The sequence below is a fragment of the Schistocerca nitens genome, chromosome 6 (assembly GCF_023898315.1).
Source record: "Schistocerca nitens isolate TAMUIC-IGC-003100 chromosome 6, iqSchNite1.1, whole genome shotgun sequence".
Classification (NCBI taxonomy): Eukaryota; Metazoa; Arthropoda; class Insecta; order Orthoptera; family Acrididae; genus Schistocerca; species Schistocerca nitens.
This window is the reverse complement of record NC_064619.1, coordinates 475,366,192-475,438,280: the sequence shown is the minus strand read 5'-3', so window position 1 is coordinate 475,438,280 and position 72,089 is coordinate 475,366,192. Positions and strand designations below refer to the sequence as shown.

Sequence of the window (72,089 nt, the reverse complement as noted above, 5' to 3'; positions counted from 1 at the left end):
CACGCTCGATAACTATGGATGCAGACGACCCGGTTTTATGTGATGAGTATTGTATGAACACTAGTACGAGAGACATGAGTATGGCTGAAAATTAATTTTATAGTTTGTGATGCGATTAGAACAACTCACTTCGTCGTTTAATGTTACTATTAGTGATTTACACCCCGTTTCATTCCATTTAGGAAGAGATTCTTCACACAATTGTTTCGTCAGGAATTCATATGTTTTTGTCAAACCACATTGAGTAAATGTGGTCTAATTAGTTTTACTGTCGTTTGATTTGTTATGGTAAATGTATGCGGTTAGCTGTGTGAATACTTTGCAGTGCATGCTCAACATCAACGCATGTTTTGAGGGCGACATATCGATACAGGGGGGACATACAGCTGATCGAAAGCAATTTTAAGGTAGTCAATTAGATTTCAACCAAGAGTATCCCCCAGTTTTGAAGATACCCAGAGTGGCAGAAAGTTGCTAATGCCAGTTTTTGCCAACATCTACTAGAGGCTTAATTGCTATTACACAGATTTAGCACAGAGTAACTACACTGAAGAGCCAAAGAAACAGGTACACCTATCTAATATACTGTAGCCCCCCCCCTTCCCCCCCCCCTCCCCGCGTGCACGTAGAAGTGCCGCAACACGACTTGGCATGGACTCGACAAATGTCTGAAGTAATGCTGGTGGAAATTGACGCCACGAATCCTGCAGGGCTATCCATAAATCCATGAGAGTACGAGGGGGTTGAGATCTCTTCTGAACAGCACGTTGCAAAGCATCCAAGATCTGCTCAATAATGTTCATGTCTGGGGAGTTTGGTGGCCATCGGAAGTGTTTAAACTCAGAAGAGTGTTCCTGCAGCCACTCTGTAACAATTCTAGACGTGTGGGTCGTCACAGTGTCCTGTAGGAATTGCCCAAGTCCGTCGGAATGCACAACGGACATGAATGGATGTAGGTGATCAGACAGGATGCTTACGTACGTTTCACCTGTCAGAGTCGTATCTAGACGTATCAGGGATCCCATTTCACTCCACTCCAAATGCACGCGCCCCACATCCTTACAGAGCCTCCACCAGCTTTAACAGTCCATTCAGACATGAAGGGTCCATCGATTCATGAGGTTGTCTCCATACCCGTACACGTCCATCCGCTCGATACAATATGAAACGACTCTCGTCCGACCAGGCAGTATGTTTCCAGTCATCTACAATCCAAAGTCGGTGTTGAGGGGCCGAGGCGAGGCGTAAAGCTTTGTGTCGTAGTTGGATAAATGAAAGCAAGAAGAAAAACTGATTTATCCACTGCCATAACTCATTATAACAGCAACAGAACGAAATAATCAGACATAGTTCACAGTTGCAACATTACAGCCACCAGCTGAGCGAACGGTCAACCATGCTCGTGGAGACAACTCGTAGCTATCTAGGTATCTGTAGCAGATTGCGGGCGTTTTTTAAATTTTTTAAAAAGGAGATGGAATACATAGTTGCCACATTACAAGGCAAATACTGCTGAGTCTACAGTACACAATATGAATATACATATGAATCGAATGGTCTAAGGTTCCTATCACTCAGCAATTTGAAATTTTGAATGTTACATGGAAATTTATAAATGAAAGATTGCAGTTAAATAATATCTACAGGTACTATTTTAACGACTTTAAATGATGAGTACGATAGCAGAAGTAGCTTTAAGAGCGCCCTTTATTACTGCAAAACACTTATTGGTGTCGATGGTCCAGCAATTAAATAAAATATAAGTTGAATAACAGGCAAACAATAGATTCCTACTTTATGTAATTAGTTATGAGCAACAACGAAGCTCGTGAGATATTCACTTCTAAACGCATACTATGTCTTCATTGCAGATGCCACGGAAATCTCACAAGTGCACAAGTTCGCACTAAGAAATATTTCTGTCTCTCACGTCACGCGCAAACTGCTCCACTCTCCAGGTTGTTCCCGCGACTGGCCGTGGCTCCTTCCCGTCCAGCACGTCCAGCACCCTCTGTGTGTGGTCCAGTACTGTCTCACTTCCGTATAGTCTCCCCATTAAAGAGCGCAGTGATTGGCTAGAGCGCTCCCACCATGTCTTCAAGCCAATGCACACTCACAGACATGTTGAAACATATACGAAATACTGTATTTACATTTAAATGACTTGAAATTAAATAAATATTCCTACGGCTGGACAATAAACACGCTCTAACACACATTATTAAATACATAAACAAATCAAATAAACATATCAAAGGGATAGAAACAAAAGGTAGCCCAGTAGCCTAATGTCTCTGTGCTTTCTAAAACACAGTAAATATTTGACCAATTTCTTCTTGAATACTGTATATCGGATATAAACAAAGATATAGACGAATAAATATATTTATAAGCATGCTGCTACCGCTTTTTCGTGACACTGTGGAGTACTTGTGGCCTGACACGATTAAAAGTAACCAGCCACTTTGAACGCCAATAACTCATGTACTATTGAAGTTACATGCCTGTAATTCATACCAATTTAGATTTACACTAATAGCTGTCTAAAGACATGTCGATCGACCAAATCAGGTGAACGGTTTACATTTTGGAAATTCGTTTCTGGGTGTTACTTGTATAATTTAGTCAGATACTAAACTTTAAATTAATAAAGATATTGAAAATCTGATTACACCATCAGAATCGTCATGCAAATAATGGTAATGTACATGTTTCTTTTTGAGGTATCATGATTCATCTGGCTACTATTAATTTATATATGAACGGTGAAATGTCTGCCATTAAGGTTTCTCAAAGTCAGCCATCTTTGGCACTTCCTACATGTCTCCTTCATCGACACAGCGTCACGCTGTCGGCTGGACCACGTGGTCCGGCCATTGTGCGCCATCACGTGGTTGCTAACGAGACGTGGCTTGCTGAGCGGCCCTAGTACGGCCACGCCAACTCCAAACTTAAAATATTTCCAGTACACCACAGCTCGCCCATTATCTCACAAGTGACAGAGGTCATGCTAAATATTCCATTGTTGAGTAATATAATGTGACATGACTTACTGTCATAACAGTTGTTAAATCAACATTGTAGAGTTCTGACTGCGACATCGACCTCTGGTTGTCGTCTTTACTTACTGTGCTTTTCCTTTTGCCATAGAAAGATGTCAAGGTAAATGTGCGTGTCGTGCATGGTGAAATAGACACCATTCCAAACTTCCAGATTGACTGGTTATGTACATCAGTACCAAATAGGGATAGGAAAGCTCTTACGAGTGAACGAATAACAATAATAATAATAATAACGAACTACTAGTGAATGAAGTTTATTGCATTATAGAAGAAAGTTGACGTTAAAATTGACGTAAATAAAAATAGGCTGATAGTTCAGTTAGCGCAATGCAACAACTTTCTTAGTATTTTGCTACTGAATTCCGTTCTGGCTATTTGCAGAGAAAAAAGATCACGAGACGAGCGTGGCGTCACAGAGAAAACACGGCACTGCCTCGTTTAGCTCTCTGCCATTGCTCTGGCAGTATTTAATGCAGACAATCCACAACATGCAATACAAAACTAGTTGATTTAAGTGTGAAATTACCTTCCCGGGGTCGACAAATTAAGTTTACTCTCTCGATGACATTTAAACGCGGTGAATGTTCAGATTACTTCTTCTGTATGAAAACAGAATATTATGAGAATTTAGTAGGATCGCTCAGCACCAATCCTGAAAGCGAATCAATGGATATGAGGTACCAAACCTCGTCAGCATACTGCATAAGCAGTATGCAGAACTTCATGGACAGACCACAGTGCCCTCGCTGCCATTCATGTCCTGCTCCAGCAGGCCCTAAGAGGAGCTACACTATGAGACGCTGGTCTCAGGGATGGCTTCAAACTGACTGCATATTACATCACTGAAAAATACACATGAGTTGTGCACTTATCCTATCCGCTAGCGATGAAGTCTATTTTAAGAAAAGTGAAAAATTGTGCTAAACGACCTTGTCCAAAAGTCAAGAAACAATAAGACATAATATTACACACTGTTGACCTCAAATGGACTGTACCCACGTGTGATATTGTGTCATACACAACGTGAATATCAGTAATCCTACCGAAATATGGATATAACGTATTATGGATCATAGACTAACACATCGATGACACAGAGTGAAAAATCAAATTATGGATCCAGAGGGAATAACTGAATATGTGACTATGGAAGCAGAAGCAAAACAGAAAAAATAGGCAAATGTCCAGTTGTGCACTTGTGCACTTTTACACATTTTTCACCTACAGATCTACCACACGTTATGCGAGACCGTTCATTGCTTTCGTTTACCCCATCTTATTTGCTACCGAGATGATGAACAAAACACAGATTACTGCTGCTAACATTTGCTTTGAATCGGATCAGAGACTTTATCTTGTTTTGCTGTTGATGTAAGTTGGTATTTTCGAAGAAGAAGACTACGGGTACTCTTGCAAGGTTTCCAGGCGCTGTAACGCAAGACCGGATGCCCGGATGTCTGGATTCGATCATGAAAACTCATTTTTCTTGCCACTAAGGTAGTAACGACTTCGCAATGACTTTTTCATTGTTTTGGAAACTCTGTTGTAATGACAGTGATTTGCGAAGACTAAGTCTGCGGCGGCCATCTCCAAACCAGGCTTTATGTCAAAGGATGTATGTGACATGACAACTATCACGGTTAGTAATCAGTTAATAAGAAAGATGTTAGCAGATACATGCTTATGGATTTGTGACTGTATGTAGTTTCCATGTACTTTAGTTGGGAATGACAGAAATGTAAGGGAAGCTATTTAGGCATGACCTCTCATCTTCCTTTGCAGAGAGTGATGACTGTTATCCACAAACTGAACAAGGTACAGCCACTACTAGGGTGAGTCACCTAACGTTACCGCTGGATATATTTCGTAAACCACATCAAATACTGACGAACCGATTCCACAGACCGAACGTGAGGAGAGGGACTAGTGTAATTGTTTAATACAAACCATACAAAAATGCACGGAAGTATGTTTTTTAACACAAACCTACGTTTTTTTAAGTGGAACCACGTTAGTTTTGTTAGCACATCTGAACATATAAACAAATACGTAATCAGTGCCGTTTGTTGCATTGTAAAATGTTAATTACGTCCGGAGATATTGTAACCTAAAGTTGACGCTTGAGCACCACTCCTCCGCTGTTCGATCGTGTGTATCGGAGAGCACTGCAACATACATCACGTTTCTACAGAATGATCTGCCAATGTTGCTCGCAAATGTCTCACTGGAAACGCATCGACGTATGTGGTATCAACATGATGGTGCACCTGCGCATTCCGCAATTAACACTAAGCTGACCCTTGACAGGATGTTCGACGGGCGTTTCATAGTACGTGGAGGACGCATCAATTGGCCAGCCTGTTCTCCTGATCTTACACCTCTGGACTTCTTTCTGTGGGGTACGTTAAAGGAGAACGTGTACCGTGATATGCCTACATCCCCAGAGGATATGAAACAACGTATTGTGGCAGCCTGCGGCGACATTACACCAGATGTACTGCGGCGTGTACGACATTCATTACGCCAGAGATTGCAATTGTGTGCACCAAATGATGGCCACCACATTGAACATCTATTGGCCTGACATGTCGGGACACACTCTATTCCACTCCGTAATTGAAAACGGAAACCACGTGTGTACGTGTACCTCACCCCTCATGGTAATGTACATGTGCGTCAGTGAAAAAGACCAATAAAAAGGTGTTAGCATGTGGACGTAATGAGCTGTTCCAGTCTCTTCTGTACCTAAGGTCCATCACCGTTCCCTTTGGATCCCTACGTAATTCGGTGCTCTCCGATACACACGATCGAACAGCGGAGGAGTGGTACTCAAGCGGCAACTTTAGGTTACAGTATCTCCGGATGTAATTAACATTTTACAATGCAACAAACGGCACTGATTACGTATTTGTTTATATGTTCAGATGTGCTAACAAAACTAACGTGGTTCCATTTAAAAAAACCTAGGTTTGTATTAAAATACATACTTCCGTGCATTTTTGTATGGTTTGTATTAAACAATTACACTAGCCCCTCTCCTCACGTTCGGTCTGTGGAATCGGTTCGTCAGGATTTGATGTGGTTTACGAAATATATCCAGCGGTAACGTTAGGTGACTCATCCTGTATAAGTATACATAGCATATTTGCTATTAATTATAATTTTTATTAAAAAATTACAAGAGTCATAAATATTTTTATCTTTGCGTTGTTTAAATTTGCAGCTGAATTTATGGTGCCTCTAATTTTGAATATTTCAATGTGCATGTATAAATTGAACTTTCGAAATACCAACTGAGTTATTTAATTTTATTTTGTTTATTTACTTTCAGTAGCACTGCACTTGGACAATGGAAAGATTTGAAGGCTAACTGTTCCAACAATTGAAACACCTGGGACAGAGATGGCGTTAATTTTCAACGATGCATCTGTACGGATTGCCGGCCGTGAAGTGTCTTCTCAAATATTTTGCAATATGTTATAATATTTATCCTGAAGACGTGTGATTCCCACTGTTTTCTATTGCTGCTTGTAATGCAGGTATGTAGGCATACAAGTAGAAAAAAAACAACCCACATTCTTTAAAATGGTTGATGTGTTAGAGATGTGGGACTGGTGCAGTCGAACCAGCATGTCAGCCACTTTACCTACAAATACTCGTCTGATGGTAGATTATAAACGTTGCTTTCCAACATATCCGGCTTGCACCGACAATCCCTCTTTTTTTAATTTTTTCTTACTCTTACTTTACTGATGCCTCTGCTTAATGTGGCCGATAAACTACGGCCCCGTCATACATCCGTTATAAATCGAAATCGTTCTCCTTGAAGCCAATTTTATTGTTTCCACTTGGTTTCCCTAGATATCACGGATTAACAATTTGACAAAAACTATTTTAATTTATCAGAAGTTAGTGAAAATTTTTTCACTTTATGTACTCTGACGTATTCATTTTTTAGCTTATGTTAAGGTATATATTTTTGCCAAATTTTCTCGCGCTACTGTGGATAAAACCAATGTTTCTCCTCGGGTATCGTTACCTTCCCACAAACACACTGCCTTTCGTCGAGAACCTCATACGTTCTCTTACTTCACGACATGTATTGTTACAAAGATGTCTACGTTTGGGGCAGAGTACACAAATGATTGCACATATACGAGGGGAGTTGGAAAATAAGTTTCCTCTGTCGACTGTGGGCAAACTTGTGTGATATAGGCGAAAGACGACACGGTAGGTGAACGAACACGTGCAAGACACCGATACACCATTGGATAGAGGTCGACCGACTGATGACCTTAGATGTTAAGTCCCATAGTGCTTAGAGCCATTTAGAGATCGACCGCGATCAAGCAGATGGTGCTGTCGCAGTGCCTGCGCAAAGCGGAGGCCAGCTGCTCAGTCTTTTCCCGGAGCTATGGAGAGAAGGTGCGTTTTGGAGTCGTGGTCAAAGACGGAAGTGAAAGCTGTTATCCGCTGTGAATGGACACGTGGAGAATCAGGCACAGAAATTCATTACCGCCTTGTTGAGGTGTATGGGTCAGGTGTGACGTCAAGGCAAATGGTCCGGATATGGTTCCAGCAATTCAGTGATGGACGTCAGCAAGTGCAGGACATACCGAGACCTAGACGGACGAGCACGGCCACTACAGTTGCAAATGTCAGGAGGGTGGATGACATGATTAAAGCGAACCGGCGTATCACCATCGACATAGTGGCGGCAGAACTTGGAATCGGACATGAGCGAGGTCAAAAGATCATCCACGACTTTCTTCGATACAAGAAGGCGTCAGCACGATGGGTGCCCCGGCAACTGACCCCGACACACATGGAACAACGCATGGCGTTCAGTCTGGAATAGTTTGTGCGTTACCATGAATCTGGCAATGACCTTCTGTTTCGGATTGTGATGGGATATGAAACGTGGGTCCACCATTACAAGCCCGAATGGAAGGCTGCATCCATGGAGTGGAAACATCTATCATCACCTGTCCGAAAGAAGTTCAAAAGTACTCCGTCTGCAGGTAAAGTGCTCCTCACCGTTTTCTGGGGCGCCAAAGGAGTTTTGCTGCTGGACTTTCTGAAGGATGAACCATCAATGCTGCGTGGTACTGTGCCACTCTATAGAAATTGAAAGAGGTGATTCGGAAAAAGCGACCTGGCCTTCTCAGATCTGGCGTTCTGCTGATGGATGACAATGCGAGACCACACACGGGGACGCCAACACAAAACCATATTGCAACTCTTGTTTGGGAACGCCTACACCATCCGCCTTACAGGCCGGATCTCGCACCAAGTGAGTTCCATCTGTCGCTGCTTTGAAGAAGACTCTCGGTGGAGGCCGCGGTGGTCTAGCGGTTCTAGGCGCTCAGTCCGGAACCGCGCGACTGCTACGGTCGCAGGTTCGAATCCTGCCTCGGGCATGGACGTGTGTGATGTCCTTAGGTTAGTTAGGTTTAAGTAGTTCTAAGTTCTAGGGGACTGATGACCACAGATGTTAAGTCCCATAGTGCTCAGAGCCATTTGAACCAGCCACTCTCGGTGGAAGGCGCTTTGGTAGCAATGCTGACGTCAAACAAGCCGTTCAACGCTTCTTCCGTACTCAACGCCCTGATTTTTTCCTGGAAGGCTTTTTGAAGCTTATAAAGCGGTATGACAAATGTCTCAATGTTCTTGTAAATTATGTAGAAAAAAAGATGTCTTATCTTTAATGTCTCAGTCTCTTTTTTTTTCCTTTCACGCCCAACTCTGACCACAGTCGACAGGGGAAACTTATTTCCCAACTCCCTCACGTATATTGCACGCCAAACATCCCTTGCTTCCCAAAGGTTGAGCGTTGACAGAAAGTAAGAGGGTACTGAATTCGTCAAGAGACGATAAACTCTCCGCAATGAAAGTACCTGCATAACTGATCTTTCATTCGTCTATTGCATTACTTTCCATTATCTTTCAGCCACATATCTCCTCGAGTTACAGAATTCTTGCTGCGTGTTAAAAAAGCACAATCCTGTTTTGTAGGGAATAGTTGTCATTTAGAGGAACTCCTCACCTTTTCACTTTCACTTTTACTTTTATCTGCTTACATTTAACCTTATTATAAGTGGTAAAGGCTACAAGTCTTGATTGGCAGATGAAACCAGAGGTCACCATTTGCAGCATAGTCAAATGTTCAAATGTGTGTGAATTCCTAAGGGACCAAACTGCTGAGGTTATCTGTCCCTAGACTTACACACTACTTAAACTAACTTATGCTAACAAGGGAACCTCCCCATCACACCCCCTCAGATTTAGTTATAAGTTAGCACAGTGGATAGGCCTTGAAAAACTGAACACAGATCAATCGAGAAAACAGGAAGAAGTTGTGTGGAACTATGAAAAAATAAGCAAAAATATACAGTCTGAGTAGCCTATCCACAAGATAGGCAACTTCAAGGACAATACTGCAGGAGCGCCGTGGTCCCGTGGTTAGCGTGAGCAGCTGCGGAACGAGAGGTCCTAGGTTCAAATCTTGCTTCGAGCGAAAGTTTTACTTTATTTATTTTCACAAAGTTATCATCTGTACGTTCGTTCATTGACGTCTCTGTTCACTGTAATAAGTTTAGTGTCTGTGTTTTGCGACCGTACCGCAAAACCGTGCGATTAGTAGATGAAAGGACGTGCCTCTCCAATGGGAACCGAAAACGTTCTCGGGTGACAATTTTGGCAAATTATATTTGGATTTACAAAATTCATAGGACAGCATTTACGAGATTCGTAAGTACCCCATTTACAATATCTGTCAGCAAACATACAATGGAGTAGAGGTATACGCAGGAATGGAATTTTTCGTTCTGAGAATAAAGGCACCAAGGTTTTTCTTCTACGTAGGAGTTGTGATAGTGTGTAGTGTGTAAAATGTGTGCTTAATTGAACTAAGTTTGGAGATTCAGTAACAAATGTGGGGATACACACATCTGTTTCTTAATTTGAACCGGCAGCTGTGACCGAGCGGTTCTAGGCGCTTCAGTCCGAAACCGCGCTGCTGCTACTGTCGCAGTTTCGAATCTTACCTCGGGCATGGATGTGTGTGATGTCCTTAGGTTAGTTAGGTTTAAGTAGTTCTATGTTCTAGGGGACTGATGACCTCACATGATAAGTCCCATAGTGCTTAGAGCCATTTGAACCATCTTAATTTGAAACTGAGTGAGCTTTGCGCCCTTTGCTTCTATGTATAGCACCTCTATTTGTATTTTGTGTTTGTGGTTTTCATTTACCTAATGTTTGGCAAAGGCTGAATCTGGCTTCTTTAATCTCCAGCTTGTATGGTGTTCTCTGAGCCTGGTGCAGACTGACCTTCCATTCTGTCCAATATAGCAAGACTGGCGCTCAGGGGAGATGATCTCATAAACCCCAATCATCATGACTCTGGTTGTTTATCTTTTGAACTGAAGAGACATCCACCTACTGTCTGTAGGACACAGAGAAGCAGAGAGAAACCCTTGTAACATACACTAAGAGATCAGGTCTCTGAGACCCCTACGTTTAAACTGGAATTTAAGGCATGAACCAGTCAAATGAAAACCGAGCACCTGCCACAAAGGAACTTTGGAATAGTTCCATTCAAAACCACTCGCCAGTGGACGAGAGGATCAATTCCTGTTTCATAGAACTCATGTCGTTGTTCAGGTCGCCAAAGAAGTAAAAATCGCACCGATGATGTTAGAATGTTTGCCAACTAAATCGCTGAAGCGTAGCCTTCGTCCGATAGCAGTCTGGTGGACGGCGGTGTAGTACAACACGATGATACCATCCGACAGCATTCCTAGACTTTTTATACCTGGGATTCACAGTCATGTAGAACTTTATAAGTGACATCATATTTACACCAGTGACTATAACACTTTCTTTATTTCACGATTGCAATTTTGGCATTAGACCATTATGAAGTGCAGATTTTTGTGGCTTTAAGACATGTGAATTAAAATGAGCTGACACATTTATATGTCGTTGTCATTACTATTACATATTACATCCATTCATGGCACTGTTACATATTGCGAGCACACATATCCATATGTCATAAAAAACATAGTTTGTAGACACCCATGTTCGTTAGCCCACCACTAGTCACTTATGGACTAAACTGCAGCGGAAGATTACTGTTTACTGTAAACTATTGCAGTTCCTCGCCCGACTGAAACGTTGTCCATTTTTGTCTTTCTTCAGGTTGCGAAAGAAGTGGAAATCAGACGGTGAAAGATCTGGGTTGTAAGGAGGAGTTGCAGTGTTTCCCAACCAAATCGCTGAAGCGCAGCCTTTGTGCGATTGGAAGTGTGAGGGTTGGCTTTATCGTCCAACAGGACGATTCCGCCCGACAGCATTCCAACAGTCCGAGGGGAAACGGCAGAGCAAACAGTGGAAACATCCCGCACCTCCCCCGACAAAGAAATCCATAGCTGTTCAGACAAGTTCCGGTAAGGTACTGATGACTTCTTTCTTCGACTGTAGGTGCCCTCTGCTCGTCGAGTTCCTCGAGCGTGGAACCACAACCAATGCGCAATGTTATGAAGACTCTTTGCAGAAAATGCAGCTCGCCGTAAAGTCCAAACGCCCAGGAATGCTGTCGGACGGTATCATAGTGTTGTACGACACCGCCCTCCACCGCACGGCTATCGGACGAAGGCTACACTTCAGCAATTTAGTTGGCAAACATTGTAACATCCGTACAGCTCGTTTCCTTCATTGTGCGATTTTCACTTCTTTGGCGACCTGAACAAAGACATGCGTTCTATGAAACAGGAATTGATCCTCTCGTCCCCCAGTGTGATAAACGTGTTGAACCGTGTGGCGAGTGCTTTTGAATGGAACTACTCCATAGTTTCTTTGCGGCGGGAGTGCGGTTTTCATTTGACTGATTCGTGCCTTGAATTTCGGTTTAAACGTAGGGGTCCAGAGACCCCACGTCGTATTATACGTTACAAGGCTTTCTCTCTCCTTTTCTGTGTCCTGTAGACAGTAGGTAGATAACCCTTCAATTCAAAAAGTCAGAGATCATGACAAATGTTCAGATGTGTGTGAAATCTTATGGGACTTAAATGCTAAGGCATCAGTCCCCAAGCTTACACACTACTTAACCTAAATTATCCTAAGGACAAACACACACACACACATGCCCGAGGGAGGACTCGAACCTCCGCCGGGACGAGCCGCACGGTCCATGACTGCAGCGCCTTAGACCGCCCGGCTAATTCTGCGCGGCAGATCATGACAATTGGGGTTTATGAGATTTTCTCTCGAGAGTGTCAGTGTTGCCACATGTAAACGCTGCCACAGAACGACGCCTTGACTAGGCTGATAACCCGGGAAGACTTAATCGTGTCTATAAACATAATCAGGTTTGTACGAAAACTTCACTGCTCGGATCCTAGTAGCACCTCACCAATTTCTAACCAGTGAAGATTCTACAGGGTGTTACAAAAAGGTACGGCCAAACTTTCAGGAAACGTTCCTCACACACAAATAAAGAAAATATGTTATGTGGACATGTGTCCGGAAACGCTTAATTTCCATGTTAGAGCTCATTTTAGTTTCTTCCACCTACGCTCAATGGAGCACGTTATCATGATTTCATACAGGATACTCTACCTGTGCTGCTAGAACATGTGCCTTTACAAGTACGACACAACATGTGGTTCATGCACGATGGAGCTCCTGCACATTTCAGTCGAAGTGTTCGTACGCTTCTCAACAACAGATTCGGTGACCGATGGACTGGTAGAGGCGGACCAATTCCATGGCCTCCATGCTCTCCTGACCTCGACCCTCTTGACTTTCATTTATGAGGGCATTTGAAAGCTCTTGTCTACGCAACACCGGTACCAAATGTAGAGGCTCTTCGTGCTCGTATTGTGGACGGCTGTGATACAATACGCCATTCTCCAGGGCTGCATCAGCGCATCAAGGATTCCATGCGACGGAGAGTGGATGCATGTATCCTCGCTAACGGAGGACATTTTGAACATTTCCTGTAACAAAGTGGAGTCACGCTGGTACGTTCTGTTGCTGTGTGTTTCCATTCCATGATTAATGTGATTTGAAGAGAAGTAATACAATGAGCTCTAACATGGAAAGTAAGCGATTCCGGGCACATGTCCACATAACATATTTTCTTTCTTTGTGTGTGAGGAATGTTTCCAGAAAGTTTGGCCGTGCCTTTTTGTAACACCCTGTATACCTGAAAGACACGTCGTGTGAGGTCGAGGTGAACAGTATGTAGTATTACGATGTTACTTTGGTATATACAAAATGTTCTTTTTGTTTATCGTTCGCAGCAGAGGCCGAATATAAAGACCCGACCTTGTGATTACTCCTCGTAATAGAATTTGACCCGATAATTTCGGCGAAACAACAGTGACGCGCACAGAAAAACGACGGTGCAGTGATGACGTGAGCAGAAGACTGGCCGCGTACGGCGGAGTCCCGTCACGACTCGTTTCCCTGCGTGCGTCAGTCGGTGCGCCCCGGAAGGCCGTGAAGGTCAGACGCGCGGTGCCTATAAGAAGCGCTGCCTGGCAGCGTCCAGCACAGGAAGCAATGGCGCATCTCCAGCTGCAGGCAGCGGCCGTGGCGGTGCTGGCGGCGCTCGTGGCGGGGGTCTGCGCGCAGGTCGGCCCGGCGCAGAGCTTCGCCCGGCCCGACAGGCTGGACGTGGACAGCGCCATCAACGACGAGGCGCGCTTCCAGGAGGCCATGCGCTGCATCCTGGAAGGCGACGACTACAAGTTCTGCGACCACCACACTGTCGGCATCAAATGTAAGTCCACACTCTCACGCTCAACACTGCGTACTGCACGCGCTATTTCTGTTTTCATGGCTCATTTAGAGATAGGAGAGAATGGAGCTAGCACATTCGGATTTTTGAAGAAATTCACAGTTCGGCACAATGACTAAGCGTCACTGAGGCGCGGATCTAGTTCTCACTTCCGTTGCGGGAGTGGCGAAGTATCAGAGTTTCACGATTGACACTACTGGCCATTAAAATTGCTACACCACGAAGATGATGTGCTACCGACGCGAAATTTTACAGGAAGAAGATGCTGTGATATGCAAATGATTAGCGTTTCAGAGCATTCACACAAGGTTGGCGACGGTGGCGACACCTACAACGTGCTGACATGAGGAAAGTTTCCAACCGATTTCACAAACAGCAGTTGACCGGCGTTGCCTGGTGAAACGTTGTTGTGATGCCTCGTGTAAGGAGGAGAAATACGTACCATCACGCTTACGACTTTGATAAAGGTCGGATTGTAGCCTATCGCGATTGCCGTTTATCGTATCGCGACATTGCTGCTCGCGTTCGTCGAGATCCAATGACTGTTAGCAGAATATGGAATCGGTGGGTTCAGGAGGGTAATACGGAACGCCGTGCTGGGTCCCAACGGCCTCGTATCACTATCAGTCGAGATGACAGGCATCTTATCCGCATGGCTGTAACGGATCGTGCAGCCACGTGTCGATCCCTGAGTTAACAGATGCGGATGTTTGCAAGACAACAACCATCTGCACGAACAGTTCGACGACGTTTGCAGCAGCATGGACTATCAGCTCGGAGACCATGGCTCTGGTTACCTTTGACGCTGCATCACAGACAGGAGCGCCTGCGATGGTGTACTCAACGACGAACCTGGGTGCACCAATGACAAAACGTCATTTTTTCGGATGAATCCAGGTTATGTTTACAGCATCATGATGGTCGAAATCCGTGTTTGGCGACATCGCGGTGAACGCACATTGGAAGCGTGTATTCGTCATCGCCATACTGGCGTATCACCCGGCGTGAAGGTGTGGAATGCCATTGGTTACACGCCTCGGTCACCTCCTGTTCGCATTGACGGCACTTTGAACAATGGACGTTACATTTCAGAGGTGTTACGACCCGTGGCTCTACCCTTCATTCGATCCCTGCGAAACCCTACATTTCAGCAGGTTAATGCACGACCGCATGCTGCTGGTCTTGTACGGGCCTTTCTGGATACAGAAAATGTTCTACTGCTGCCCTGGCCAACACATTCTCCAGATCTCTCACCAATTGAAAATGTCTGGCCAATGGTGGCCGAGCAACTGGCTCGTCACAATACGCCAGTCACTACTCTTGATGAACGGTGGTATCGTGTTGAAGCTGCATGGGCAGCTGTACCTGTACATACTATCCAAGCTCTGTTTAATGCCCAGGCGTATCAAGGCCGTTATTACGGCCAGAGGTGGTTGTTCTGGGTACTGATTTCTCAGGATATTTGCACCCAAATTGCGTGAAAATGTAATCACATGCCAGTTCTAGTATAATATATTTGTCGAATGAATACCCGTTTATCACCTGCATTTCTTCTTGGTGTAGCAATGTTATTGGCCAGTAGTGTATTACCGCCCCTCCTCCCTCCCTTCAATATAACTTCTCGATACCCTCACTTTTAACGAGTCACAGTTGTCTAAGTTGTTAGAAACAATAATAGTGTACACTACTGTTTGTAGATAGTGTGACATTTAGGAGCAATAGGCTGTAACAAGCCACGATAAGAGGATCAGGACATTTTACGGTAGTGGAATGTAGTCCGATTAAATCTGGCGATAATTGCGTTAGATCATGAAACACTAAAAGTAGTCGATGAGTACCGCTGTGGGGGCAGCAGATTAACTGACTATGGCTGAAGTAAAATGTATATAAAATATAGACTGGCAATAGTTAGAAAAGCGTTGATGAAGAAGAAGAATTTGTGAATAGCTAATATCAATGTAAGTGATAGAAAGTCATTTTTGTAGGTATTTCTCAGGAGCGTAGCCTTGAATGAAATTGAAATTGGTATGACAAGCAACTCAGCCATGAATGAAATAATTTTCAAATGTTGTGCTAAAAAAGAATGCTGAGGAATAGATGGGCAGGTCGAATAACATATGGAGAAGTACTAAATCGAACTGGGGAAAAAGGAAATCTGTGGCAGAACTTGAGAAAAAGAGGGTTTAGTTGATAGGACATAACCTGAGGCATCAAGGAATCTTCAGTTTGATGACGGAAAGAATTGTATGGGCACAAAAATTATAGAGGGAAACCAAGGATTGAACACCGTAACCAGTATTCATATGGAGTTGAAGAGGCTTGCACACGAGAGACCAGCTTGCAGAACTGTATAAAAACAATCTTCAGACTGAAGACCACAACAACAAAATTAAAACATTTAGATTAATTTCTTTGTACCAACACTATGTACGTCACTTCAACACATCTTCCAAGAAATAACGCAATTCAGACACGTACATAAAGTGGAAATTATTTGCCCATGCCGGCCGCTGTGGACGAGCAGTTCTAGGCCCTTCAGTCTGGAACCGCCCTGCTGATACGGTGGCACGTTCGAATCCTGCCTCAGGCATGGATATGTGTACTGTCCTTAGGTTAGTTAGGTTTAAGTAGTTCTAAGTCTAGGGTACTGATGACCTCAGATGTTAAGTCCCATAATGCTTAGAGCCATTTGATCCATTTTTATTTGCCCGTAAATTTGAGATTTCAGTATTAAATTTAACTCTTAAGAATGTGGACGCACGTATGGTGACTACAGCTGTCCGAGCACATAAATGGGGGTGAGTGGGGGAAGGGGGAGGAAATAGTGTATCTTTTTGTCGTTTCCACCTACGTGCGCCAAGGTCAGTCTTTATGTAATTCTTTCCTCGTGGAGCGTCTTTCCCTTTCTGTCTTGCCTTTTCTCAACTTCTTGAAGTTTATCAGTTCCACCTGTACTTCCACGACCGCGTCGGATTTGTTATTGGCAGCAAGTATAGTGAGCCCGTAAATGGATGCCTTTTCTTGGATGGGATTTATTTCTAAAGCCAGTGAGACTGCAAACCAGTCCATTTGGGATAACCCTCAGGAACACAACCAGAAAGTATCCAGGTTAAACGGAGATTATAATTATTTCGAATTTTTCTCTCATTTTTTGTAATACTTCTTCTCCTGGCAATTAATACATGTGAAAATATAGACGCTTTAAATAAATCGTTGTAAGGGGAGGTGAGGTTTTTTACGACCCCCATGACATCCCCCCACCCCATTGGCTCCGCGCCTCATGTAATTGCTTCATTGAAATGGAAAATTTCTGTGGAACAACAGACCATACTCAGACACGCTGAACGATTTTATTTACATGCCATACTACCAAACATAATTCGGATCTAGATCAACGTTATACATTGACTCCATAAAAAGTACAGAATGCAGCAAAATGAGCGATTTGTGCATTAGGCAATTTGTTCACCTATTCATTTTTCCCTTTCTTTTGCTATTCAGTTTCTTCCTTGTAATCAGAGATTTTTTTTCTTCTAAATATTTCACTCTACATATTGTTCAGTCTTCAGTTTCCTCCTACTTGTTTCATTCCGATTTCCATGTACCTTCCTAAGCCAGTGTCATTTCTCTTGCAGTTTTCCTAATTGTTGTAAAACTTTTCGCATCTACCTGTTGAGTCTAATTCGTTATAGATGCTTGTAGAATATTAACCTTACGCCCCTAATAGGATTTGTAGTTTTAACATGTTATTATTCTTGAGTTTTATTTCTTTTGCTTAACTTTGTCACTTTTCTGACTGTTTAATTCGTTTCATTTCATCCTCCGCATCACTTAATTTTCTAGTACATATGCAGTATAGCTATACTGGATGCTTTTATTTATAGCTAGTGGTTTGCTTAGAAAAGTATTAAATCTTGCTGTCATAATCTTGCTCCGTGAGTTTCATTTTGTACATCAATACGTGATTGATTACTCTGCAGTTCACTTAAGTGTTTAGCAGAAGGTGCATAAAAGTACTCTACTATTACACTGTCGAATAGCACATGGGGGAAATGAACACCTAAACCTTGCCATTTGAGCTGTGATTTCCCTTGTTTCATCTGAATGATAGTTTTTCCCAACGTATGTAGGAATAAGCAAAATAATTTGGGCAATCGGAGCAAAAAGTTAATGATTAAAATTTTGCGAAAAGATCTTGCCGCATGGAAAATTGGCTTTGTTTTAATGATTTCCACCCTATCTCGCTTAATGTATTCGTAACACCCTGTCGCCAGTTTCGAGATAACACTAAACTAGTGGTTCTTCCTTGGACTTCTTCGGAGTCTTCCATTAAAATTAATCCAGTAAGGTTCCAATACTGCTCTGTAGTTCTCCAGAAGATGACAAAGAACCGAAGTGTAGGCAATATCTTCAGTAGATTTGTTGCACCTTCCAAGTGTTTCACCAATGAAACACAGTCTTTGGTTCATCTTCCCAACAACATTTTCTATGTGATAATTCCAATTTAAGTTATTGATAATTGCAGTTCCTAGATATTGAATCTTCAGTCTTTAAATTTGTGTGATTTAACGTGTAACCGAAATTTAAAGGATTTTTTGGCGATGCGGATGATTTCTCTAAATTATTTTGTAAATCGTATTTATTTTCCAACTACTTTACAGCGCGGCAGACGACGGCGTCATCAGAAAACAAATACGGAAATCTTTTATACAGAGTGTAACGCCGGTCTGGGTGACCGAGCGGTTCTAGGCGCTACAGTCTGGAACCGCGTGACCGCTACGGTCGCAGGTTCGAATCCTGCCTCGGGCATGGATGTGTGTGATGTCCGTAGATTTCTTAGGTTCAATTAGTTCTAAGTTCTAGGGAACTGATGACCTCAGAAGTTAAGTCCCATAGTGCACAGAGCCATTTCCATTTTAGAGTGTAACAAAAACATATGGCCAAACTTTCAGGATACAATCCTCACATGTAGGGGAAGAAAATATGTTATGTGGACATGGGCCTCGAAACGCTTTATTTCCATATGAGAGCAAATTTTCTGTTTATCTTCATAGGCACATTAATCATGGGAAACACGCAGAAACAGAGCGTACCAGCATTACATGAAACGCTTTCTTACATGAAATATTCAACATAACTTTTTAACTTTTTGGTTACAGTATGGAAAACTTTCCTAAATGAAGTGTTCAAAATTCCCTCAGTTAGCAAGGAGGCACGGATCAACACAATATAGCACTGAATTCCTGATGCGCTGTTGTATCCCTGGAGCTGTCTGGCCATACCCTTTTGTTACAACTCATATCCATTTAGAACAGTATAGGGGTTACAAAGCTTCCTCGAGGAAATCCAGATATATCTTCGGTTTCACTATGTGATCTCCCATCAATTACTGCTCCTTTAGGTTCGAATGGTTTCTCCCAGAAAAGTTCGTAGTTTGTCTGTTTTTCGCTTAGAATGTGCCTGATTTTGGTAGTGACGTGCCTTATTCAGGAGAATAGGTTCCACAGTTTGTAAAGAACCGACACTGGGATATAACAAGAGTTTTACTGAAGTCACGCTTTGCCTCTATCTAAAAAGACTTTTAAGATCGCTAGTGATGGCTGTAAATGTCGTAGCGTTTTGTTGCTCTTTACTAATTTTCATTGGGATTTTTGTAGATGATGGCTGGCGGATGCTGGAACGCGGGTGCAGCGGCCCCTGCACGCCGGACGAGCTGTCGGTGTACAGGTTCCTGGCACACGTGTCCCACAACAAGCCGGAGCAGTGGAAGCAGATACTGGACAAGTTCGACGCGGACGGCAAGCTCAAGCAGAACAACAGCCAACAGTGGAGGGAGCACGGAATTAAAGTGTAGTCCCTGCAGTGCGACGCAAGAAAAAAAAAATCTGTACTGAACTGTTCCCATACAAAAAATAAATATTTTTTTAAAGAACAGTGTATACTTTACTTAGCAAACAGAGGCAGTGGAAGATATACACCGGTAAAAGTTTGTCATGCGATTAAAATCAGTGTTTGTTGAATGTAAATTTCACAATGAAAGGTCGATTACAGTTTTAACTGACGCTCTCTGTCGTTTCCTATCGAATGAAGGAGGTTGATAGTAAATTAGAATGAAATATAAGCTCTACTGACAAACAAGTGACAGGTTGTATCTTATCACGGTGTAATTCACTTTTATGTTTCATTTCTGTCAGGTCTTTTTAGACCACGTATAAGTATATCAAATAGATAAAGGAAACAACTTGCCAGTTCAACTGCAAATATATGTTTGGGAATTCTATCATTACTTTGACTGATTGCTAATAAACCATAGACTGCAGTTAAGAAATATTTAATGTAAATGTAAGCTGTGTGCCTCACGTAATGAAACAAATAAATGAAGAATGGTGGGCATAACTTCAACCAATTGAAATACATCACTGTCAAAATGCTAACTTAAGAGAGAGCAGAAACAGCGAAGCCCAATATGCAGCATGAAAATTACACCAGGTAGAACTCCTCTGCAAAAATATTTAAGAGTTATAGGCATCTCACATGTGCCAAAATTCAGTTCTATTATTTTACTTTTGATACTTGCTGTGAGTTCTAGAAAACTGTTAGAAACTCATTATATCCAACATCTATAACCTAAAACTTTTTAGTTTGTTATTGTTGTTCTGAGCTTCAGTCTGAGTACTGCATTTGATACAGTTTCTCCAGTCTGTTCTATCCTGTGGAAGCCTCTTCATCTCCGAGTGACTACTGCAATCTGCATCCTTACGAATCTGCTTGCTGTACTCATCTCGTGGCCTCACTCTCCAACATTTTAACCCCCCTCCCCCCCCCCCCCAACGCTACACACACACACACACACACACACACACACACACACACACACACACACCCGAAAAACTCAGTTGGTTGTCCCTTAGTGTGTCACAATGTATCCCATCAACTCATCCCTTCCTCTAGCCAAGTTGTGCCACAAATTTCTTGTCTTCGCAATTATATTCCGAATCTCGTCATTAGTCACGCCATCTACCCAGCTAATCTTGAGCACTCTTCAGTAGCACCACATTTCAAAACCTTCTATTCTCTTCTTGTGTAAACTTTTTATCGTCCTTGTTTCACTTCCATACATGGCTACACTCGAGACAAATACCTTCAGAAAAGACTTCGTAACACTTAAATCTATATTAGGTGTTAACAAATTTCTCTTCTTACGAAATGCTTTTGTTGCCATTGCCAGTCTACATTTCGGCCATCATCAGTTACTTTGCTGCCCAAATAGCATAACTCATTTGCTATTTTGTCTCCTTTCCTAATCTGATTTCCTTAGCATCATCTGATTTCATTCCACTACATTCCATTATTCTTGTTTTAGAATCACAATGTCGTCGGCAAACTTCAATGTTTTTGTTTATTCTTCTTAAACTTTAATTCTTTCTCGAAAATTTTCTTCAATTTCCTTTACTGGCTGCTCAATGTACAAACTAAATAACATCCTGTCTCACTCAGTTCTCAACCACTGCTTCCTTTTCATGTCACTCAAATCTTAAAAATACCGTCTGGTTTCCGTGTAAGTTGTAAATATCCCTTCGCTCCCTGTATTTTACTCCTGCTACCGTCAGAATTTCGAAAAAGGTATGCTAGTCAGCACTGTCAAAAGATTTATCTAAATCTACAAATGCTATGAACGTAGGTTTGTCTTTCCTATGTTCTAGAAGAAGTCGCAAGGTCAGTATTGCCTCTCGTGTTCCTACATTTCTACCGAATCCAAACGGACCTTCCCTGAGGTCGGCTTCTAGCAGTTTCTCGAGTCTTCTGTAAATAAATCGTTAGTGTTTTGCAACAATGACTTATAAACTGATAATTCGGTATATGAGAATGCCGGCTTTCTCGGCGAACCTCGATGATAAAATCTTCTTGGGTTGACAGTCGAGTGAATGCGTCATTCTCCAGCGACGTTTCAGCAAGTCTCTTACTTGCCATCTTCAGGTGGGTTCACCTCTCGTCCAGGTCTTCATAGCCGCTCGATCACGGGATTTTCTGCATTCTCCGCACCAGTCCGGCCAATCAAGAGCGAGCGGAATCTGCGCGGCTGCGCATGGTGGGGTGAAGGGGGGGAAAGCCGTGGGCACCGGGTCGTGGCGTCTCACATCCGTGAGGCCTGTTTATTCCATCCGCCGCCCCCGAGCTCCCTCCATCGATGAAAGAATACAACGAAAACGCACCGAAAACATAGGTACAAAGAAGGTAGCAGTGAAGAAACTATGAGTAACAGAAGAAATATCAGTTGAAGTATAAAAGCCGGCCGCGGTGGCCGAGCGGCTCTAGGCGCTTCAGTCTGGAATCGCGCGACCGCTACGGTCGCAGGTTCGAATCCTGCCTCGGGCATGGATGTGTGTGATGTCCTTAGGTTAGGTAGGTTTAAGTAGTTCTAAGTCTAAGGGATTGATGACCTCAGATGTGGTAAGTCCCATTAGAGCCATTAGAACCGTTTTGAAGTACAAAAATGTTCAGGGAAATTTAGGAATACAGAAATACAAGTCGCTGAGGACCGAAATAAATAGGAAGTGCAGAGAAGCTAAGACGAAAAGGCTGCTGAAAAATATGAAGAAATCGAACTAGAAATGGTTGTCGGAAGGACTGACCCAGTATACAGGAAAGTCAAAACAGCAATCGATGAAATTAAAAGCAAGGGTGGAAACGTTAAGAGCGCAACGGAAATTCCACTGTTAAATGTGGAGGAGAGAGTAGATAGGTTGAAAGAGTACCCTGAAGGCCTTTATTAGGGGGATGATTTGTCCAATGTGACAGAGCCGGCCGTGGTGGCCAAGCGGTTAAAGGCGCTACAGTCTGGAAACGCGCGGCCGCTACGGTAGCAGGTTCGAATCCTGCATCGGGCATGGATGTGTGTGATGTCCTTAGGTTAGTTAGGTTTAAGTAGTTCTAAGTTCTAGGGGACTGATGACCTTAGAAGTTACGTCCCATAGTGCTCAGAGCCATTTGAACCAATGTGACAGAAGAAGAAAGAGAATTCAGTTTACAAGAGATAGGGGTCCACTATTAGAATCTGAATTTAGAAGAGCTTTGGAGGACTTCAGATCAAATAAGGCAGAAGGGATACATAATACTCCATTAGAATTTTTAAAAGCATTGGGGAAAGTGGTGACAAGACGACTATTCCCGTTGGTGTGTTGAATGTGTGAGTCTGAAGACATACAATCCGATTTTCGGAAAAATGTCATCCGCACAATTCCGAAGACTGCAACAGCTGACAAGTGCGAGAATTATTGTACAGTCAGCTTAACAGCTCATGGATCCAAGTTGTTCACAAGAATAGTATACAGAGGAATGGAAAAGAAAACTGAGGATGTGTTACATGACGATCAGTTTGTGCCAGAGAGGCAACTCTGACGTTGCGGTTGGTAATGGAAGCAAGACTAAAGAAAAGTCAAGGACACGTTCATAGGATTTGTGTACCTGGATAAAGCGTTCAACAATGTAAAATGGTGCAATATGTTCGAAATTCTGAGAAAAATAGATATAAGCTATAGGGAGAGACGGGTAATAAACAATACGTGCATGTGGACGTGCAAGTGCTCGGATTCAAAAGGGGGTAAGAAAGGGATGTAGTCTTTCGCCCCTACTGTTCAATTTGTACACGGAAGAAGCAGTGATGGGAATAAAAGAAAGATTGAAGAGTGGAATTAAAATTCATGGCGAAACACTATCAATGATATGATTCACTGATGACATTGCTATCCCGAGTGAAAGTGAAGAAGAATGACATTGTCTACTGAATGGAATGAACAGTCTAATTAGAACAGAAAATGGTTTGAGAGTAAATCGAAGAAAGGCGAAAGGAGAGATAATATATATGGGAATAACGAGAAACTTAACATCAGGACTGTTGTTGTCGTCTTCAGTCCAGAGACTGGTTTGATGCAGCTCTCCATGCTGCTCTATCCTGTGCAAGCTTCTTCATCTCCCAGTACCTACTGCAACTTACATCTTTCTGAATCTGCTTAGTGTATTCATCTCTTGGTCTCCCTCTACGAGTTTTACCCTCCACGCTGCCCTCGTATATTAAATTGGTGATCCGTTGATGCCTCAGAACATGTCCTACCAACCGATCCCTTCTTCTTGTCAAGTTGTGCCACAAACTCCTCTTCTCCACAATTCTATTCAATACCTCCTCATTAGTTACGTGATCTACCCATCTAATCTTCAGCATTCTTCTCTAGCACCACATTTCGAAAGCTTCTATTCTCTTCTTCTCCAAACTATTTATCGTCCACGTTTCACTTCCATACATGGCTACACTCCATACAAATACTGTCAGAAACGACTTCCTGACACTTAAATCTACACTCCTGGAAATTGAAATAAGAACACCGTGAATTCATTGTCCCAGGAAGGGGAAACTTTATTGACACATTCCTGGGGTCAGATACATCACATGATCACACTGACAGAACCACAGGCACATAGACACAGGCAACAGAGCATGCACAATGTCGGCACTAGTACAGTGTATATCCACCTTTCGCAGCAATGCAGGCTGCTATTCTCCCATGGAGACGATCGTAGAGATGCTGGATGTAGTCCTGTGGAACGGCTTGCCATGCCATTTCCACCTGGCGCCTCAGTTGGACCAGCGTTCGTGCTGGACGTGCAGACCGCGTGAGACGACGCTTCATCCAGTCCCAAACATGCTCAATGGGGGACCGATCCGGAGATCTTGCTGGCCAGGGTAGTTGACTTACACCTTCTAGAGCACGTTGGGTGGCACGGGATACATGCGGACGTGCATTGTCCTGTTGGAACAGCAAGTTCCCTTGCCGGTCTAGGAATGGTAGAACGATGGGTTCGATGACGGTTTGGATGTACCGTGCACTATTCAGTGTCCCATCGACGATCACCAGTGGTGTACGGCCAGTGTAGGAGATCGCTCCCCACACCATGATGCCGGGTGTTGGCCCTGTGTGCCTCGGTTGTATGCAATCCTGATTGTGGCGCTCACCTGCACGGCGCCAAACACGCATACGACCATCATTGGCACCAAGGCAGAAGCGACTCTCATCGCTGAAGACGACACGTCTCCATTCGTCCCTCCATTCACGCCTGTCGCGACACCACTGGAGGCGGGCTGCACGATGTTGGGGCGTGAGCGGAAGACGGCCTAACGGTGTGCGGGACCGTAGCCCAGCTTCATGGAGACGGTTGCGAATGGTCCTCGCCGATACCCCAGGAGCAACAGTGTCCCTAATTTGCTGGGAAGTGGCGGTGCGGTCCCCTACGGCACTGCGTAGGATCCTACGGTCTTGGCGTGCATCCTTGCGTCGCTGCGGTCCGGTCCCAGGTCGACGGGCACGTGCACCTTCCGCCGACCACTGGCGACAACATCGATGTACTGTGGAGACCCCACGCCCCACGTGTTGAGCAATTCGGCGGTACGTCCACCCGGCCTCCCGCATGCCCACTATACGCCCTCGCTCAAAGTCCGTCAACTGCACATACGGTTCACGTCCACGCTGTCGCGGCATGCTACCAGTGTTAAAGACTGCGATGGAGCTCCGTATGCCACGGCAAACTGGCTGACACTGACGGCGGCGGTGCACAAATGCTGCGCAGCTAGCGCCATTCGACGGCCAACACCGCGGTTCCTGGTGTGTCCGCTGTGCCGTGCGTGTGATCATTGCTTGTACAGCCCTCTCGCAGTGTCCGGAGCAAGTATGGTGGGTCTGACACACCGGTGTCAATGTGTTCTTTTTTCCATTTCCAGGAGTGTATAATCGATGTTAACAAAATTGTCTTCTTCAGAAACGCTTTCCTTCCCATTGGCAGTCTACATTTCATATCCTCTCTACTTCGACCATCATCAGTTATTTTGCTCCCCAAATAGCAAAAATCCTTTACTAGTTTAAGTGTCTCATTTAGTCATCTAATTTCCTATGCATCACCCGACTTAATTCGACTACATTACATTACTCTTGTTATGCTTTTGTTGATCTTCATCTCATATCCTCCTTTCAAGACACTGTGCATTCAGTTAAACTGCTCTTCCACGTCCTTAGCTGTCTCTGACAGAATTACATTGTCATCCGCGAACCTCAAAGTTTTTATTTCTTCTCCATGGATTTTAGTACCTACTCCGAATTTTTCTTTTGTTTCCTTCACTGCTTGCTTAATATACAGATTGAATAACATCGGGGAGAGGCTACAACCCTGTCTCACTCCCTTTCCAACCACTGCTTCCCTTTCATGCCCCTCGACTCTTGTAACTGCCATCTGGTTTCCGTACAAATTGTAAATAGTCTTTCGCTCCTTGTATTTTACCCCTGCCACCTTTAGAATTTGATAGAGGGTATTCCAGTCAACATTGTTAAAAGCTTTCTCTAAGTCTAAAAATGCTAGAAACATAGGTATCCCTTCCCTTAATCTTTCTTCTAAGGTGAGTGGCAAGGTCAGTATTGCCTCACGTGTTCCAATATTTCTACTGAATCCAAACCGATCTTCGCCGAGGCCGGCTTCTACCAGTTTTTCCATTCGTCTGTAAAGAATTCGCGTTAGTGTTTTGCAGCTATGACTTATCAAACTGATAGTTCGGTAATTTTCACATCTGTCAACACCTGCTTTCTTTGGGATGGAATTATTATATTCTTCTTGAAATTGAGGGTATTTCGCCTGTCTCATACATCTTGCCCACCAGCCGATAGAGTTTTGTCAGGACTGGATCTCGCAATGCTGTCAGTAGTTCGAATGGAATGTTGTCTACTCCCAGGGCCTTGTTTCGAGTCAGGTCTTTCAGTGCTCTGTCAAATTCTTCACGCAGTATCGTATCTCCCATTTCATCTTCATCTACATCCTCTTCCATTTCCATAATATTGTCTTCAAGTACATGGTCCTTGTATAGACCCTTTATATACTCTTTCCACCTTTCTGCTTTCCCTTCGTTGCTTAGAACTGGGTTTCCATCTAAGTTCTTGATATTCATACAAGTTGTTCTCTTTTCTCCAAAGGTCTCTTTAACTTGCCAGTAGGCAGTATCTATCTTACCCCTAGTGGGATAAGGCTCTAAATACTTACATTTGTCCTCTAGCCATCCCTGCTTCCTAAATATCTGTCTTACCATTATATAATCTATCTCATACCTTCTAGTATCTCCAGGCTTCTTCCATGGATACAACCTCCTTTTATGGTTCTTGAACCAAGTGTTAGCTATGATTAAGTTAAGCTCTGTACAAAATTCTACCAGGCGGCTTTCTCTTTCGTGTCTTACCCCCAATCCATATTCACCTCCTATGTTTCCTTCTCTCCCCTTTCCTACTATCTAATTCCTGTCACCCATGACTATTAAATTTTCGTCTCCCTTCACTACCTGAATAATTTCTTTTATCTCATCACACATTTCATCAATTTCTTCATAATCTGCAGAGCTGGTTGGCATATAAACTTGTAGGCGTGTGGTTCGTGTCTATCTTGGCCACAATAATGCGTTCACTATGCTGTTTGTAGTAGCTTACCTGCACTCCTATTGTTTTTTCATTATTAAACCTACTCCTGCATTACCCCTATTTGATTTTGTATTCATAACCCTGAATTCACATGACCAAAAATCTTGTTCCTCCTGCCACCGAACTTCACTAATTCCCGCTATAGCTTCAACCTATCCATTTCCCTTTTCAAATTTTCTAATCTACCTGCCCGATTAAGGGATCTGACATTCCACGCTCCGATCTGTAGAACGCCAGTTACCTTTCTCCTGATAACGACGTCCTCTTGAGTAGTCCACGCCCGGAGATCCGAATGGGGGACTATTTTACCTCCGGAATATTTTACACAAGAGGACGCCATCATTTAATCATACAGTAAAGCTGCATGCCCTCGGGAAAAATTACGGCTGTAGTTTCCCCTTGCTTTTAGCCGTTCGCAGTACCAGCACAGCAAGGCCGTTTTGGTTAGTGTTACAAGGCCAGATCAGTCAATCATCCAGACTGTTGCCTCTGCAACTACTGAAAAGGCTGCTGCCCCTCTTCAGGAACCAAAGGACTGATGGTCGCAAAGTAAATGAAATTATGGAATTCTGCTACCCAGGCAGCAAAATAACCAATGACAGACAGAGCAAGGAGGTCATTAAATGTACACTAGCGCTGGCGAAAAGGAAATTCCTGGCCTAGAGAAGTCTATTAGTATCAAACATAGGCTTTAATTTGAGGAATAATTTTCTGAGAATGTACGTCTGGAGCACAGCAATGCGTGGTAATGAAACATGGACTGTGGGAAAACCGAACAGAAGAGAATCGAAGCATTTGAGATGTGGTCCTACCGACGAATGTTGAAAGTTAGGTGGACTGATAAGTTAAGAATTGAGCAGGCTCAGCGCAAATAGGACAGGAAAGTTACATGTGGAAAACACTGACAATGAGAAGGGTCAGGATGAGAGGACATCTGTTAAGATAACAAGGAATGACTTCCACGGTGCCGGACGGAATTGTAGAGGGAAAGAACTGTAGAGGAAGACAAAGTTTGGAATAAATCCAGTAAATAATTGTGGAAATAGGTTGCATGTGATTTTGTGGGACGAAGAGGTTTGCACAGGAGAGGAATTCGTGGCAGGCCACATGAAATCAGTCAAAAGACTGATGACTCGAAAAACAATATTTCCTTTGAATTCCATTTCACATCGTCTACCTTTCCCCATCTCGAAGCCTTTTATACGATCTTCGTGTGATTGTGGTGTGCATTTCCAAATTTTTAACTTGTTTGTCCAAGTGCTAGTTAAAGTTATTCATTCCTCCGGAAAAAAGTTTTCCAATAGTGTTCTTTTCCTTTTTCTTTATTACTTCTTAACGTCTCACGTCTCCTTATTATGCACTGTAAATACCTAAAAGCTTAATAATTCAATAACAATTGTCTTATAGTTTACACCCTTACCTCTCTTTTTCTGCGAAAATTGCCTTGATGAAATGGTTTAAATGGCTCTGAGCACTATGGGACTTAACATCTGAGGTCATCAGTCCCGTAGAACTTAGAACTACTTAAACCTAACTAACCTAAGGACATCACAACATCCATGCCCGAGGCAGGATTCGAACCTGCGACCGTATCGGTCGCGCGGTTCGAGACCGTAGAGCCTAGAACCGCTCGGCCACTGTGGCCGGCTTTACTTGATCATTTGTATATGGTAGGCTGATTTGAAAACGTGGAATTTACTGCTCATTTTTTTCAGTGAAACTGGAAACCTTTTGAAAATGAAACCTGCAAAATAGGTCACATCTTTCTACACAGTGTTTAAGTATTACCACCGGGCAAATCATTTCTGCATCTAGTGTTCAGTGAACAAATGTTGCAGTTTCTTCGGATTGACTGAATACTGTCAACTACAAATCCCCGGATGGATTATATGTAAGGAGATGGTGGTAGAATTAGAATTGCAAAACACCTGAACGAAAGGTTGTACGAAAAGATTAACAAAATTGGGAGAGTGGAGAATATTTATTGAAAAAGCTCACCAGAGGAAGAGAAAAGTTGGTGTAGGGGGAGGAGCGGGAGCGGTATGAACTTAGGCAACCTGGATTATTTATTTAGAAATGACAAAAGCTGTAGCGCAGAAAACCTGAACACGAATACACTGTGCGGACTATTTCGAGTTAAACAAAGAAAGTTGGACGTTATGGCCATGTGGAAATGAACCAAAATTGCGGCTCGTCGGGCAGCCTTGTGCTGATGTCATTCTAGACAGTATTCATACAGTATAACAAGTGACACCCAAACAATTTAGAGATTTTCATAAGGTGTTACTGTAATTTCTTGCTGAAAGCTTCCTACGCCTGCTCCACACGCGAAGCTTTGAAGTACACGTGCTTGTCTTACATGACTGAATACCATGTGTCATGACAGAAATTCTTGGATCGAAGTTTTAGATATTTAAAAAATGGTTCAAATGGCTCTGAGCACTATGGGACTTAACATCTGAGGTCATCAGTCCCCTAGAACTTAGAACTACTTAAACCTAACTAACCTAAGGACATCACACACATCCATGCCGCTCGGCCACCACGGCCGGCTCAGATATTTATTGTTTATTAAACTACAACGTTTTCCGTACCCCACTAAGCTGCATCTATGAAAATGGGATCTTACATTAATGTAAATCAGTATTCTATTTTCTAACGGGCAGTGTCTTCCATTTTTTTTACGGGAATGCGTGAATGATAAAAATATGAAAAATGTGGAAGAGGAAGAAAAAGATAAGTATCTGGATTTTTATAAGGGGTTTGATTTGTACTGGTTAAGGTCACCAGTACCTAGTGTCTGTATCCTACTATGCTTTCAGCTTCTCTTACTATCTTTAAGGGTACTGACTGGTTGGCAGGGAGCGATACCGCACAAGAAATTAGTCTCGGTGCGGGCAAAAATGAACTAAGATCAATGTTGTTTTGTCCTCCTAAGCTAACCAAATTAAATCATCAAGTCATTGATTTCAGCCACTTTTTAAATGACGATGCTGAGCTGCAGTGGTCAAAAGAGTGGCATAGAACAATGAGAGCAGTTTCTGCAGGAATTCTTCATTAATCTCTATTTCTTCATGTCGTTTTATTACTATAAACAAGTAATTAGGGTCTAACAAATATTTAAATTTTCAGAACCACGGGAATCCAGTTACATAGTTGTCTATACTGCAGCGCCTGTATTGTTAGGAAGTACGATGCAAGGACAGCCGTCGTGAATTACCTGAAATATATTCGGGAATACGGGCAACCATCGCCTGTGTAATTGAATGATGACGATGAAAATTTGTGCCGGAGAGGTTCAAAATGGTTCAAATGGCTCTGAGCACTATGGGACTTAACATCTATGGTCATCAGTCCCCTAGAACTTAGAACTACTTAAACCTAACTAACCTAAGGACATCACACAACACCCAGTCATCACGAGGCAGAGAAAATTCCTGACCCCGCCGGGAATCGAACCCGGGAACCCGGGCGTGGGGCCGGAGAGAAACTCGATTCGAACTTCCCACTTTACTCGAATGATTGCCTTAACCGCTTTTGCTATCCGTGCACGTCTCACAGTTCCACAAATTTTATTTGCCATGATTCCATTATATAGGTTATGGTCGTCCGTATCCGCAACTGTATATGTACTTCATGTATGTAATACATAATTCTTCACGTCCATAAACTATACGAAAAACATTTGCTACGTTGTATCCGCAGTTGCAATAACTACAATTTTTTTAACTTTTGTACGGTTTAAAAGATAATAATACATATCAGAATAATTCCTTATTTCGTCTGTTACAGTCCTTGTGGTGATCACTACAAACGCCAGTCGACCGCGAGACTGGGACGTCTGTTGGGTTGCATGGATGTTGGCGTATCGGAATAACAGCAGACGTTTCTCTGTTTTAGAAATAACAGAATATCTTGCAAACTATGTTCCGCCATGTGAGAGAAGTCCACCCATAACACAGACCATCATATTCGTGGTTCTTGTAAGAGTAAACCGATCGGCACATAGTAACAGGAATTCAGAAGATGCTTTCAGGTATTTAGTGTTAATCAAGTTTGAGGGATGAAACCCGTTCTGCTGAAAGTTATTTACATGTTAAGCAAGAAACGTAATTAAAATTATCGTTTGGTTGAATTCATGGAAGCAAGCGATTAATAAATAAATCTAATTTTACATTAATATTCACAGTAAAATAAAAAAATTTCAAATATGTGTGAAATCTTATGGGACTTAACTGCTAAGAACATCAGTCCCTAAGCTCACACACTACGTAACCTAAATTATCCTAAGGACAAACAATGCCCGAGGGAGGACTCGATCCTCCGCCGGGACCAGCCGCACAGTCCATGACTGCAGCGCCTTAGACCGCTCGGCTAATCCCGTGCGGCTCACCAGTAAAATACATTTATCTAAGGAGAGATTTTCAGCATGAGTACAAGGTATTAAAAGTGGTATTCACTTCTTAAATGCAGTCATCTTACTATAAATTTTGATTTGGAATAAGATTCAGTAACTGTAACTTGTGTGGTTGTAGATTTATAGCGATTTTACTTCAAAATGGTAAACTAACAGTCAGGGATTTATCTGATTTCACAGATGTAAATATACTTTTGTGTCAGTATGCGTAGAGGCACATACTTTTTAGTTTATTAAAAAGTAAGTGAATGATGGTATGAGGTACACCGTAAATGTATTTGAGGACTACTCTGAGGACTGAACCTAGTATTACTCGGTACTCGGACATATAATAATTGTTACCGCGATACTCATTAAAGCCTTGTGGTTTCAAGACAACGCGTGAACAGGTTTGTCAGTGGTTACAATACACAGAGGAATAAGAAGACCGATGTGCTGGCACTCCGGTAGGACCAATGCGCCATCCAAAGTGGTTTTTCGAGGTTTTCCTGAAAAATGTGATGCCGTATTTAGTTATAGCCCAGTAATTTGTCGAATTTCGACTTTTCAGGGTATTACTATTACAAGAATTGAGTCCACAGTAAGCAGTCTCTCCCTCGATTCGTACTATGAACTCCACAAAATAATAAATGATAAGAAATTATATTTAGTTCGAGTACTTAATAAATATTTTACATCACTCACCCTCTGTAAAGTCTTTTAATTTAATACCAAATTGTGTATCACTATAGCTGCTTTGGTTTTGGCTTTCGTAGTTTAATGTTGTGCGAGTGAGGTAAATCCGCTGGGGCAATCATCTCAGGTGAACCGTGTAGAGGCATCACTTTCCCACACCAAATGCGTTAGATGACCGTTAGAGATATTTTTAAAATTTGGAATGAGGTTACCAGAAGGATAAAAGTACATTAACCATCGCTTCATAGACTGCGGTAAGAAGTTCTAGGCGCATAGATGTCATCTAGTTTCTAGGATGTTTATCTAATGGCGCTGAAGAGCCAGAAGACGCGTCAGTAACAGTTATTTGTTATTAGGCTGTTAGGAATCGGATAGGAAGCACATTCGTATACAGTCCGAGTGACTGCACCAGAATAAAACTCTTTCTTAATTTATTCTCTGCAGGACGTTTCATGCGAAGGGGCAAAACTTATTTGCCTATTTCGCTGTACATCGAAAGAGGAGATTTTGCATTTTCACTTCGTTTTGCTCAGTTGCCAGATCTTCGGAGGTCGAACGCAAATGAGTACTAATTAAGACTGGGAAGTGACTTGACAATAACTCAGAATCCATCCATACAGCAGACATTAGCTAAAGGGACACTTTCGGAGAATGCAGAATTTGTGTTTGGGATGGTACATCTCTAAGTGTCGTGTTTTCAGTCTCAAATTTCGTATTTTCACATTTCTTTATTTCATCGATGATGTTCACTACTTCCAACATTAAGCATGATGTTTGTGTTTCTATTTTTCTTCTGCATATAGTGAGACCTGCTTTATTTTCCTCAATTATTACAGTCACTCCTCTTCACTGAACTGCTGCCAGTACTTTTACTTACGTCAGATCACGTTCAGGAGCTTGCCTAGATCTCATTTCTCTCTACGTTTTCTTGTTTTCTTTCTCGTAACTTTTTTCTTTTGATTCTCAACTTTGTTAGTGGATTGATATCCTTACCTTTGTGGATGCTTTGTAGTCTTGTATTCAGTTCCTAATTTGTTTCTCAATAAGTAGGCTAGTTAATATTTCTTCATGTCTTCAGTTATTCTGAAGTATACTTCCTTCTATTGCTGTTTGAAAAACGATGTTCGCTACAAAGAGTTTAAACTTGTCATTGGCCCCCATAAATCTGTCTCCGTTACCGTTTATACTCAATACACAATAGGTGGTAGCATTAGAATGTTGAATACAAAATTTCATTACTGCAAAATTTCATTTTGCAATAATCTACAAACTGGTCGAAAAGGTGATGCTTTTTGTGAAATGGTGAAAATAGGATATATTAGACACTTCTTTTACAAGTACCGTTCTCTATTAAAACTTCAAAACTACACTGATTCGAAACTCCTCCTCAGAACGGTAGGTGTAACGTCCAACGTTGGCTATCGATGCTACATAAACTGAAGGAGACTAGCCCGAGAAATCGTTCTGCGAATAAATACAACTTTCGTTTCTTACTTCTCTTTGATCGAGGGCATGATAAACATGAAACTTTGGACATAAAAACTTAGCAACATAAATTTTTTCAGTATAAAATAGCATTGACGTACTGCTTTGTGAATTTCTCCAAAATCAGTTCAAACTATTTTTCTTTTTTGGTAAAGATTAAGAAACTACATCACATTCAATTTGTCTTTAAACAATCTGTTGTCAGTAATTGACTTCAGACTAATCACAGTTGGAAAGAGTGTGTTTTCAAGTACAGGAGGAGGAGGAGGAGGAGATTAGTGTTTAACGTCCCGTCGACAACGAGGTCATTAGAGACGGAGCACAAGCTCGGATTAGGGAAGGATGGGGAAGGAAATCGGCCGTGCCCTTTCGAAGGAACCACCCCGGCATTTGCCTGAAGTGATCTAGGGAAATCACGGAAAACCTAAATCAGGATGGCCGGACGCGGGATTGAACCGTCGTCCTCCCGAATGCGAGTCCAGTGTGCTAACCACTGCGCCACCTCGCTCGGTTGTTTTCAAGTACACAGAAAATCCCGTTTTGTTTTTCAAAATACTAACAATACTTGAAAACGGACAAATTTGAGGGAAAGCACGAGGACAACAGGTTACACTGCAGTAACCTGTTGTCCGAGTTTCATCACGTGTTTTATTTTTTTAAACTAATATATCACTAAATTGCTTTCGTTCATGGTGACAGTGTCACTGCCGGTTCTAGAACATGAACGGGGAACCCTGTTGTTATAGGGGCTACACCCGATAGGCGTGCAATACCAGCTATTGATGGGTTTCTTCATTGGTTCCCAAGCCTAGATTCTTTCAGTAGCATTGCTAGCCCATGTTGGAAATTAAACAGCTCTGGTGGAGCCTTTAAACACAGTGTTCCGAATGAGACTGATTTTTAAGCTTTAAAAGAAAACAGTATTTATGAAAGAAGTGTCGAATATACCACACTTTTACCTTTTTACAAAAGTCGTCACGTTTTCGAGGAATTTTTATGTTATTGCAAAATGGTAGGTGAATGAAATTTTGTTTTAAAAATTCTAGTGCTAACAACCTATTGTGCATTAGTTTCATGTTCAGCTTGCGTTTACTCTATGTAATATAATAATTCGACATTCACATCTTTTCCGTTCTGCGATTTTCGCCCCCAACTTCCATTCGAATTATCTAGCCTTGTTAGATCACTTTGGATAATCAAATCCACGCTTTTTGGCAGTCAGAACCGTGGTATTTCTAATGAGCCCTGTTTGGAAAGTTTCACAGAACACAGTTTTTGCAAAATCAGTACCCAGATACTGCATTTTTTTATCTTTTTACAAAACCTTCCTATTTTGACTACATTTATTCAGTATTGGAAATTGACACACAAATGAAAATCTACATTCGAGAACTTTGTGTTGTTAGGTTACTACATGACAAGTTCAACTTTCGTCATAATTTTAGTCCCCGAGATATGAACAATCATACTTTGAAATTCAGGCTCTCTCTGCGCAAAGTTGCTCATGGAATCAAACAAGTGACTGTATTTCGGCTAGTACTGTTTCGACGAACTCTGAGCTTTACCATTCTTCATTGGCGACATAACATAAAATTTCATCTCACTCCGTGATAGTCGAGCAGGAAAATGTTCCGAAATTAGACGATTTGACACAGAATGACCCACTTACCCATCTCCCTTCACTAATCCCTCTTGTAGCGCACTAACCACACTCGGACAGAAGTGCGCAAAGTAGGAAATAGATTATAGCTAAGCCAGCCGCAGGTGATATCGGATGCTACACCTTAGCTGCCGAGTCCGGGGACATCAGTGACAGGAGAAGCGGCGTTACGCTACCGCTGGGACACGCCGTGCTGGGCGCCACGCACACACTCGTGGGAGGCAGCTGGAAGCTCCAGCGACACTGCTGCTGCTTGTAATGAATCGTGGCGGAGAGTAGTAGTAAAGGAGTCTGAAGAACATAAATCTGTCTCTTTGACTCCGGCTTTCTTCACTGATAAACACAGATTCAGCGTGCCCTTTCTCTGTTTCACAAAACATCAGCATTTTTAGATATCTGCCCGATAACTACTTTTTGGGCAGTCTTGAGGAACTCGATGATACGTCTGTGAGAGTAGGCATGGCTTAAAACAAGGGACAGACATTGATGCTTTGCTCCTTGACATTCGACACATCGCCAGTTGCCTGAATTCAACGAGTGACCATAGCCTTTCCTATGAGAACGTAACAAATATCACATAATACTTCCTCCTCCTATACAATGAGGACTGGTACTGTCTTTTCACAGCGTGCAGCCATCCGATACATTCTGAAGAAGAACCCGTACGCAGAGATGGCATTTTGAGATGCATAATAGGAAAATTTATTGTCCTTACCCTAATAGAATATTTTACATTTTTAAGTGGAAAAGAAGTTTCCGATGCAAAAACCAGTTACCCGGACACTACATTGTTCGTTTCTGTCATTCTAGAATTATGGAATATCGTTGTATGAATGTTATGACGTATGAACTTCTGTTAACGGACTGCCCGCTATTTTTACTGATGAGATGGAAAGTAATGAACACTTCACAATATAAGACCCCAACTTTGTGGGAGATGTATCACTGGTTTTCTCATGTTACTTGCAGATGTTTGTTGTTTATTAGTGCATAAGCACCAATAGCCACACTATCGTGAATTCCAAAGAAAAATCAGTAGTACAAGGAAGAGCTTCAGCATTCCAATGGAGAGGTGTGGTACATGGCTCAAACCCCATTAATACACACACGATATATGGAAGTGTTTTGTAGAAACAGTGGTTCGTGCTCCTCACATAGGAAAATGTCAGATAAAAGTATGTCCAGAAACGATTCTTTTCGATTTCTGTTCATTACTGAAGCAACATTTAAAAGATGGTGTAGCAGAAGTCCTTATGGTTGTTAACTTCTACAAATTTTGACAGAATGTCCCCAAAAATAAGGGGAATAACGTAGTTTATGCGAGATGGAGCTGGTTGAGCACTATTTAAATTATTTTATACGACCTAATCTCTACTGTGGGTAGCGGAGAATCAGGTTCATATCCTGCTCGTCCGTCTGATCTTAGGAGTTTTATCTGTGTGTACATTCATAAGAACTGAGCTGCCCAAAGTAGATTTTATATACAAAGATTCTCTATTAACGTGTATGGAAACTTGAGAAAGTTTTTGATACCATCTGCAGGCGGTAGTCAGTGGTCCATTACAACCATCTACTTGTAGAATCAAGAGCAGAACTTTTAGAACTCCTTCTATCATCTTTCATCATGAGTTTATCATGTTACATGTAATTCCTATAAACTTCAGGCCTGAGTATTACCTGATAATATTCCCTGTAGCGTGTAAAGCCAGTTTTCGAACAGGGATACCGTGGACTAGTTTCGTCGGAAGAGGGAACGTAAGGAAATATATTCCTCGCATATTTTTACGTGACATTCACTGGAAAAAATGCTTAACGGGAAGAAGAAGACTCTCACACAGCAAATTTGATCATACATACAAAAGAAACAACCCTGTGCATTAAAATAGCTGTGGTGACACATGGAAAAAATTACATTTGATTACAAGGCTGTGGGATGCTTTTATTCTGTAGATTGCCACGTGTCCCTAGAACTGACCCTTCTTTTTGAGACTGTCCAGGAAGAGATTAACTCCTATCAACTCTGTAAATTTGGACTCAACGGTATGCTCTTGTACTGCACACACCCCTCACACAGTAACTCCACCTAATTTGCGCACAGCGTCAAGTTTCGGCCTTCGTGGATAACAAATACTCTGCAAGATTTCCACGGTCATAGTTGTAGCCGCTGCACGACACACCATATCAGATAGTTTAGTCGCAATCTTCTGCCTCTCTTGCAGATTTATATCAGTTTCATTCTGCTGCTAGCATTCTTTCACGAACTGTTGTGTTACGGTTCTACTGCGGATCGTAACACAGTTCTTTATTACCAGTTTTACACAATTATATACAATGCGACAGACCTGTATGAACAGAAAAATTGTAACAACAGGATATTTAATAAATAAACGGAAAATTAGGTTTTCGTGTGTCTGGTTTAAAGACAGGAAAAACAGAACGATTTATGGAAATTCCAGAGTACCTAATACAGCTAATCAGAGATCCACTCAAAATCCAAGTACGAACAGTAAACATACAGCAAGAACATACAGGTACTTTGAAGATAGGGACAGAAATCAGACACTGTTGAATACTACCTCAGTTTCTTTTCAGTCTGTGTAATGAGTATGTAACGAGCAGTGCAGATCTAAGAGATATGGAAAGTGGAATGAAAATCGGGGGCTTTTAATCAGCAACTTAAGAAGCGGGGATAACACAACACTTAAATAAGGCAGTGAAGGAGACATTAAAAGTATGCTGGAAAAAATACTGAAAAAAGCGAAAAAGTTAAGCTAAGGACAATTTTGAAGAAAAAAGAAAGATTTTGACACAGAAATGGAGGCTAATGTGGCGATAGACGGAGAAATCATTGACGAAATGTATATTAGGATGTATGGTAGCAAAATGCAGCTCCCGCCCTGAGTAAATAAGGATATGACTTGAAAACGCCTCTATAATTAAATTAAGAATGTTGATAAAGGAAGGAAAATGTCATTACTGGCTACATTAAAAATTGCTGAAACTTTGATCTTCCCGGAGATTTGCAAGGCTGTGAGTCGTGGACATTGAAAACAAGTGGTACGCAAGAAAATCTGTTCTTCTGAAACGTGGGTTTGGACATTATCCCAAGGATTACACGCAACCGCAACGACCTCCGGGAGTGCATGCAGAAACATAATTCATCGTTTCACCAGGACTTGGAGGATCACTACTTTGCTAAAACAACTATTGTTTCCCCGTCGGCGAATTTTGATAACTGTATTCAGTATGTACAAATTACCTTATACAGTATTGTAGGAATAGACGCTCCGTCTAACGACGTTAGAGCCAAATACAGCCGCTGGTTCTGACATCATTATTCAACTACTACGTGTCCGTTACTCACTCCCATGGTTCAGACAAACACGTCATCATTTGTAATGCTCTTTTTTGTATACTTATATCCCTATCAGTCGTATACTACTCTGTCTCTAAACGTTTCTTCCTGATCGTGTTTCCAAACGTTATATGCACTTAGTTCGGGAAGTTGAGTATTAAAAGTACTAAATTAATATTGGTATTTGTGTGGCAAAATAACTAACGTTATTCGAAATAAAAAGGTTGTGAAATATGGACTGGCTCTAATAGGAAAAATGTTAACACGTATCGTTGATTAAAGAGTTAGAACTTCTTTTCTGAAAGTATTTGGATTGTAGCCCTGTATGTTAATGAAACACAGGTGAGAAACGGTTAACTCAAGAAGGGAAAAGACGCCTTTGATGTTTGAAGATTAGATGGGTAGATGGAGTACACCCTGACTAAAAGAAGGAATATGTCGATAGGGCACATTCGAAGAACTCAAAGAATAGTTTATTTGGTAATGGGAGCTTTTGTGAATGCGTGAGGGAGGATTGTGAGGAGGTGCGGCCACAGGGTTTTAAATTTTGGAGCATGCTGAAGGCTTGATTCCAGTAAAGAGATGCAAGTGGATAAGGTTGCAGCATATATAAAGAGATGAATATACTAGAGTAAGCTAGTGAAGAGATCATCATCGTGCCAGGCTTCAAATTGAAGACCACAACAACAACAACAGCAATATCCCAGTCTGCAATAAATGTAGCGGAATATGACAGTTACTTTCCGCTACAGCGCCTTAATTTACTCACTTGAACTGGTGTCCCTGTATAACGCTTCATTCACAGTTTCCAATAGGCTACGATGCAGTGGTGTATTCTTCTGTGTGCCAATTAGACAATACACACTTCAAACAAAACTCACTCAAGTGAAATCGCGATTTCGTTCAGTACTGTTCTGTCTAAAACAGCTTCATTTTAACTTGTGCAGTGTAAGTTCCTTAATTATAATAAGCATGACAACGAGAACCGCTGGTCATCTTCAGGTCCCGAACGTAACCGGCCATCTACAACCGTTTTCATGTGCAATGAACAGGATCGTATGCAGCGGATCAAAATTAGCCAGATTCAGTACCTTCCGTGACAACAACAATCCCAGAATCTTCAGAAGGCAGTCGTCTAACTACACTGGGTTTGTTGCCAAAGAAGGTACGGAATCCAGTTAATTTTGGCCCGCTACATACGATTCTGTCCATTACGCATGAAGGCATAGTAATTGGTGCAGTGAGAAGTACCCTTTGCTATGCTTTCACAACGGTTTGCAGAGTATAGATGTACGTATAGATTTATACATCACACTGAATCCCCTTCACAAGGTGAATATTTGCTGATTGAACATTTGGCAGACGACACCTATGACCATCGCAACCTCCTCTGTGTAAGTGTGATAAATGCCCTACCTTGTTAGTGCGACTCAACGTTGTCAGATACTCGTGTTTTTTGACCAGTATTGCAAACATCAGGAGTGACTTTAGTCAGACCCTTGTGTTTTTTTTACCAGTATCGCAAGGAAAAAAATCACGTTGCGCAAGAGTATAAGCTGGATGAAGCACCTATAACCACTAATATAACCACTCTCTTCACATCGGAAAATGTAACGACCTAGAGACTTCTCATGAACTTTTTAATCTGCAATTTTATTTGTATATCTGGAAACTACCGTACAACCAACGGTTATATAGAAAATTCATTTCAGAAGCAAAATTAATTGATGCTTAACAATCTTTTCCTTTCGCCCCCTCGATGACTTAAAATTATTGTAATTTTTTTTTACTGTAAACTTGTTTAGTAATCTGTTATCGGGTTTGAATGCTCTATACGCGCTTTTTTTTAAAAGCGGTCTAATGTTTTTCATTGTTATTCCAACCGGACATATTTTTACGCTGTTACTCATAAGAACGAGAACTTACTGTATGTTCACACCTTACAAAGTTTGTCGTTAACTAACATTTAGAATTCGAGAACAAAATTACCTCTCCCGCAAATAATACTAGGAATATAATACGGTCTTCAAACCAAACTCTGGCACGTAAGAGGAGAAATTTGACAGTTATTAACTTGCTCGATTAACACCCTATTGAGTGTACTCACACTTGAAAAAACTTACGAACACATTGGAACCGTTTTCGCTTGTCATTGATACCTGCTGCATGAATATATACTAAGTTTATATGCTTCTGTGAATCTACGACTAGTTTAAACGTTGAGTACGTATGAATACTGTTCCTGTTAGTAGTATGTATATTTTATGAGCAAATGAATCACTATTTTTTAAACTATCTGTCACATCTTACCATCAGATCGAAAATATGATCCGTTTATCAAGAAAGCTAAGTAATTCACCACTCCATTAAATTACCATTCTCCTGACAAGAATTTTCCATAGACGAATTTCCTCACTTACTTCTTTTGAAACTGTTTACTTCTTTTTCACCATATTTCAGATGATTCCAGTTTCTTCTTCTCTGTCATCCATAATAGAAGAAGGTAACTACGTCTGGAAACCCCAAGTTATCGAACCATCGTCTCACCATTGCACCATGAAACCTCATATCCCAATAATTTTGTTGAATTTAGCTTTAAACGTACAGTGTCCCATTACTTCTTTAATCATTTATCCGAAACGGGAAATAGTTCATTAAATGCCGACCTTGAGTGTGAGGTATATGAATGTCAGCTGCGCTGAAATTATTAGCATGCAAAGACCAACTGATTGCGGAACCCTCCGACGTTCTTTTGAAACGCATTTGCAAGTCTGACTGCAGCACTGGCTTTAATTCTATGCAGCAGCACGCTTCTGAAAACGTCGTGTGCTGGTTATTTTTCGTGACGACTGACGGAGTGTTCCGTACAGAGAAAAATTCCACCTCAGTGACGACGCTTACGAAATTCTGTGACTCTGCATACGATACTACTTATATTGCTGCCGGGATTGGACCCATTACAAATCTGCATGTGCATTTATTTACTACAATCACCTTCGCATTCAATGGAGCCTCACACGACTTTCATGTCACAGGTAAACTGTAAATTTAAAACCTTTCCAAGGTTCATAAGCTAAAACCGACAGAACGACAAAAGAGTAGCATCTAATCCCCGCCACGCCTTAGCTTCAGTTTGATTTATACACATACCACTAATCACACGACATTTAGTTGAAATAAAATATATCAAGTTTCCGTTTCCTATTACTCGTAATCCCTTGCTAACCTTCATTATGTCGGTCATTCTTAATCACAATGCTCCTTCTTTAATAACTTCTGTCATCCCCTCGGCATCAGTATTATCAGTTACTTTCGTTACCTCTCATCACGTTCTGTTTGATTGACCCATCCTCTACATTATTCTCAAATTTCATAGATAGGTAACACACAGAAAACATTTCTTTAAAAAAAGAATTATGTGTTTCGTCCTTTCGGCCTGATACGGGTTACTCTCACACACATGCCTTCGCCTCTTTTTCCTTTTTTCTTTCGCTAGCATTTCTTGATTATGTACACTACTGGCCATTAAAATTAATACACCACGAAGATGATGTGCTACAGACGCGAAATTTAACGGACAGGAAGAAGATGCTGTGATATGCAAATGATTAGCTTTTCAGAGCATTCACACAAGGTTGGCACCGGTGGCGACACCGACAACGTGCTGACATGAGGAAAGTTTCCAACCGATTTCTCATACACAAACAGCAGTTGACCGGCGTTGCCTGGTGAAACGTTGTTGTGATGCCTCGTGTAAGGAGGAGAAATGCGTACAGTCACGTTTCCGACTTTGATAAAAGGCGGATTGTAGCCTATCGCGATTGCGGTTTATCGTATCGCGACATTGCTGCTAGCGTTGGTCGAGATCCAATGACTGTTAGCAGAATATGGAATCAGTGGGTTCCGGAGGATAATACGGAATGCCGTGCTGGATCCCAACGGCCTCGTATCACTAGCAGTCGAGATGACAGGCATCTTATCCGCATGGCTGTAACGGATCGTGCAGCCTCGTCTCAATCCCTGAGTCAACAGATGGGCACGTTTGCAAGATAACAACCATCTGCGCGAACAGTTGGACGACGTTTGCAGCAGCATGGACTATCAGCTCGGAGACCATGGCTCTGGTTACCTTTGACGCTGCATCACAGACAGGAGCGCCTGCGATGGTGTACTCAACCACGAACCTGGGTGCACAAATGGCAAAACGTCATTTTTTCGGATGAATCCAGGTTCTGTTTACAGCATTATGATGGTCGCATCCGCATTTGGTGACATCGCGGTGAACACACAGTGGAAGCGTGTATTCGTCATCGCATACTGGCGTATCACTCGGCGTGATGGTATGGGGTGCCACTGGTTACACGTCTCGGTCACCTCTTGTTCGCATTGACGGCACTTTGAGCAGTGGACGTTACATTTCAGATGTGTTACGACCCGTGGCTCTACCCTTAATTCGATCCCTGCGAAACGCTACATTTCAGCAGGATAATGCACGACCGCATGTTGCAGGTCCTGTACGGGCCTTTTTGGATACGGATAATGTGCGACTGCTGCCCTTGCCAGCACATTCTCCAGGTATCTCCCCAATTGAAATCGTCTGGTCAATGGTGGCCGAGCAACTGGTTCGTCACAATACGCCAGTCACTACTCCTGATGAACTGTGATGTCGTGTTGAAGCTGCATGGGCAGGTGTACCTGTACATGCCATCGAAGCTCTGTTTGACTCAATGCCCAGGTGTATCAAGGCCGTTATTACGGCCAAAGGTGGTTGTGCTGGGTGCTGATTTCTCAGCATCTATGCACCCAAATTGTGTGAAAATGTTATCACATGTTAGTTCTAGTATAATATATTTGTCGAATGAATACCCGTTTATCATCTGCATTTCTTCTTGGTGTAGCAATTTTAATGGCCAGTAGTGTATTTTTCTTGCCTTTTTCCAAGAATATTCTTCGTGTTCTTACTTTCTCGTCGGATAGGTCCAATACTGCCCCTTTTTCTGTTCTGAAACTCAGTATGTTTTCTTGTTTCTTTACTTATCCTGATATACTTTCACCTATGGGCCTTTCATCCTTATGGTTTCCTGGTAACTCAGTATATTACATGCATTCGTTTCTGTTGTCATTGTGTCGATGTCTCCATAGAAATCAAACCGCCTTCTTTTTCTCGTAATGTTTTCCACAGACGAGGTAGATGCAACTACAGAAACATTGGATTATTAACAGCCATTCCAATTCATACATTCTCTGAACATCTATGTTGTTGACATAATGGTAGTCACATAACTGATGTCAAACAATTAGTGTGAATATTCCATAGGTTGAAATAATGGGGCTCATCTATGATTAGATATGTTTAAGTGTATGTAAATGAAGTAAGCACTGATCAAATTCCATACAATCCTTCTTCTCTTTATTGAGGTTGAAATATTTAAAACATTTCTTATAATTGCTTGCTTGATACAAATAAAACGTAAACTAATTTTCTGTTACTTATCCTGGTTCGAGTACCTTCCTAGGAAATCGCCTTTCTTTTTTCTATATTTCTGACAGTCCATCTGACAAAAGGTATAAATCAAATTTTAACCCGCCGCTTACAATTTATACGTTAGTTTCAGATTCGTCATGATATGCGACACATTAGTCATTTCTCAGTTAGTAGTTGTTCTGCTTTCAAGCCTCCAGTGTGTCTTACGGTTGATACCGTTGAGGATCCAACATAGACTACGGTTTTCTGACACGTGGAGAAGAAACTGGTCGTATATACGAGACTACGGTTGTCTGACACGTGGAGAAGAAGCTCGTCGCATATACGAGAAACGTTTTCCTACTGGGGGCATTCACACAATGACCACCTTTAATTTATAGATGCTTGGAGAAACAGGGAGTCCATATCCATAGAATGATGTGAGATCAGCGAATTTTGAAAAAGTATCACTCGTTTCCCAGGCAATGTATGGAATTTGTGCAGTGCTTATTTCATCTAAGCACTCATTAAGCACATTTAATCATAGATGAGGCCTATTATTTAAACCTACGGAGTAGTTACACTAATTGTATGAGATCACGCATGCGACTGCCATTATATGTCAACAACATTCGTGTTCAGTGAATGTATTAATTGGATTGACTGTTAATAATCTAATGATTCTGTTGCTGTTGCGTGTATCCCGCCTGTGGAAACCTTTACTCTTCCACAATTTGACGACTGTTTATCTGAATTCTGTAGCTGGATGCCCTTCCAACCGCCTGTCCGCCTTAATTTAAGTTCAAAATGTTCATATGTGTGTGAATTACTAAGGAACCCGAGTGAGGTCACCACTCCGCCGAAGACGAGGAATCTTTTATCATTTCTGTGCTAGAGGCGCCAGGACTAAAGGAAAAGAGAAGAAACGACATGTTTCACCAATCGCTTTCTTCTGTTTCTGCTGGTTTAATTAGCTAGTTAAGTGTTCCACTGACCAGTCTCACGGTAACAGTTATAATGTGGAACGTGTCAAGTGCATAAGAAATGCACGCATGAATCAAGGGTTATCAAAAGCTTAAAATTTTTATTACCTACCCCATTCCCTTAAATGGCACAAAATGCATATATTATACCCATAGATTAATTTCTTTCTATTCAAGACTTCATCTATGGTATAGAAGGAGTTGTCAAGGCGATACGATTTCAATTTATTTTTGAAACTACTACTGCTCTATGTCTGACATTTTATGTCGTCTTGTAATTTATAGAACATAGTTTACCCTTTTCTGTGCCAAAGATATGTTAAGTAGAGGATAGTGAAGTTTTTCTTTCTACTGGTATTATAATCATGAATATCACCATTGTCTTTAAACTGGTCCATGTTGTTGAGAACAAATTCCACTACTGAGTAAATGTACTGTGAGGCTGTTGTAAGAATTCCTAACTTTTTAAACAGATGCCTACAAGATGTGCGACTCTGAGCCCCACACATTATTCTAACAACTTCCTTCTGAGCAGTGGATACTTTTTGCCTAAGTGTTGAGTTACCCCAAAATATTACTGCATATGACATCAGAGCATGAAAGTATGTAAAGTATGTTAGCATAATAATTTCTATATCCTCAAAATTGGCAATTATTCTGATTGCAAAAGTTGCTGAACGCAGTCGCTTTAGAAGATCCGAAACATAAAATTTCCAATTATAATTCTAATCCATACGTACACCCAAAAACTTACTATTTCCTACCCTGGCAACTGTCTTCTGTTCACGTGTTAGCCGGCCGCGGTGGTCTAGCGGTTCTAGGCGCTCAGTCCGGAACCGTGCGACTGCTACGGTCGCGGGTTTGAATCCTGCCTCGGGCATGGATGTGTGTGATGTCCTTAGGTTAGTTAGGTTTAAGTAGTTCTAAGTTCTAGGGGACTGATGACCACAGATGTTAAGTCCCATAGTGCTCAGAGCCATTTGAACCAGATGCTGGTTTGATGCAGCTCTCCATGCTACTCTATCCTGCTCAAGTTTCTTCATCTCCCAGTAACTACTGCAACCTATATCCTTCTGAATCTGCTTAGTGTATTCATCTCTTGGTCTCCTTCTACGATTTTTACCTTCCACACTGCCCTACATTACTAAATTGGTGATACCTTGATGCCTCAGAACATATCCTACCAACCGATCCCTTCTTCTAGTCAATTTGTGACACAAACTTCTCTTCTCCCCAATCCTATTCAATACCTCCTCATTAGTTATGTGATCTACCCATCTAATCTTCAGCAATCGTCTGTAGCACCACATTTCAAAACCTTCTATTCTCTTCCCGTCCAAACTATTTATCGTCCATGTTCCAAAATGGCTCTGAGCACTATGGGACTTAACATCAGAGGTCATCAGACCCCTAGAACTTAGAACTACTTAAAGCTTGTAACCTCCCCACAAAAAAAAATAATAATAAAATAATGAATAATATTATGGATAATGATTCTAATTTTAATGTAACCTCAGAACAAAATTGGTTCCCATTTATAATCTCCGTACAGAAATGCATTCACATTTAATGTACCCACAAAATTCTTTTTTCATTTAATGTAAGCTCGAAACAGAAAAATTCCTAAACCTCGCAATAAAAAATAAATTTAGTGACCTGGTAGAATTTGGACGACAGCAGCGCTGCGTTATGGCCCTGTAAGATCATTCTGAATAAAAAAAGGAAAAATTCTTACCTCAATAAAAACGGCGAATATATCTGCTCTTATATAAAATTTTTCCGGGACAGCTCTGTGCAATGCTGGCCGATAGATTTGTCATTTATGAAAGGAAGCAACTGATTTTTCTTTTGCAACAATAGGTATGATCATGAATTGAAGAAAATAGTAAATTCTTTAAATTGAAATGAATGTTTTTTCTTTTTTTTGAAATTACTTTATATCACGAAGATTATTATTAGGACATTTTTTAAAAGATTTACATATGACTTTACATAACATTACTAGATATGCGCGGGGCTGCTTTTTACCTTATACCATAATACTCAGGCTCCGGCATCGCTGCACTGCGACCGGCCCAGCCAACATGGTACACCAGACCAGAGCAGACAGGCGACTGCTCGCTAGCAACAACTTACTGCTAATGCTACACAGTTCGTTCTGCAGTCAACACTGCTCTTTCGTCTCAGATTCTATTATAGCTTACATATCGCAGGCAGCACATACCTCTTACATAACCCTCCACTGGTGGGGGCAAAAATTTGGCAGCGATGGTGAGTCCATTGGACTTGCCATGAGCAACAAATTTTTCTAAAATCTACTTAATTAACTAAGTTGACAGTCACAGAGTATATACATATATATAAGTGCATAACATGAAATGAAATATAGTGCACACGTACTGAGTACAGAACGTATCAAGCAATGACAAAATGTATGCGCAATGAGTACAAATCATATTAACAAATGACATAAAGTGCATACACACTGTAGTACAGAACATATCAAGCAATGACAAAATGTATACGCAATGAGTACAAAACATATTAACAAATGACATAAAGTGCATACACACTGTAGTACAGAACATATCAAGCACTGACAAAATGTATACGCAATGAGTACAAAACATATTAACAAATGACATAAAGTGCATACACACTGTAGTACATAACATATCAAGCAATGAAAAAATGTATACGCGATGAGTACAAATCATATTAATAAATGACATAAAGTGCATACACACTGTAGTACAGAACATATCAAGCAATGACAAAATGTATACGGAATGAGTACAAAACATATTAATAAATGACATAAAGTGCATACGCACTGTAGTATTTTTTTTACCATTTTACTAGAACTAGGATAGGAAAGGGAAGGATTGCATCATGGTTGTAGCACATTAGGTTGCACGTAGCTGCACTGAAAGTCCATATCTTTCTACAGAAGCACAACACCAAATGAGACAATCTGAAGTTCTCTTCCCTGAAGTATTAATCAGTGTAGCCAAGACACTGAAATGTCGTATTAATATTCCATGTTATCATTTTGGTAGTACATTAGGTACACCAAACAGTGGAACCATAATAACATCTCCATTGTTCAAGGTGGTGGACACCATGATGTGTCAACACCACACTCATTCACCAACGTAGAATTAGTGCAGAAACCAAATATAGTGCTCCATGATCATAAGGATAGACAGGACAAACGTATATTGCAGTAATTTCTGGTAATTAGGTCAGAAGGTGAAGGACATTAAGTCTCATGCTAGTCATCATTGAGAATTACACTAGTCTATCAACCGATTTGACTAATTGTTGGCACTCATCGCCTAGTAACTGAACATTTCTGTACTATGCATGAAGTATTACAGAATAATGTTCATAAATCATCTGATTACAGCGAACATTGGCACTCATTGGCCAGTTACAAACCATTTTTATACATTATTTAAAAGTGATCATTCAAAGCAAGAGTTAATTAATGGCATACCATTTACATAATTCATCTAGTTATAGTAATCATTGGCACTTATTCGCCAGTTACAAACCATCAGAAGTCATCATTCAAAACAGGAGCTAACGAATGACATAGTATTAACATAATTCACCTGGTTATAGTAATCATTGGCACCCATTCGCCAGTTACAAACCATCAGAAGTCATCATTCAAAACAGGAGCTAACGAGTGTAGCATCAAGCTACTGGTATTCATATATAATAGCATGTAGGTAACATAATACAAATTTAAAATATAAGAAACAGTGGCATTCATTGGCCAGTTACTAAACGTATAGCAAGTATTGAATATTACAAAAAAATTTTCATCATTTAAGTAACATACGACATATTTAAAATAATTATTGGCACTCTTTGGCCAGTGACAAACCATCAGAAGTCATCATTCAAAATGAGAGTTAATTGTTGGCATAGCATTTATAGAGTATAACAAAAATATTATTTACAGAAATTATTGGCGTAGCATGTATGCATTATTACAAAATATCATTCACTATTACTCAGAACTCATCATTCAGGTGACATAGGACATATTTAAAATGTAACATACTGTAACTATTACTCAACGTCTGTGGTTAGAAAACATTACTCAGAACTCATCGTTCAAGTGACATAGGACATAGTGAAAATGTAACATACTGTAACTATTACTCAAGGTCTGTGGTTAGAAAACATCATTCAGTATTACTCAGAACTCTCTTAAACTGGTAGCATTATTTAGGACTAGTAATACATTTTTTTGTGCTAGCAGTGCATTGCGTTGGGATCGATAGTTAATTGCTGGGGCATGAAAATATTTGCTACAAATGAGGATAGGTAACTTCATTCGTCATGAGTCAGCTGTAGCAAGTTTATGAAACAAGTAGAGTATATGTGATCACATTCATGAATGACACACACAATAGCACATTAATTTCATGAATAGCTTCTCCTGGAAAAAATACAAAATGGATTATTAAGCTGAAAGAAGAAACGTATCTTATGCTGAAAAGTAGTGAACTTCGAATTAACAGGTAATGAAATGTGTACTCAATACGTATGTACTCGAGCTGTCCTTTCCAAAACATTCAGTCATTATACCATGTGATATAAGACATACTGTCAAAACGAACTGCAACAAATACTTAAGTAACTACATATCATCTCTTAACTAACAGTAAATATATGAACTTCATCATTATTCTCATCTGCAAAGAAAAACTTAATTATTCATATTACCATAACTTCATTACTATCATCACCTGCAAAGAAAAACTTCATTATTCAAATTAGCATATTCTTCGTATAACTATTCATCACCATTCATCATCATCTGCAAAAGACACCTCATTATCCATTATTCATATTACCATTTACTTCATATAACTATTCATAGTATAGAGTTTCTTATTTCTAGCATATTTCACCACTAAAACTAAGATGTGTAGTTCTGTCTGACAGCCTGCATCAATCGCCTCGTATTCTGAAAGAAAAAATTAGTTAAGACTGCTATCATACGATGTGTATAGTATATTCTTGTTAATGCTTGTTAATTATGATCCATTTACTCTTCATGACGAGGTATTGCATCTTCTTTCGTTCATTCCGAAGGTGAAATTCCCATTTCATAGTAATCCACTGTGGTTTGTTTAATTTATTTCTTTTACACGTTATTGCTTTCTGAAAATGATGAACAATGATTAATGTCTTGCATTTAAATCATATACCCATTAAATAAAAACTGGTTTCTAGTGATATAATTAAGCATACAGCATAGCATGACAGAAAACGTATTATGTCAAAAACATAGACAGTTTTCAAGAGCGAAAAAAAAAAATGTACACAGAGTATCATAATGTAGTAGCAAAAAAAAAAAAAAAATGTAAAATAGTCACGATGTTGAGATATGATAAGACAAAATGTCAAAGTCAACTGGTGTTTGTTACATCTTAAACATTTCATAGTGCATACAAACAAACAGAAAAACAATCATACATACATGAAAAATGGAAAAATGTGCACGGTCTGATGTGTAACGACAAGAAAAGCGACCTGCTAACCTTACCTTGCCGGGCACTTGCCAAGAAAAAATATGATAATCATCAGTAAGTAGTCACATAAATATAATTGCATCATTGGTCATATAAAAATCAGAAAATGGCATTACAGTGTGATAAATCATAAAGTATGTTCATTCAATAAAGGGTTTACTATTGGAGACATGGTGATTGCCTTTACTTTTTCTGGTTCTCAGAGTTTCGACGTGTAGTACATTGGGGTGAGGAATGCTGCGAATTCGATACGGACCTGCGTATAGAAGCTCAAATTTACTACATCTATTCTTTCCTCTGTTGGATAGATAGTGTGTACGTACTAATATCTTCTGTCCAATGTGAAAGTCACTGCGTGTACAAACCTGTTTTTGCTGTCTTCTCCGGCGCTCTGCGGCACGTTTGATGTTGTTCAGCGCAATGTCAGTTATTTCATGGTGTCGTAGTCGACGAGATGTAGGAAAGGATATTAATTCTTTAATTTTGTTAGGTGGTTCAACATTTTTCATTATAACAGTCGGAGATAGCATAGGAGATTCATTTGGTATGGAGTTAATTACATCCTGGAATGACAGTATGTGTGTATCCCAATCAATATGTTTTTTATGGTAGTATATTCTACACAGTTTACCAATTTCTTTCATTAGTCGTTCACAAGGGTTCGAAGAAGCGTGGTATATAGATAGGAGAAATGTTTCTAGCTCGTAACGTACGTGTCCATATAGCAGATCGAAACTGTGATCCATTGTCGGAAATTACTTTCAATACATGCCCTACATGGAATAAAAAATGTTTTACAAATGCATTCGAAACAGATTTAGCAGTAGCTTTGCGTAACGGAGAGAACGTAACAAATTTCGAAGTGAGTTCAACAGCGACAAAGATGTAGCAAAAACCTCTATTAGTTCTGGGAATCGGACCAAAAATGTCTACAGCGGCCATGTGTTTCAATTTAACAGGTACAACGGGATGTAATGGAGGAATATGTGAAGTCGTATCTGACTTAGCTTTCTGGCAGATTTTACATGACGCTAAAACTCGTCGACTACGTTTCTCCATGTTGGCAAAGTAACAGTTTTGTCTCAGTATAAGAAAACATTTTCTGGCTCCGTAGTGTGCGTAACTTAAATGAGTATACCAAATTAATTTGTTAACAAGTTCGTCAGGAATGCATAGTAACCAGTTGTTGCTGTCAGGGTGAGAGCGTCGGAACAGAATATTATTGCGTACAGTGTAATGGTTTCTAATGGTAACATTATTCCTATCTTGCCAAAGGTGTTTAATTTCTTTCCATACGTTGTCTTTACTCTGCTCTTGTGCTATGTCTCGTAATGACGACGAAATGAAATTTTCAAATGCAACTTGTTGAATATACATGACGCTGAAATTTGCTTTGCAGAAGTTGGTTGCGATGTCTTGCTGATTGTTGCTGAGAGAACGGGATAGTGCGTCTGCTACAATATTTTGTGTACCGGGAATGTGAACAACTGTAAAATTAAATTCCTATAAATAAAGTTTCCATCGCTTAACCTGTCGTGTGTAAATTTTGCGGAAAGTAAAAACTGTATAGCTCTATGATCTGTGTAAACGGTAGTGTGTCTTCCATAAAGAAAATGCCAAAATCTCATAAATGCCCATACAACACATAATGTTTCAAGTTCTGTGACAGAATAATTGCGTTCAGCAGGTGACAGAATGCGACTCGCAAAGGCGATGTTTTTAATTACTGTAGAACCATCTTCTTCAATTTCCTGAAAAATGTGTACGCCTAAAGCGGTGTTAGATCTGTCGGTGGCAATGGAAAAATTTCTGGTAGGATCTGGGTGTGATAAAAGAGGTGCATTCAACAAGGCATGTTTCAAATTAACAAACTCAGAATGTGCTTGTCTATCCCACGGCCAAATAGTGTTTTTACCTGTCAATTGACATAATCTAGGGGTGTCTAAAGCAGAGTAATGAATAAATTTACGAAAAAAGTTAATTAATCCCAGAAAGCTGCGTAATTATTTCTTCGTTGTAGGAACAGTAATGTCATGTAAAGCTTGAAGTTTTTCCGGGTCAGGCGCAATGCCTTCTGCTGAAATTACATGTCCAAGTAATATTATAGAAGTTTTGCCAAAGTGCGAATTACTGAGATTAACTGTGAGTCCTTGTGCACGAAAAGTTGGTAACAGTTGTTCAAGAATCAGATTGTGTTCAGACCAGTTAGCTTCTGCAATAAGAATGTCGTCTTCATACGATGTGATTCTGTCTTTAAGTTCTGTCGGAAGTATAGTATTCAAACCGCGAATAAATGCTGCTGAAGAAATTGTTAAGCCGAACGGTAATTTGCAAAACTGGTAACAGTCACCAAAACAGAGAAAATCTGTATACTTTCTACAGTTCAAATGGAGCTGAATTTGCCAAAATCCCGATTTCAAATCTAATGTGGAATAAATAGCAGTACCATGAAATTTCTGTAGAAGTTCTTCTAGTGTCTGTGGGCGATCTGTTTCATTAATAATAATGTCATTAATGTGACGCGAATCAAGTACGAGGCGAAGTGAACCATCCTTTTTATTAACAATATGGAGAGGGTTTATGTACGGACTAACTGCCGGTTTAGTAATTCCTTGGTCAAACATAGCTTGCAATTCTTTCTTAACTTGTTCTCTGTGAATATACGGAATGGGATAATGTTTGGCTTTAAATGTGTCGTGCTGTTTAACTTGAAATTCATACATAAAACCGGACATAGTACCAGGGACGTTGTCAAAAACTGGAGCTTGCTGTAAAAGAATTTTGCGTAGTTGCGTGCGTTCGTCGTCTGCATTTGCACCGCTCTGTTTAACTTTATCAGAAATCATCTGTATAACGTCATAGTCAGTTTCGTCTGGAGTATTATACACTCCTGGAAATTGAAATAAGAACACCGTGAATTCATTGTCCCAGGAAGGGGAAACTTTATTGACACATTCCTGGGGTCAGATACATCACATGATCACACTGACAGAACCACAGGCACACAGACACAGGCAACAGAGCATGCACAATGTCGGCACTAGTACAGTGTATATCCACCTTTCGCAGCAATGCAGGCTGCTATTCTCCCATGGAGACGATCGTAGAGATGCTGGATGTAGTCCTGTGGAACGGCTTGCCATGCCATTTCCACCTGGCGCCTCAGTTGGACCAGCGTTCGTGCTGGACGTGCAGACCGCGTGAGACGACGCTTCATCCAGTCCCAAACATGCTCAATTGGGGACAGATCCGGAGATCTTGCTGGCCAGGGTAGTTGACTTACACCTTCTAGAGCACGTTGGGTGGCACGGGATACATGCGGACGTGCATTGTCCTGTTGGAACAGCAAGTTCCCTTGCCGGTCTAGGAATGGTAGAACGATGGGTTCGATGACGGTTTGGATGTACCGTGCACTATTCAGTGTCCCCTCGACGATCACCAGTGGTGTACGGCCAGTGTAGGAGATCGCTCCCCACACCATGATGCCGGGTGTTGGCCCTGTGTGCCTCGGTCGTATGCAGTCCTGATTGTGGCGCTCACCTGCACGGTGCCAAACACGCATACGACCATCATTGGCACCAAGGCAGAAGCGACTCTCATCGCTGAAGACGACACGTCTCCATTCGTCCCTCCATTCACGCCTGTCGCGACACCACTGGAGGCGGGCTGCACGATGTTGGGGCGTGAGCGGAAGACGGCCTAACGGTGTGCGGGACCGTAGCCCAGCTTCATGGAGACGGTTGCGAATGGTCCTCGCCGATACCCCAGGAGCAACAGTGTCCCTAATTTGCTGGGAAGTGGCGGTGCGGTCCCCTACGGCACTGCGTAGGATCCTACGGTCTTGGCGTGCATCCGTGCGTCGCTGCGGTCCGGTCCCAGGTCGACGGGCACGTGCACCTTCCGCCGACCACTGGCGACAACATCGATGTACTGTGGAGACCTCACGCCCCACGTGTTGAGCAATTCGGCGGTACGTCCACCCGGCCTCCCGCATGCCCACTATACGCCCTCGCTCAAAGTCCGTCAACTGCACATACGGTTCACGTCCACGCTGTCGCGGCATGCTACCAGTGTTAAAAACTGCGATGGAGCTCCGTATGCCACGGCAAACTGGCTGACACTGACGGCGGCGGTGCACAAATGCTGCGCAGCTAGCGCCATTCGACGGCCAACACCGCGGTTCCTGGTGTGTCCGCTGTGCCGTGCGTGTGATCATTGCTTGTACAGCCCTCTCGCAGTGTCCGGAGCAAGTATGGTGGGTCTGACACACCGGTGTCAATGTGTTCTTTTTTCCATTTCCAGGAGTGTATAAGGGAACAATCCAAAAACTTGAGTGAAATGTATGACCTGCAATACAAAATGATAAATGCGTCTGTAATTTTACATCTACTCCTTTACCAGATACTGCTCCTTTTACTTTAGTTTTGCCTAATGGTAACGTAGGCTAGGTATTCTCTTTGTTACATCCGTTGAAAGTTTCCTCATTTATAACTGACATAGGTGATCCAGAATCGATTACTGCTGAAAATTTAGATGATCCAATCTGTACTTCAATGACAGGGTGTGAAATGGTTTTTTGAATAACTGGTTTTTCCTGCAAAAGATTGTCTCGGATGTCGTCAAAAGTAATAACATTTTCGTGAACAAGATCCTCTGTGTTAAAAAAGTATTGCTTGCGGTGCTGGAAGATGCAACCTGTACTGTATCTAGTCAAATTCTATCTGACGTGCTATTATTTTCGGGAGGATGCTGTGGCATTTCCACTATTTGTACTGTTCTGTTATTTCTTCCTGACGTATTACGTTCGGGATTATATCTACTGTCTGCTTCATTCATGATAATCTGTTGTTGTGGATGATTTTGCTGCTGATAAGACCGACTGTTATTAAACGTACGCTGAAAATTGTGCTCATTACTTTTACGTCTGTCAGGATAGTCATTGCTATATGGCGCGTTGCGATAGGAATTGAAATGATGTGTTTTCTGTACGTACTGGTTTCCTTGTTGCGGTGCGTTACTATTTGGTGGAGCCGACGCTATGTGTTGTGGCGTAACAAGCTAGCTACGCCACACTGAGAAGGAAGCCGAAAGGCACGCGCTAAGCTACAGCAGGATGGCTTGAAGTCTGGAACAGGATACGTAATGAATACTATAAAGAAAATACGTAGCTTTGGAATATACTTAACTTTTAATCAATCCTTGTGATACATCTCTCTTGACTATACAAATGAGACTCGTAAGATACATGCACTGTGACAATTGGCGCCTTGCTAAGTCGTAGCCATTAACTTAGCTGAAGGCTATTCTAACTGTCTCTCGCCAAATGAGAGCAAAGGCTTCGTCAGTATAGTCGCTAGCAACGTCGTAGTACAACTGGGGCGAGTGCTAATCAGTCTCTCGAGACCTGCCGTGTGGTGGCGCTCGGTCTAGGATCACACAGTGGCGACACGCGAGTCCGACATGTACTAATGGACCGCGGCCGATTTAAGCTACCACCTAGCAAGTGTGGTGTCTGGCGGTGACACCACACTATGCGTGTAGGCGGCGAAACATTAAAGCTTGCTTGACCTTGTAGACTACATTGTTGGTTAGGTATGCTAACCGGTTGGTTTTTTTGCTGTTGTTGGGAAAAAAGCGTCTATTGGTGCAAAATGTGTCTGCGATTGCTGAAAATTTTGTACATACTGATGATTAAATTTTTGTCTGATATTAAAATTACGCTGATAGTTCTTATCATTTCGGGAGTTTCTAATGAAAACTGTCACTTTCGGTAAAACTTGTCATATCAGGTTTTTCTTTACTCATTCTTAATCCTAGATAGATCGATAGTTGAAGAGCTGTTTTGATAGATATAAAGGATAGTAGAAGAGAAGGCAGCAGTGCAGAAAACTAATGATGAAATAGCACTACTACGGCTCGGGGCCCTGTGTACGCTACGGCACATATTCATCGAAGTGTAATGAATCCCCTGAGGTCATTTACGCACTGCAAATAAATTTTAGTTTCTGTGTTACAGGCAATGCCGATGAAAATTCAAAAGCAAGTTGTTGTATCCAATCCAATTCTAGTTTCTGCATTACAGGCCAAGCTGATGAAAATATAAAAGCAAATTGTCGTATCCTGTCCAAAGCGTGAATCTGTGTTCTATCATTATTAAGTACCTTAAATTTTCTCACGGATAGAAAATGCTTGTAATCAAAATTATCGTCTCTGTATGTCTGAACAGGTTCAGGATTGTATGAGAATCTATTTGTCTGTGACTGTTCGGAATCTAACTCACGTACTCTCTGTAAATTACCTAAATTATACTGGCTGTGTGAGTCTGACAAATGTTCGCAAAGTGGCGTATGCAGTGATGTGTTAAAGGCTGAAACATTTTTCATCTCTGTTACCTCTTGCTGTAAAGCTGACAATTTTCTACGTAATGTATTATTGGACGAACCTATCTCACTGATCGTCTGCTGTAAATTTTGGAATTCGTGTGTTTGATTAAACGAAACAGGTGACGTATCGTCTGATTTGGTGTCATTATTACTTTCGATAACGTCAACAAGACTGGCCAATTCATCATATTTTTCAGTTAGTGCTTTTACCTGATCATCGTTTTTATTATCACAAGCATTAATTTGTTTTTGTATTTTACGTGTGGTTTCGTTCAATTTTTTAACATCTGCTTTGATGGCATCGGGATCCTATATTAGTTCCAACTTTTCAAGTGTGTTGGTCATTGTCTGAAAGTCTAATGTGTGTGTGTCTGTTTTTGTTTTAAGATCGGAAATTTCGTCACGCAATTCGGTGTTCAACTGTTTGATTTCGTCCGATACTGTAGCAATATTGTTGTCTACGTATGTTTTTGCTTTAGTAAATAATTTACGCTTATCTTCCTGTCTCTGTGCAGTATTTGTTTCCATGACTTGTCGCTTTACTTTATTCTGTTCCTGTATAAATTTACGGTAACGTGTTTCACTATTTTGTAGGTGGTGATTAAAACGTTCGTCAATTTGGCTGTTCTGTTGGTCAAATTTCGCGTCTACTTTTGCATCTAGTGTGCGTGAAAGTTCTGCTGACTTTAATTTAAACTCGTCGCGTAACTGTGTTGCGTTTTCATAGCATTGTTTAGAGACAACACTAATTTCATCTCTAAGTAATTTCGTTGTAGCTGCTTGCGTATTCCTTAATTCTTGACCCACAGATCTAATTTCTTCACTACTGTTCCTAGCACAAACCTTAATCTCCTCACGTATTTGTTCTTTAGTATCATGGAATTGCATGGCAACGGCTGCAATCTGTTCATTAATCTGTTTAAAGTTATTATTAATTTGTTCGATCGACCTGTCTTGTTTTTCATTCGACTGTTTGGAATTGTTGTCTAGTTTTTCATTTCGACTCATTAAGGTTGTCATGTTTTCATTAAGTTTGTCGTATTTTTCATTCAATTGTTTAAAATTTTCATTAAGTTGTTTGTTCGATTCATTAAGTCGTTTGAAATTGTCGGTTTGTTCTTTCTTCGACTGTTTGGAATTTTCATAGCAATAATGCCATAACTTGATCCATGCCAATATTACCTACTCTATTCTCTGTGCCGTTTAATAGCGTACCTGCAATTGTCACGTTTTGTGTAACCATTTGGTCACTCTGTGATTCTTGAAAAGGTTTGCCAATCGGATGTGTACTGTGGGTCACTACCTCGGAATAAAATAAATCGGACATATTTTGACTACATTGTTCATCTTCGTGAAAAAAATTTATCTGTTCGCTATGCAAATTTTGCAAACCGGGTGTGTCAAACTGGGCAGCGTTCATTGTAACGGAACGTGCCGCGTCATCAATTGTTACATTTACTGTGGACATCATTGAATTTGTTTGCTCATCATTAGCATTAAAATCATTACTAGTGGTCGGTACGCACTGATTGTCAGTAAATGAAGGATTATCGCTATTACACTTAGTGTTGCAAGTATTATCGGTCAAACTATTCGAGTCGGCTGTTTCACTCACTGCACATCGCGATGTACTGTTAACAGTTTTTCGCGGAATTTTTCACAAATCAAAATTAAGCAGAAAAATGAAACAAACAAAGAGCAATAAATGCCGATGATCTGTGAAAGAAAGAGAGACAAATTAGTAAATGCGTTGCGCCAGATGCAAACTACATTTAAGTAAATAAGAGCGGATATATGACTACTTCTCAGAGATTCACAAAGAAATCCGATCCTAGCCGGTTGTCGCCAAGCGTAACCTCCCCACAATATTTGTAATAAAATAATAATAATAATATGATTCTAATTTAAGTGTAACGTCCCCACAAAATTCATTCCTTTCACAAGTGTAACCTCCCCACAAAAGAAAAATAAATAAATAAATAAATAAAATAATAATAATAAAATAATGAATAATATTGTGGATAATGATTCTAATTTTAATGTAACCTCAGAACAAAATTGGTTCCCATTTATAATCTCCGTACAGAAATGCATTCACATTTAATGTACCCACAAAATTCTTTTTTCATTTAATGCAAGCTCGAAACAGAAAAATTCCTAAACCTCGCAATAAAAAATAAATTTAGTGACCTGGTAGAATTTGGACGACAGCAGCGCTACGTTATGGCCCTGTAAGATCATTCTGAATAAAAAAAGGAAAAATTCTTACCTCAATAAAAACGGCGAATATATCTGCTCTTATATAAAAATTTTCCGGGACAGCTCTGTGCAATGCTGGCCGATAGACTTGTCATTTATGAAAGGAAGCAACTGATTTTTCTTTTGCAACAATAGGTATGATCATGAATTGAATAAAATAGTAAATTCTTTAAATTGAAATGAATTTTTTTTTGTAATTACTTTATATCACGAAGATTATTATTAGGACATTTTTTAAAAGATTTACATGGGACTTTACATAACATTACTAGATATGCGCGAGGCTGCTTTTTACCTTATACAATAATACTCAGGCTCCGGCATCGCTGCATCGCGACCGTCCCAGCCAACATGGTACACCAGACCAGAGCAGACAGGCGACTGCTCGCTAGCAACAACTTACTGCTAATGCTACACAGTTCGTACTGCAGTCAACACTGCTCTTTCGTCTCAGATTCTATTATAGCTTACATATCGCAGGCAGCACATACCTCTTACAAGCTAACTAACCTAAGGACATCACACACATCCATGCCCGATGCAGGATTCGAACCTGCCACCGTTGCGGTCGCGCAGTTCCAGACTGTAGCTCCTAGAACCTCTCGGCCACCACGGCCGGCGTCCATGTTTCACTTCCATACATGGCTACACTCCATACAAATACTTTCAGAAACGACTTCCTGACACTTAAATCTATACTCGATGTAAATAAATTTCTTTTCTTCAGAAACGCTTTCCTTGCCATTGCCAGTCTACATTTTATATCCTCTCTACTTCGACCATCATCAGTTATTTTGCTCCCCAAATAGCAAAACTCCTTTACTACTTTAAGTGTCTCATTTCCTAATCTAATACCCTCAACATCACCCGACTTAATTCGACTACATTCCATTATTCTATTTTTGCTTTTGTTGATATTCATCTTATATCCTCCCTTCAAGACACCATCCATTCCGTTCAACTGCTCTTCCAAGTCCTTTGCTGTCTCTGACAGAATTACAATGTCATCGGCGAACCTCAAATTTTTTATTTCTTCTCCATGGATTTTAATACCTACTCCAAATTTTTCTTTTGTTTCCTTCACTGCTTGCTCAATATACAGCTCGAATAACATCGGGGAGAGGCTACAACCCTGTCGCACTTCCTTCCCAACCACTGCTTCCCTTTCGTGTCCCTCGACTCTTATAACTGCCATCTGGTTTCTGTACAAATTGTAAATAGCCTTACGCTCCCTGTATTTTACCCCTGCCACCTTCAGAATTTGAAAGAGAATATGCCAGTCAACTTTGTCAAAAGCTTTCTCTAAGTCAACAAATTCTATAAACGTAAGTTTGCCTTTCCTTAACCTAGCTTCTAAGATAAGTCGTAGTGTCAGTATTGCCTCACGTGTTCAATATTTCTACGGAATCCAAACTGATCTTCCCCGAGGTCGGTTTCTACTAGTTTTTCCATTCGTCTGTAAAGAATTCGCGTTAGTATTTTGCAGCCATGACTTATTAAACTGATAGTTCGGTAATTTTCACATCGGTCAACACCTACTTTCTTTGGGATTGGAGTTATTATATTCTGCTTGAAGTCTGAAGGTATTTCGCCTGTCTCACATATCTTGCTCACCAGGTGGTAGAGTTTTGCCAGGACTAGCTCTCCCAAGGCTGTCAGTAGTTCTAATGGAATGTTGTCTACTCCGGGGGCCTTGTTTCGACTCAGGTGTTTCAGTGCTCTGTCAAACTCTTTACGCAGTATCCTGTCTCCCATTTCATCTTCATCTACATCCTCTTCCATTTCCATAATATTGTCCTCGATTACAGTGCCCTTGTATAGACCTTCTATATACTCGCTCCACCTTTCTGCTTTCCCTTCTTTGCTTAGAACTGTGTTTCCATCTGAGCTCTTGATATTCATACAAGCGGTTCTCTTTTCTCCAAAGGTCTCTTTTATTTTCCTGTAGGCGGTATATATCTTACCCCTGGTGAGATAAGCCTCTACATCATTACATTTGTCCTCTAGCCATCCCTCCTTAGCCATTTTGCACCTCCTGTCGTTCTCATGTTTGAGACGTTTGTATTCCTTTTTGCCTGCTTCATTTACTGCATTTTTATGTTTTCTCCTTTCATCAATTAAGTTCAATATTTCTTGTATTACCCAAGAATTTCTATTATCCCTCGTCTTTTTACCTACTTGATTCTCTGCTGCCTTCACTACTTCATCCCCCAAAGCTACCCATTCTTCTTCTACTGTATTTCTTTCCCCCATTCCTGTCAATTGTTCCCTTATGCTCTCCCTGAAACTCTGTACAACCTCTGGTTTAGTCAGTTTATCCAGGTCCCATCTCCTTAAATTCCCTGTATTCGCCTGACCAAAAGTCTTGTTCCTCCAGCCACCGAACATCACTAATTCCCACTATGTCTAACTTTAACTTATCCATTTCCCTTTTTAATATTCTAACCTGCCTACCCGATTAAGGGATCTGACATTCCATGCTCCGATCCGTTGAACGCCGGTTTTCTTTCTCCTGATAACGACGTCCTCTTGAGTAGTCCCCGCCCGGAGATCCGAATGGGGGACTATTTTACCTCCGGAATATTTTACCCAAGAGGACGCCATCAACATTTAACCATATAGTAAAGCTGCATGCCCTCGGGAAAAATTATGGCTGTAGTTTCCCCTTGCTTTCAGCCTTTCGCAGTACCAGCACAGCAAGGCCGTTTTGGTTAGTGTTACAAGGCCAGATCAGTCAGTCATCCAGACTGTTGCCCCTGCAACTACTGAAAAGGCTGCTGCCCCTCTTCAGGAACCACACGTTTGTCTGGCCTCTCAACAGATACCCCTCCGTTGTGGTGGCACCTACGGTACGGCTATCTGTATCGCTGAGGCACGCAAGCATCCCCGCCAACGGGAAGGTCCATGGTCCATGGGGGGGGGGAGGGGGGAACTGGATTAATAATGATGCTTATATCATCTGCAAACAGTGTTAATTTAGACTTTAGGCTGGTCATTCACATGTATGAAGAACAGAAGGGGACGCATGGTTGAACCCTGTGGAATACCTAATGTAATTTCACCAAAGATGCCATGACAAACTTCCTTAAATCACTTAAAGCATATAAAGAAACTTTTTGCTTACTGTTCTGTAGATATGACTTAAACCTCTCATATGCTGTTCCATTTATACCATAGAATTGTAATTCCTGTAATATAATGTCATGGTTCACACAATAAAATGCTTTGGATAAGTCACAGAAAATTACTATTGGTGACATTTTACTATTTAAAGACTCTATTATGTGGGTAGTGAAAATGTGTCTGTGGAACAGCATTTTTGAAATCCAAACTGTGATTTACTGAGTATCCCATTACTGGCGAGATGGCTAACTACTCTTGAGTACATTACTTTCTCTACGATTTTTGAAAATGCTGTAATGAAGGATACCGGCTGGTAATTATTGACATCTGTAGTGTTCCCCTTTTTATTGAGGGGGTTGACAATGGCACGTTTTAACCTGTGAGGGAAAACACCATGATTATCAGATATCACAGTTTCTAGTTAAGGTATAACGTTACTTATCTTGACTGATCAATGACGCACTAAGGTGTTAATGACGACTGGAGATTTCAAACGTTCTTAGTGCGAAATCTCACTTTTCTCGGGATAAACAAAAAATGTGTAAGTGTAAGTTAAAACGAAATGGGACCGATGGAAAAAGAGTAACTAAACTGTTTATTATTTCAAAAGTGATCGTCGTAACTATTGATACATTTATCCCACTCCACTGTGAGACAAGACGGTCAATGCTTTCAAGGAAAAACCATGATTGCGGCCAAGGCCGTAACTGCCCGTCCGAAGCAATTCGACGACCACGAATGTCTTTTGTATGTGTATGTGTGTGTGTGTGTGTGTGTGTGTGTGTGTGTGTGTGTGTGTGTGTGTGCGCGTTTAAGGGGTAGGGGCGCTCAACGACGAGGTTATCAGCGCCCGTACCAATAAGTAGAAATTTTTGTGGTTATACTGGAAAAAACGCGAGAAAAAGAGTTAAAGAGCAATCTGAGATAAAATCTCACCTAATCTCACCCACGATCATTTGCACAATCACACTAGCTCACGTCATGGACAATAGCGTTAAAATTGTACAGATGTTCAAAGACTGTTAAGAAAACCCTGTAACCTCCCCCTCACTTATCGACCTTAATGACAGTGAAAAATGAAACCGCGTGTACCTAATGGGAAATTTGGGAAAGCAATCGTCACCGAAGTTAATCTGTCGGTAAAGAGGGAGGAAAGGGTTACATCTAAATGAAAGGAAAATTGCAAATGAAACTGGTGGAAATTAATTTTGAAAAGGGGTAAAGTTATTAAAGAAAGTAAATGTGCGGCCGTTACGTTAACAATTAACTAGCGGTAATTAGATATTTGAGATTTGGGGGAAACCACGGTCGCCAGTCCTAAGGACAATCACTATAGTAACTGAAAAAGAAAGGTTATTACACATGTAATTAGCACTAGAAGCGTGGCAACTGAAGGTTGACACGTGTAGTGTGAAAACTGAAAGTTTGTCAGAAGTAATAAATTTCGCTACACTCTGACTTAATTTAGCAAAAGAATTAATAAAACCGGAAAATCGAAAGTTAATTTAGTGACTGAAGTTAATAGTGAGCTTTCTTTCTGAAGCACATCGAAATCCAGTAAAATACGGTTAGTCTTGGACTACCTCAACAATCATTTCTAAAGCGACTTGACTCTATGCAATTTAGAAACAAGAGATTTAACTTTGAACTTGAATTAAATGATTCTGAATAATTAACAATAGTAAAATTTAGTACGTACCAAGCCGAGCTGCAGTCACAGGTAAGCTAAAATATGCTAACAAAACTCGCACTCTTAATTTGTGCTCGTGTAATCTAAATATTGTAGCCAGCTATGAATACCTTAACTAAGCTTTGAAATTAAAGCAGTGAAATCTAATTATATTATTTTAATGCTGGTGTTTGAATTTCAACGACACTCGGGTTCATTTCGGAAAAGGAAGGGACCCTGCTTGGCAATGCAATTGGGACAATGAGCAACAAAGGTTCATGTTAAGTTGCTGTAATTTTACGAGGCAAATAGAACCATTTGAAAAGCTGAGGTCTGCCATACAGTTCTGAAACTTTACGTGCTTTTAGTCTTCCTTGTTAGTTGATTGAAGGTTTGAAGCCGTCGATCGAGGAGGTGGCGACAGTCACTCATTGTCGGCCGTCGCTGTTGCAGAAGCTGGATGCTGGCGCGCCTTCTTCTCGACACGGTCACCAGGCGAAACGGGCTCTTGATGTGCGCCAGCTAATGCTTCCCGTCCGCGACACCATGTCAGAAACTATCATCGCAAGTCGAGCGCAATTACATGCTGCTAACCCCGAAAGCGCGGCAACTCGCGGGAGCGTCACACCACACACCTGCTCCACTCGCTACCCCAGCCAGACTCCAACTGCCCTGCCCGCGCTCCACGCGGCAGAGTTAACCCTACCAAGGATCCTACACACTTTGATTCTTCACACGACCTATCGATGTAATCGTTCGATAGCAGTTTTCCCTAGGCAAGACCCAGCGTAAAAATACAAATAATATTTACGAAACAAACCAATTATACATCGACATAAATGCATAAATATATATATACAAATAGTAAAACAATTACAATATATAAAGGCACAGAAATGTCATATATTCAGGTAACAAAATAAGGAAAAAACTTACAGTACAATAGATGGAAATAGGAGGATATGCATTTCCGGCGTTACAACCCAAGTAAAACACGAGGAAAACTAAAACAGATTCACAGGCATATGTGACTCTCTGATCATTCACCAAACACGTAGATGGGCCAGCCCCTCTGATACATTTGTACCCTGGTCCCTCAAGCGATTAGCAACATTTGAGCCTCTGCAAGCTGTCAAGGTATTATTTATCCTGGCTCTTTTGCCCTGTCAGCTGACGTTGTAGAATTGGTTCGTTGAAAACTATTTTCCAGAATTACAAACAGCTAGTTTTGTTCCTCGAGGAATTCGAAATCGAAACATCCGATGGCGGTGCTAAGGCAAAAGGCTTCTTAAATTTTCTGTATTGTTTTGAATTTATTTTATGACTACACTTCTTATTTGAATTTTATAGCTAGCTGAAATTTTGAATGCTTTTCCGCAAAATTTCTCCCCACAGCACCAACCAGCCATTAATAATATTAATGGTGTCTGAGAAGTTGTGACGTTATCTCGAACAGACGGAAGTTTCAATGGAATATGGAGATCTTCATTGGAATTGACCAAAAAATATGATGTCGTGGATCCAAAACTTACAAAACTTCGAAAGATTCCTTGAAAACTTGATAATAGCGTTGTGTATTCTATCGTTTTGGCAGCACGCTCGATAACTACAGGAGGTTTTAGATACTGTGATTGACTTCAAGGAAATAGAAATATTTCTTATTTTCAAAACTACAGTTTGCAGATACATAACAGATTTTTATAAAGACTGCTTTGACCAGGAAATACCATCTTTCCAGAGAAATGTGATGTTACATGTGTGTAAATATAAAAATTATTTCGTTGGAAGTATGGAAGACTTAGTTCACATCTTCTCCTCAAATATGTACAACGGCGAACTGATTTCAGAAGTAATAAAGTTGATGAAGATGCTTTAACTATAACAGTTTCTACACGTACATTGGAACGTTCTTTCTTCACCCTTAGGAGATTAAAAACGTACCTGCGCAACACCATGATGCAAGAAAAGGTGAACTACAATGCCACCACGCCTGTCCCTGAACAAGAGGCAAACACTTGAAGCGTGATCCTCTGGCGAACCTTTTCATCAAACACTCCATTGTTCGTAGGAACAAATTCTTTATGAATGAGATGTATGAATTACATAAAGGCTTAAAAGAATGAAACAAAGCTATGTGGAGTGCAGATTACTTTTTGTGTTAATTAGTGTGGAAAAAGAACGTAATTGCCAATAGTTCGTTTACCTTTGTAGGGTTTAGATTATTCAAAGATATCTGAAAATAGATTTTCGGAGGGTTAGTTTTCAACATTTGTAAACTGTGGTATAGAGGACCACCATTCATAATCAACAATCGGTCCTCCAGCCTATGACACATCAAAATCGTAACATGCGCGACCAACGACATTGGCGACGAAGACAAGGCAGCCAGTCCGTGATGTTGTCAGTGGCGGACGATAGATGGCGAAAGCGTACAAAGTGCTGCTAGAGAAGCAGTTTGTCCGAGCGCTACCGGTAGGTGACAGCACTGGCGCACGGAACGCCTGGCGGCGGAAAGATGTAACTGACGGCGGATAGATGGCGAAATCGTCAAAGCGTTGCTTAAGAGGCACTTTCTCCGAGTGTTACAAGTAATTGAGCGGAAACAGGCTGCAAGGATTTGCTGTAAGATGAAGCAGCTTCAAGAAAACAGAATGTCTTCAGTGAATCTAATCTAGATCATAGCCCCTTGGCGACGGTCATGAGTAATGGAGGACTTTAAATCGCCAAATCAGAATAGTTTCTGCCTAAAATTGCTAAAACTACTACCAAACCGAGCAGGCAGATTAAATCCCACGACTCTTATTTATCGTCCTTACTTATGCTAATGCATAATTTAGGTCTTCCCCTCCAAAGTTTCATTACGTCCTCCAAATCCCTGAACGAACGCCACTTTACCTCGGTTTTTGTATCTGACTCCCTTCACCCATTCGTGGCCTCTAACAACTCATAAATTTGCCACATGTCCGCAATTATGTAGATCGCCTCTCCTCAACACCCTAAGTCTCCTACGTCATTCATAACGCTGGTCGACTGTCGCAACAATGCCAAGAGCCTCGCGGGGTAGCCGCGTGGTCTAGGGCGCCTTGTCACGGACCCGTGCGGCTCCTCCCGTCGAAGGTTCGAGTCCTTCCTCGGGCATGGGTGTGTGCGTTGTTCTTAGCGTAAGTTAGTTTAAGTTAGATTAAGTAGTGCGTAAGCTTAGGGACCGAAGACCTCAGCAGTTTTGTCCCATTTGTTCCAAAAAATCTTTGCACAAATTAAAAAAATAAAATAAAAAAAAATTAAAAAAATTTAAAAAATCCGATGTCAAGATATTCCACTTTCCTTCGTCTCCTAGCGCTCCATGTCATTTCTCAGCGTGATTTCAATCTACTTCCCTCGGAGGCCATGAACGCATCCCTGAAATACTGAAATCGACCCTTCTTTCCAACATAACTTACTCTGTCCACCGCAATCGAAATAAAGATTCCAGATCGCTCTCTTCTTACTCTGCTTGCATCACTCTCATCAAACACTTTCATCCTACGTAACAGTTTTTCTCCACGTGGGTATCCCATATTATTTTCCGTATAACTTCCACATTTCCACAGTACATTCTTAACTGCAGCTTCATTATGGAGAACTTTCACCTCTGTTGTCAGAAATGTCAGCATCTGTTTTTAATCTCTTATATTATTTTATATTAAGTTATAAATTATCTTAAGTGAGAAATTGGACGTATTTTCCATCAGAGGAAACATAAATAACAACTAAAAATGAAAGTCGAATTTTTGAGCTGCTCAATACCCATCTTTAAGCTGTGATATTGAGCCCATGATATCACGTTTATTGACAACAGATCACTAATCAAACGAATACACCGATTAAGTGCGAATTAGTCATAAATATTTGTAAGCTACAGTACCTCCGTTTGAACATTTGTTTCAGTTTGATGAATATGTTATGTTACCTAGTTAGAATGTCGTTGACCTTTCTTCTGTGGCTGATAATCTTAGGGGTACGATATATTCTACTTCTGTCATATACTTCTATGTTTTCTGAGTGAATTTCGAGATGAAAAACATAGAATTTAAACCGTGGTACCAGAGATGCTTGATCACACGCTTGCTTCAAAACCAGTTGCGCACTGCTAGAGATATACCAAAGCGAGTCTGATTCCGTAGACAAGACTGCCAATGCTAACGTTGAATGAAGTGTCAGCTGGAATGCCAGTCGTGAAATAATCAGCCTGTCAGTAAGAAAACTTTGCAACAATCTCTTGGATTAAATTTCAGTTCTCTTCGAAACTTCTCAAGGAGTAGTGCTGTATGAAATGTTAGCAACTGGCACGTCAGATGGAACAGTTTTGTCTGCGTAGAGAGGAGCAGACTATGTAATGGCAATATGCTTCACACTTTGAGTTGTTCCTCTGTACCTACATCTATACTTCGCAAGCCACCTTGCGTTTTGTGATGGACGGTACTTCAGATATCATTGTCTGATCCCCCATTCCCTGTGTCATTCGCGAATGGAGGGAGGAATAACCTCAATGTTAGCTTTAATTTCTCTTGTTTTCTCGTAGTGGTCATTTTGCAAAATATATTAGGAAGGAAATGATTCGCTTCCAGACGATTCCAGGAACGTGCTCTCTCTGAATTTTAATAATAAACCTCTCTGGTAAACGGTGCTGCCACTGGAGTTCGTTGGGCATTTCCGTGATGCTCTCGTGTCAACTGAACGATTCCGTCACGAAACGCACCACTCTTCGTTGGATCATGTGCATCTCTCCTATTAATCCAACTTGGTAAGGGACCTAGATTGACTAGAAATACTTAAGCACGGACGAAAGATTTTTTTGTAAGACACTTCTTCTGGGTGAATTACATTTCCTTAAGGCTTTTCCTACGAATGTCAGCCTGGCATCTGCTTTCTTACAGTTTGTTTTCTGTGGTTATTCCAATTTAGTTCGTTCTGAATGACTACTATTAGGTATTCTGTAGTAGTTAGTGTTTCCAATAATTTGCAACTAGTAGTATAATCGGAAAGCAGTAGATTTCTTCACTAATGTAAACACTGTGCGTAACAGTTACTTCTGTTCAGTATCAACAGCCAGTCGCTGCACCAGTCACTAATCCTAAACATGTGCTTCTCCCATTGTGAGGAACAACTAAAACAAGAGACGCTACGTGCTTAACACACCTGTTGCAGATACTGCATCATGTGCCTGCTACTTAACATGCGTATGTCACTTTGTCCACTGAACTGTATTGCACCCTCCCCAAATGTAAGCAACCCACGTAAGAAGCACCTGACCTATGACATGACCGAAAATTGCAAAAAGACTTCTCTCTTATCCCTACCGTAGTTCATCCAGACAATTTCAACTCAATAAAATCAATATCGATGCAATGACATGAACCCACAGAGTAGTTAATTAATCAAAACATGTTCCAACAAGTTTTTTGAATAATGTCACAAACAATAAACACTATATGCAGTTTAAAGGTCAATTCTTTACTTAATTTACAGGGTTATTCATAACTGCCTCTGGGGTTCATAAGCTGACTGAGGAATCTACGAGACATTCAGAAACTAGACACATATCAGTGGACGGAGCACCTCTCCAGTTTTTAACTCACATTACTGGTGCTCAATAAGGATACCGTTTGTTATGTGTCAACCATCAGTCAGCTCGTGCAGTTCACTGAAGCTGATGACACGAACTGACTGGGAAGCCGCGACATCTACCTGCTTCAGAAATCCCATCATTGGTAGCCTGTCTTCAGGTGCAAACTAAATCGATGCGTCATAGAGCGGATGATTTGACGACAGGTTCTGAAACAGCTGTCCTATAGTGCAACTATGTCGGGTCACCTACTATCAGTCAAAACTGAGAAAGGTACTGCCGACTGATATGTGTCATAATTCTGTATATCTTGCAGTTTTCATGCAGTCGTCTCCTCAAACCCCAGACGTACTTACGTGTAACCCTGAATTATTGTAATGTGGAGGGTGTAATAGGCATAAGCGCAGATATTTTTGTATGTGTGGTACCTTAACATGTAGACACATCAGTGTGTTGGTTGGTTTTTCTCGGCATCAAACAGTTTTCTCTGAACCAGATCACTTAATTCACTACTTGATGTTTTCAGCACTGTCATAACTGCGCCGCTAAGTGACCTGTGCATGCAGTATGCATCCACACATGGACACTACAACACCTGACGTGCAGCCCAGCGGAAAATAACCATTAATGGCTTGCGCTTGTCACATATGCTTAGAAGTTGTGACTAATGTAAAAGCATACTACTCCTAAAAACTATAATTATTACTTTACAAATGAAGTAAATCGCGGTGTAATGTTGCTAAGAACACCGTCCTTAGTCATAAATATCAATATCTGCACTTATACGTAGTACACCCTCTATAATTGTATAGCTAGACAGATGGCATGGCCGCTTAAATCACGTGCTGTTTACGTCTCTATTGTGGCCTCAAAAGTGCATATGGAGACAAAGTTTTATTAACACATTCTAAAAGCTAACAGAGTTTGGAAAGACCACTTTAATTTTGACATAAATTAGTAGAAAATTACATACAGGCGCATATTACTTTCATCCTACAAATTGCAGCTTTACCATGTGCAACAAATATAGGAGAAACTTAATTTTTTAATTAAAAAATAATAAACATTTCAAGACACATGAGAGAACGCGTCAGAGCTAACATTTCTGCCCACACATGTCGTTATTTCGGTTACAAAGTACAGCAACTCTCTATGAAGGGTGCTACTGCTAAATTAACTAAAAAGAGATTTGGGCTTTACTTGCAAGCAAGCCGTCAGTGTGGAGCTCAAGGAGTGAATGGTGCTCAGTAAAATTTGTGAGAATGACGCATTATGAAGGATATATTTGTTGGTACAGATGTACACACAGTAGTAAGGAGAGGTGGCCTAGATAGTGGCGTGTCAAATGTCATCACAGGAAAGCTGGACAGGAGCAGAAGTGATTAGCGGACAAGATTTCACAGTAAACAGAAGATTTATTGAACTTTTATCTCTCCAAACAAAACAAGAAAATTCCATCTGTCAGTGTCCTAAAGGAAGAGGCTCCCTGCACTATAGCATTAGTAGTGGAGCTGTGACGAGGCAGTGTCTGCATAGCAACATGTAAGGAAGTGCGAGCTGGTGTTCTATACCATGGCGGCAGAGGGCGCTCATTGTACAGAACCACTGGATGCGTGGCTCAGTGTGTGTGCGCCATTGGGTCCGCTAGATCCTGCTCGATTGCTATCGGCTTCTAACAGAAACTTACAATTCCGTTACCAGCTGTAGTACACCAGTGACACCAGAGCACCAGCGATACCACAATATTTTCGTCGGTTTAGGAAAAAATATGTCCGTTCTGTGTGGGTCATCAAGCTACTTTGTGGGGTACAGTGAATGTCAACTGTTATTTCTAACTTTTTTCATTCAAATTTTCGTCTGCAGTGTTGAGTACAAATCGTTGCGCTTAAATGTCAAATGGAATCGCCGCCTCAGCAGAGATTTTTTGTGTTTATCTACAGGCCGATATGCATCACTTTATAAACAACAGTAGTATATCTGTACAGACTTTGACTCGCGTATTGCAGTATGAACATTAACAAGTGGAAGCTAGAAATGCTACCCATTTCACGGCAGTCGAACATGGCGGAAGCCACGCAACCCTTA

General features: G+C 41.1%; 1 protein-coding gene across 1 annotated transcript; it reads left to right on the top strand.

Moving 5' to 3' along the window:
- The first annotated feature begins 13,596 nt into the window (after positions 1-13,596).
- On the top strand, positions 13,597-19,801 carry LOC126262438 (uncharacterized). The gene is made up of 2 exons (XM_049959086.1): positions 13,597-13,851; positions 19,527-19,801. The coding sequence occupies exons 1-2, from the start codon at positions 13,632-13,634 to the stop codon at positions 19,721-19,723; spliced, it is 417 nt and encodes a 138-aa protein (XP_049815043.1). The 5' UTR covers positions 13,597-13,631; the 3' UTR covers positions 19,724-19,801.
- The last annotated feature ends 52,288 nt before the right edge of the window (positions 19,802-72,089 follow it).

What these genes read in the sequence shown, in the direction of transcription:
- LOC126262438 (XM_049959086.1), top strand. Translation starts at nt 13,632, where the DNA reads ATGGCGCATCTCCAGCTGCAGGCAGCGGCCGTGGCGGTGCTGGCGGCG. An exon ending in CCACACTGTCGGCATCAAAT is followed by an intron (nt 13,852 to 19,526) that starts GTAAGTCCACAC and finishes GGATTTTTGTAG; the next exon opens with ATGATGGCTGGCGGATGCTG.